Raw genomic sequence first — 72,089 nt, forward strand, 5'->3', positions numbered from 1 at the left:
GAGAAATGACTTTTATGACATGCTGACTCCATTATATACAATTTTTTTCACCCAACCTGTGATATCCCAGGTTGCTAGGCTTATAATGCTCTTGACTGTCTGGAGTACTAAAGGTTGGATTAGTGTAGCTCTCTCCATGTGTCAGTCCACAGATTCAAGGACCACTGAGGACATGTCATTAGAGAAGGCAGGTAACAACTTTCAGGCCAAAAGAACAGAGCTGGATTTTTCAGTGCTCTGTACTTTGTGAGAGAATACACCCACGTGCAGGGCTCCCCCATGAGAGAGTTGCCTTTTAAACCTCTCTTCACTCGTCCTGACTGAGCATAGGTCAGTGCAGAAGGTGAGAGGACTGGAGAATCAGCCTCTTTGATGTCTAGATCATCACTATCTTTGGGTCTTTTAATTTTATTTCGTTTGTTTCATCTCACATCAGGACTTTAGTAATTTTTTTCCTGGTGATGGAAAGAAACAGCAATGAATGAGCTCCTCATCTATGCACCTGTCCTCCTACTGTGATCACTTTCTTCTTCCCTTTACTTCAGGGTACTTTTGCAGCTGCACATCATCATGATGGCCATGATAACTCCTCAAATCAATGAAAACTAGACATATTTGTATGACAACTTTCTACCAAGATAACAGCTGCTGGGGAGTAACATGCAAACACCTATATCCAGATTCATTCTGCTTAAGTAAGGTGCATCTGTTAGAAAACCAGAACCCCCCGTATCCCATGGAGAAAGACAGATACCACCAAAGGATGATTCATGCCACATGAGGATGGCTGTTTTCTTCTACTTTTCTCCCTGGATTTGCAAGACCTTCCTCTTGCTCCCACTCTTACTGCAAGAGCTCTGGTTCAGTACATAAACTAGTTTATTTGAAACTAAATAAAGGAAAAACATTAGTTATTATATCAAGCAGCACAAATAGAAAACATAGTTAAAATGTAGAAGATACAAAGATGGAGAAAACATTATAGTAATGAATAAGAAAATGGCTCTCAGGTGCCCTCTGTCTTCAGATCTATCTTACCATATATACCCCCTAGTTTTCAAGTTCTGTTATTTTTATAACTCTTTTGGGCACTTGCGAGACTTATAACCACCACCAAAAGTGTCCTTCTGAGTGCTTGAAATAGCCATTTATGACTCTGATGTCAATACAGAAAAGTGGATGAATTTTGAACTTATTTTCTGCTTGAAGCCTTAGACTGACCTGGTGTCACAAGTGTTGTCTTTCCCTCACTCGGAACCAGAGCATGTGCTGCTAAGCTGATTTGATCTACGAGATACAGTCATAAGCAAAAATTATGTCCTTCCAAATTATCATGTGGATCTTTTGTTCCAAAATGGCTATACAAAGTTGAATTTGGTGTTTTACTGCTGAAGTAGAACAAAAGAACTCCACCGTAATCAAAGAACTCTACTTTCTTTGTCTATGGGGATCTTTTCATGGCTATGGAGGTTGAATGAATTGGCCTGTCACAGAGTCTGCCCTATCCCTTGATGACTACTTCTCTAATGTTTATGAACACTGAATATTTATCAGTCTTTTGTTTTCAGTCAAACTCTAGCTGAATCAGGTGAGTAGGATTAAGAAGAAAAAAGAGGTGGTTAAGAGACACAGGTCTGTATCCACACACAGTAGGATCAATCCAACTTCATTTACCTAATAAATCAGGCTCAAAGTTCTTGAAGACACACTACCATTCTGAAAAATGAAATTATCAAAATACTAAATACATGTATACAATCTGACTTGTAAATAGGTTAGTTCTATTTATTTAACTCAATTAAATCAGTCTCATGCATACTAAGCAATCTTCAGCTAACGAGCTGATTGGTATGTTTCATACTTAATAGGTTTGAAGGCTACATTTTATTTTTGTAGTCAGTAAAAAATAAAAGAATTCACTGTGGGTTTTTTCCTCTGTAAAAGGTCTTTTCTTAAGTGACACTGAGTGAAAGGACTCTCTGAAAAACAAAATCAATCGTTTTACAATGCATCTAAAATCAGGAAATTGTCAAGGAAACCAAATGAGATAAACACTGACCTGACTGGAAATAACATGGGTTTATTAAATATCTGTTTTAAAAAGCATGTAACTCATTACTGTGGTTGCACACATCCTAAGGATGTGTTCAGCTCTCTCATTAAAATATAATTTTTGGACTTTTGCTGAATGCAAATCAAAAAATTATGAAATCTTTATGAGGGCACACCAACCTTCCCCTCAAAGAAATCGCTAGCAAAGTTCTCACTCGGTACATGGAATTTCTTTATTCCATTGAAACACTGGGAAGTACATATAGTTCTTGGAGAAAGCCTGTCTGTTCAGCACAGCAAGGTAGAAACTGATATCAGAGTCCAGTCTCATCCACAGAAGGAGGGAGAGGTAGGTGCCACCTGAGCATCACATCAAAATGGAGATAAATTTTCCTTGGCTTAAAAAGCCAGTATAATTGTGCAAAGAAGAACTATTTCAAAACAAATCTGAAGCTCTTGAAACAAATTATATTTAAATATTGCAGAATCACATAGTAGAAAAGATTAAAGTATATTAATTTTGGTTCTCTTGCTGGGGTTGGTTATCTGGGGTTTTGTTTTGTTTCTGTTTTGTTTCTTTTCTTTTTTCTTTTTTTCCAAAGCCAGATGATATGTGATATAAAGCAGCAATTTGATTTGTTGAATCATAACACAAACATCCTGTCAAGACAAACTGATGGTCTATCTGTTTTTTTTCCAATGTAGTGTATGGATATGTTTTATTTTCTAGTTTCAAAAATTTTTGGAATTACTGAAGTAAAAAAGAGCAAGCCAGAATATGACATTATTATAATGACATTGTAAAACTTCAGGGTGTATCAGTGGCTCAAAAACTGCCTGCAGGTTTGTTTGTCCAACCTAGAAGCATAAAATACATCTAGAAAGTAAAAGGCAACATAGGAAAAAGGTGTGAAGCAGCTTGTACCTGAGAAAGAACTATGCGGCCTAGGCTCCTTCAGCCTGGAACAGAATAAGTGGAAGGATGGTTATACTGGTTGTAAACTAAAGAACTGTCTATAAACTAAGCAAATCAGATACTTCTCTTCCAACAACTTTCACCTTTAATAATCAAAAACCTTTTCCAAGGAGTGCTGTGAATGTTGATGAACATGGGTTCAAAAGGTGATTCAACAATCTCATATGGTAAGCCTTAATTCATCAAGAACTATCAAACAAACTCCTGTAACTCAATGAGCCACTGAGCTACTGTCCTGTTTTTGGTGGGGATAGATTTATTTTTCTTCTTAGCCAACCAGAGAGGAGGAGGTTGCATGCTACATTTCTTACATCTTTCCTTTGGCCTTTCCAGGTATGCCAGCTGGAGGATTGGTTGGTTTGGTAGTGCCAGGTGTCCTCCTCACCGGTACTGGGACCTCATCCTTGGCATGGAGTTTTCCAGACTGGATATGGTGGGGCTAAGGGTCTGCCCTGTCTGCCGGGGAAGGAGTGGGCTTTTGGGAGACCAAGCCATGCTCTCCCTGGGAGGGAATAGAGAAGAGATTTGGAACAGAGCTCCTACCTCTTTTTGCTTGTGTACTTCTTGGCAAGGGGAAGAAACTATGCACTCTTTGATGTGTAGTAGATAAGCTTATCACCTCTGATAGGAGTATGAGTAGGTGTGGCCTATATCTTCTTCCTGGAATCTGTTCACTGAAAGGCTGTAGAAAGTTCCTAAAAATGGTGATCATTAAAATGCAACCTGGCACAGTAACAATGTCATACAGAACAGCCATCCATGATTTTGAACAGAGACACATGACCTTCTGTGGCCCTTTTAAATGGTCACACAGGCAGGGTTATTACTGATGGGTTGTGGGTGCAGGCACGTCACTGGATGCAGCAGCTTCCATATCTGCATGTGAATTCAGAGGTGTGTCAGCCAGAACTGGTGGGCACATTTCATCTTTTGAACTCCCTCCTCTACCTTCTTCCTTCACCCTTGCAAAGAAAAGTGCTGCCTGATCGTGAATGTGGAACAGAGAGAATCCGTTGTGTTCAAAACAAAATTGTAAACTTGCTCAATGTGTTCTGCTTTCTCTGTTTTGCTGCTTGATAAAGGAGATAATAAAATTGAAGATAAGAGAAAAAAGAAAAAAGTTGTATCTTGATCTGTTTGTTTTTTTCCCTGTAAGTAGTTTGTATTACATGTCACTAAACTTTGCTTCTCTTTCTTAATGTGACATTGATTCCAGCAGAATTTATTAATTGCTTTTCTTATTGTCCAGTTTATCGTCACTACTAATCTGAATGTATTCATCCCTGATTTATGTTTGTATTTCAACAGGGAACTGAGATAGATCATGAACTTGATTGACACTATGTTTGCTATCCATGGTGAGAGAGGTGGCAGAGGTGGGCTGCAGCCACCTACAACTTTCCTTGCAGCATAAGGTGGGCTTCTTTAATTAGCAAAACAGTGATGAAAATATTGTCTTTTGTAGTTTCACGGCTGATAACTGAAGGATGGGGAGAAAAACAGAAAAATTCCATTTCGCAAGCTCACACAATTTACACCAGGGGAAAGTAAGATAAAACTGAAGCAGTTCCATTATGGCATTGTTTTCCACTCAGGCAGAAGAGCATGGAATCAATGCCTGTGTTGAAACACACTGACCATTCCGCCTGACCCTTTCTTAGCTGTGAGTTTGGTCCTCTTGTCACGTAATGAACCAAGAAAGCCTCTGCTCTGAAAGTCACTCAGTTAAAGGAACATTAATGGGTTTATATGGGAGAGGGGCAGAGGAGCAGCAGAGGTGGGAAGACTGTATTTATTGCTTCTAAATCTCTTAAAGATAGAATTTGCTAGCTTTAGAAGTGCTATGCAAACTGATAGACATGTGACAGTCCCACCTTGTGTGAGTGTGCAATCAGAGGAAGCCCTTTTTCCTTGGAATCTCCACAACTAGTTTTTATGGATACTCTGTTGTGGTGGCTAAGTCCACAGTACACCCCTAGAGTTGCCTTAAAAGTGGTCTCCCCTTACAACACTGTGCTAGGAAGTTCTTTCTTTGTCTAGATTCTGCTGGTCACTGGCCCTCTCCCCATCCTATCCCTTTTCCCATTGGCCCCTCTTATGCCATTCAACCTTGCCTCTGCCCCCTAGCCCTCAGATTATTGGTTTTGGATGCTCTGCCCTCCTTTGGGAGTCTTCAGGATGAAACAAGTGCAGGCTTTTGGTTGGGTTTTCTTTCTTGCCTCTGTTCCCTTCGCGGTGTTGCCATTAAACACCTCAGAATTGCCTGCAGAGAACCCCTCTCGCCTCTCTGTCTCTGGTTCGTGCACAGGCCGTGTGTGTGAGCGGCTGTTCACAACCACTGCGAAGGTGAGATCGTGTGCACGCGTAGGTGCTGGGAGAGCGCCGCCTGAGCGTGTCCATGAGGACCCCATAGGGACAAACAATCCACCGAAGCCTTCTTCCATAATACTCCACATCCCTGAAGCACCTTCTACAGTAAGCATGTAACTGGGATTGCGCAAAAGGTTGGGCCAAACAGTATTTCCTTGCAGCTATCCATGGATTCATGAAAATCTCTGTAGCTGAATGGGTTTCAGAAAAGAAAAGCATGGAATATAACTATCTAGTTATGACATATCAATGTAGCATAGAAACTACTTTGCTTCCTTTCACGTGCACAGGGACTCTATCATACCCAAAGTTAAAAGAGTCATACCAAGTCAAAAGAGAAAATTTTCAGGAAAAGCAGATACAAATTTTCAGCTTGATTTTCCATACCAGTACCACATTTTAAACAGAAGTAAATAGAAAATCTAATCTTGAAAAGATGTTCTTTAACAAAAGCAGAATCCTTCTTTCCAGCTCCAAAAAAATATGATCTTTCCATAAGCCTTCCCAGTCTCTACTTGCCCTTTCCAGATTTCCTTCTGAAAAATACTAAGGAGAAAAAAAAAAGTACCCTAAATGTTGAGCTTTTGACGGGATACCCTTCCTTCTCGGACCAGGGTAAGAGAGCAGAGGAGACTGCTGTTCTGCTAAGTTCTTTATTTCATTGTCTCATAGCTTTCTTGAAGGCAGAGTTCAAAGGGGGTTACATGATAAAGCTAAGCAGCAACAGCAAACAGCAGGCAGAAAACAGCTTCTTCTTCTAATTCTAGATGCTCTGTATTTTTCTTACAGAAATGTGGACTATATTTGTTAATCGACCAATAAGATTAACACACGATTCTAGTTTTCCTTTTCTTAACCTATCCTGGTCTAACAGTTGTAAGTCTTACACAAGTGTTACATAGGTAGTACACAGATTTGCGTATACAGTTTCTATCAGCTCTTATTGTTTATGTGAACACTCTATCTAAAAAAATGTGAACGGTATAGTTCTATCTATATTTTGTCTAAAGTAAAGAATTCTGTGAAAAGGTAACACTGCTGCAGTAAGAACTTTGTTTAAGGTCTCTGCTGCAACTTTTTAATGTTTAAGGCACTTAGCATATATTTCTACTAAAAGTTAAAAATCTATATTTCTATTTCACTTTGGTGTGACTGCATGGATCTCAGCTTATCCAAAGGTTTTAATTCAACCCTGTGCTTTAGCTTTCCTCTGGGCCTGAGTCCAGAGAAGCTTTCACTCCAACCCCTAAGTACATGTTCTTCCTCTTAGATCTAATTTGATAAAGACTGCCACCCTCCATTCTCCATATGCCTTCTGGTCATGGCCATCACAAAGTTAACATTGTTACCAGAAATGAGCTTAACTTAACTCAAAACATGCGTTTGCATGTACAACAGCATTTTACAAAACCTTGCTTATATTTCCCCATCCTCAACTTTTCTATGGTTTGTTTGAAAACAACATTTGAAATCCAATTATATTTGCTAAAGTTCTGAGAAGGGCCCCTGCTTCCTTTTTAAAACAACTCACAAAGAAAATAAAATGGGGACTGTTGAGAAAAAAACCCAAGCTGCTTCTAGTGCAAAAGACTGTTAGAGACTGGCTTTCCCCTTCATCCTTTAAGCAGATTTACCCATTTAAGAATATGGTTCTGTGCTCATTTCCAGTTAGTTTTGTACTGAAGGGTCTTCTCAGCAGTCAGTAGAACCTGCAGCTGGATCAGAGGATAAAAAAGCAAGAAAATTTCCTGGCTGAAGAGTCCCCCTTCTGCCCCAAAATAACTAGCATTTGTGAAAAAGTTAATATACACTCTATCTAGACAGAGAAGCCTAAGATATCACCTTGCTTTGAGTATTTTTGTATTCTTGCTCTTCTAGATTCAGGCAATCTTCAGTGTAATCAGCCATTAAAATGCACGAGAACATTTTGTTGTTAATATCAATTCAGATAACAAAAGGTTAACACCATGGATCTCATTCCTGGATAAAAAATTGTCTTCCCTGAAGGCAGACAATTGTTAGATCTCCTGAGAGATGGACGGCATCTCCATCCTCTTTACAGGATCATCCTCTTTAAAGGATCACCTTTGGAGTATATAAATAGTTCACTTGACTCATGCCTCTATGCCTGAGCAGCTCTTCCCTCCAGCCCTATGCTTTAAATCTTCAGTACTACTTGGGGCACAAATAACCTAAGAGTAACTGAACAATTACCTTCTGAAATTTGCGATTCTGATACAATTTTTCAGAAATACAGGTAAATTGGGACCCAAGGGAGTAGAAACATATTTAGCTAGTTGATGATGGGCAGCCATTTGTTCAGCGCAAGGGTGTGTCATTAAATGCCCACTTATCTCCTTGATTTCTTTGGCACTACAAAGACTTCCAGAGTAGCAAAGAATCCAAGCTCTCCCCAGGCCATTATATCCCATTCTGCTGTATTGGACTAAGATAATGGTAGATGGGATAGAAAGCTCTCACTAAGTGCCCAGCACCACCTGTTGCATATGGAGACAGCATCATTTTTAGGGAGACCTCAAACTTTGGATGAATATGACATGGGACTTCTTAGAAAGGCTTGGCAGGTGGATGTGAGGAGTTTCCTCTATACTAGAAATTCACTTCTAATCAACACGAGAAAGAAAACAATGAAATAAAATCTTATTCAATGAAACACATATAAAAAAATAGACATAATTAAACCCATAGTCATAAAATACAAATATTGAATTCCAGTACAGAATTTTAAAAAAATACATAGGATTACTATCACTCTTTATGACAATGGAAAGAAAGAATATGTATTAAAAATTTTTTTTGGTGTTGAATTTTCATCACAGTTTTAATCCTCTGAAGAGGCTGCATTTTGATACCATGGACTGAAACAAAGGGAAATAGTTCAGGTTACAGTTGGTAATTTCTTAGTTCAAAATACAAACCAGAGGTAAGACGAAATGCATGAAGTTAACTTTCCTTTCCAATATTATGTTCATAAACTTTTACATATATGGGTTCACTTGAGAACAGATGAAAGAAGTGATAAAACATCACAAGACTGACATGAATCAACATAATTCTGCATCAGCCAGTAGTATGTAAAACAGAAGTCTGGGGTTTTTGAAACTTCAAGACTCTGAGACATGTTTCACTAAAAATTTCAATTGTTGTTACTCTATTACACTAAATAGTAGTTTTTAGCAATATAGAACTAATTAAAATATATTACTGTAGATAAAAACACAATACTAATCATAGCTCTTCAACAAGTGAGACACAGATGTTTATGTGTTATTCTCACATATTTTCATGAAGGCAGCACTGCTGGGTAAACATAGATTCCTGAACTTCTCCAGCCAGAACCCAGTCTGGAAAAGCTGCCAAACGACAAAACCAAACACTATATACTGCATATACTTATTTACCAGAGTGGCACTTTACGAGTGCTCCGAAAGTTTACCTGAAATCAGATCTTTCTGATTTGAAACATTTCTGTCTTTGTAAAAACCACAACAATGCAAAATGCTTTAAAAAAAAAAAAAAAAAACAACCCAAAGAAAAATAGATTTCATAATTTTTCTACAAGAAAAGTAAGAAAATGGCAGTTACCCATAAAAAAAAATATTTCTCTCATATTCCCATTTTTAACAGGAAGATTTTTATACAAAAAAACCTTTTTTGAAGTCTGTGCAGGAATATGTAGTGACACAAATTTTGTCAGAAAAGACAAACTCACAGAGCTGGGAAAAATCACAAAGAATCTTTTAAACACTGAAACCTTTTACAAACCTGAAGTGGACACAGGAACCCTGGGGCTGCAAAGAGGTTGCAAACAATTCCTATGCATTTAAAATAAGTATGTTCATCAGAAAGTTGTAGTGAACAGACAGGAGGAAGTGATAAGGCCTTAAATCTTGCCATACTGAGGGGGAACTGATGTTAAGTATGAACTTGAATGAATAAAATAGACTAACTCTTGGAGAAACTCAAAACAGATGATTATTATTTTCTGAACCAATTATAAGACAGCGTGACTTTTTCGCATGCAGATGAAACTAGAAATTAGGCTGATCAGATCCATCATGTTTTCCTTGGAGGACAGGGGAAGGGAGATAAAGGAAGGAGGAAGGGATGATAGGGTGTTTTAGAATTTTGTTTTGGCTTGCTTTGTTTTGTTTTTAAAGAGAACTAGATTGTTTCCACATCTCTGCAATCCTACCAGTATTAAAAACATAATTATGCAACATGAATCTCAGGTACTGAAATGTTGGAGTTTATGGTATCAACACCAGGGGCCAAAAGAAGGACAGCTTAGGTGATACACTTCAGGTTTCTGCTGAGCTTCCCGTGAGGGTTAAAGGGTTGGTCCCAAATCTATATACTTTGTTAGGTATTCTGGGGACTTGGTTTTTGCCAGCATATTCTCTTGGTTTTGCAAACACATAAAACGTAAACTTCCAATAGCTGAAATAATTCAGCCACAATCCGGAACTCCAGGCAATTTCCTAAATACATGATTTAGCCTCATGACTGGCACACATAGTCTTACACATGCAAGCAGCTCAATTGAAAGGAATGATATATCCTTAGTGGGTTAAAAACAAATTTGTGGTATTGGGTCTCAAAGTGATATTTTGCCAGTTCTGTGGCCTTCATTTGAGGGTTCTTTAAAGAGTACTAAATTATTGATTTTATCACTTGGAATAGATATAAATTCTTATAAAACATCTTGTTTGTAATTTGAAAAAATGTGAAAAACCAATTTTAAAAAATGATCTAGAAATAGGTTATATAGTATAAAAAAAGTTTTTCTGAATTTTCTCTTTATATTGCCATCTTTGTTTTAGAATAATCAACACCTGATTAGAATTGAGACTATGGAAAAAAACTTTTGCTTTTCAAGTTGACAAATGCACATTATGGCTTCATTTGCAACAAATGCTAAAAGAGAATTGAATTTTTACATATGCATGATATTTTGAGACTTAGAAATCACTGATGAATCTATCTGAATCAGCCAATGGCCAAAGCATTCTGAAAGACTCTGGGTGATCCAGGAGTTATCACCCCTCTGTGAGTGATGTTGTGGCACTGTCTGACAGCACATCTCAGTCCGGGCAGAAAAATGGCAATTTAAGGATTCCAAGCGTCCAAAGGTAAAAAGCATCAGGCATTGCTCCTGCTAAAAGCTTGCTTGCAGTGTGTTGGCTCTTCACTCCCTCCTCTGCCGGGCAGTATGTGGGACTCTTTAATCTGCCAGTGGTGCAACCAAAGTTCAGCAGAAAATTAAAAGCTCTCCACAGATAAGTCTGCTTCCAAAAGATTTGCACAAAAATTTGAGAAGTGCCAAGGTAATCAAAATGACTGTTCATATGCTTAGCTAAGCATTGTGTCTAATTTTACTGAACTTATTTATTTTCTAAATCACTTTGGGACATAGGCTGGTATAAATGCAGGAAATTCATATAATGAAACTAAAATTTTATGCCTAGGAAAAATGCCAAGATTCATAACCATTTCCCCAGCTAAATTCTACTTTGCCCGATTTTCTGAATTAAGTGGTGGTAATTCTGTGCCTAATATGCATTCCTAGTTAACATGCTTGTCTCTATAAATTCTGTAATTGCTTATTCAAACAAGGCAACAGGCATATTACACATAATTGGTGTGCACAATTACCTCATTTGCATCAGCAGTCACTGTAATTTCATGTCACACTGATTATGCATGAAATCATGTGCATATTTTTCAAGACATTTGAAACCCAAATGCGAACCAGAGGCACAACACAAGTTTCTAAATCAATAAGCTTTTGCTTTCACCTTTAAAAATGTTTTCCTTCCATGGTACTATTCTGCATTCTTGTGCGTTTACTTCTGTTTGTCTATTTACTTTTGCTTTCATTAGCTCACTGTCCTGTAATCAGGTCTGTAGAAGACTGTTAATTATTCTCATGAATAATTCCCACAGTCCTCCTGTGTCAGCTAAATGGTGCTTGTGTACTTCCATGTGTGTTCAAAGAGGCCTAGCATTTCCAATAAGCTATGGCTGAAGAGTTTTCATCCAGGCATGGCTATCTTGTGTAGAGGCAAGTTTTCTCTAAACATAGTTGAGATTTTTGAGGACTATGTATTTGGCCTTCCAAACTATTTGCATTCTTATTTCTGTCTTTTTATTAAAACCCATTTAATCTGTTACTGCAGTTATAATTTAATTTTTTCATTCCATGAAATAAGAACTTTGGAGAAATTAACATTTTAACTTTTGAAAGCTTTACAGCTGGTGATTTAAATGTTTTTAGATTTAATTATATATACATTTAAATAATGTTTTTCATATGAATTTTGTTTGCCAATTGAATATATATACAATAAAATTAAAAAAAAAAAGACTGAACCTCTTATTGATGGGATGAGTTAAAGGAAGCTGTGCTTCATTTCATTCTGAAATAAAATACGGGACAAAACCAGAGCACTAGAATAATTTAACATGAAATAGAGATAACTGTAGCTTTGCTGGTGTTGCTAAAATGGGAGAGCTGGAGCTGGTTCTTCTTTTTCAATGCCTGTGCCTGGCTGTATCACACTTTTCAGCTCAGCTCTGCATGAAACCAATTGCTAATTTTTAAAATTTATCCAGTTTTCAACTTTTCAGCACTCAGGCATTCAAAGCCATCTTATTTTCTTGTATCCCCCAGAGCATCCACACTTGGGATCCATGAAGTTGCTACTCATTAGTCCAACATCTTAACTAGTGACAGAGGAGCATTAACTTAAAAAGTAGATTCTATTTTCTCTTGAGGAGTTTTGTGGGGTATGCCCAGCCCCTGCCCTGGCGGGATGTCTGCAGAGATAAGAGATTTTGCAATTGCCCAGCAGGACTCCCTGGAAAGGCAACCACTTTGGTCACAGCGAGAAAAGACAGACCCACAATCCTTTAGGAGACCCTATGCAGATCCTTCGTGACCCATTGCTCTTTACCCATCCCAGATCCTCTGTAACCCATTGGTCCTTACCGATCCCCTGTATCCCTATAAAAGCAAGCCCTCTGGCCCCTGTGGCTCTCAGAGAGGGTTCTCGTCTCTGGCTCTCCCCTTCGCTGGAGGGGACCAACAATAAAGCTACCTCTGTGCGGAACCAGCCACACGAGCCTCTCGTCTCTCTCTCTGGTCTGGCTTGGCCTGGAGGCTGCCCTGCAGAGCTGAGCTGGAATCACGAACTGATAATCACTAAAGGGCTGACAGTCTCTGCAAGGGCCCTCCTGCCAGCAGCTGAGGGAAGACACCGGGCCTCGGGAAGGCGATTCCTTTCGGGACCATCTCCCCGGACCGGTCACCTCTTCCTTGGTCAGAGCCACTGACCCCAATTCACCAGCTGTAATAGAGTTTGTGGAGGATTTTATCACCACACACCCCACTCATCCCCATTCTCACACTCGAAAATGTGTGTTCAAGTGGCTGTGTCCTCCTGTGGAAGAGGCTGAGTTTGAAGGCTGAGTGCAGAGCTGGAGCTGTTGCCGTCTCAGAGCTGCTCCTGACCCCGCACTGGATGGGGTCTCAGGGAGCACTGGACAGAGGCTGTGTCAGTGGACAGCACTGCCTCCCTGAGACCTCCCCTGGCACACTTATAGTCAGTAAGTTAGGATTCTTCCCAGCTAGTGCTTCACATCTGGTCAAATCCAAGAAAAAAATACCCATTTTAGGTCCAATCTCTGATGTTTATGGTATAAAGTCCATCATCTGAAGGTACTTGAGCATAGACACAGACTCCACCTGCTATGAGAGTTCTTTCACTTGCTGTGTGTGTATAATTTACAAATGTGAACCAACTCTAACAAGTGGGGGTGAGCCAGGAAGGCAAATTAACTGCCATATTAGACTTCCAGGACAGCAGAGGCTATTAATTATGCAATGTTCTCAGAGGTACACTGAAATCACTTTTGAAATCTGATTTCATTGGATCCAGAAATATGAACTATAAGTGTCTGATTAATCCCAGGGTAAAATAATAACATACATGAATCTGCTCCTATGTCTACATAGCAATAATCTGTAATGGAAAATAGTTACACAAGTACTTATGCATCTATTTATATAGAAGCTATGCATACAGGTGTGTGTTTATGCACACACAGACACACATAATCGGGGCCATAAAAACACTAAGAAAGAACTCAGTCTTAAATAGTAAGATCTAAGGATAACCAGCTCCTGAGCTGAAGACAGAAATACACAGCAGAATGAAGCCCACATAACCCAGCAGGAAACGGTCACTAGGAATACAGCCCACAGCCAGGTGACACAGTTGGTTTGTCTTCCCCCTTCTGCTGTCCGCAGGATACAAATAACTTTATTATGTGTGTTTGCAAATGAAAAACTGCTTTGACCTTGATACAATGTGGAAGACAGGTGTGTAATTCAGGATGCCTCAAAAGAACAAGGAAACAATTTCTTGGGTAAGTTATAAAAAGTGGTCATTTCATGTTTCTTTTGTGAATATTAGGAAACCTTACTTTTGATATTTTAGTCCATTTATATCAAACCCGGCAAATTTTCAGTAGTTCTCATTTATTAAAACCCTACTGAGACCCATCAGAGTCCAAACCTGCTTGCATTTAGCTTGCCAGATGCTGGAGGCTTTCCCAGCTATTGCTCGTCATTGGAAGACAGGATTTCCCTTGATCCCCCATCAGTGACAGCTCTCACACCACCTGCTGCTGCAGAAGAAGCTCTGCTTCTTCCTGGACAGCCTCAAGCAATGCTTCAGAGAGCTGGGCATTGCTAGGGTGCCTCGACTGCTTGTTTTAAGAATCACAGCAGGCTTTTGTGAAAAGTGCTTGCTGTTAGTCAGATCGAAACCATCCTTCATAAAACACAGATTAAGTTAAAGTGGAAATATGTCTGTTCTGGAGGGCATGTTCAAAATAGTTGATGCTAAAAGAACTGGGTGAAGAAGAGAAGAAAATAAACAATACGATCTTCCTAGAGCAAGAACAAAACTTAAAGGCCTTGTTTCTCTTTTCAGATGACATGTTGTAGGTGAGTCCTTGGTCTGCGAGATCAGGGGTCTCTGCTCCCTGCTTGCTGCTCAGTGCAGATAACAATCTTCAGAGCAAACTCTTTCTAGATAAACTTCAACACCTAATCTGTAGCTCTTCTCAGGGTTCTCCAAAGTTTGATTCAAAAGCCCTTCCCAGGCCTTATACCCTAGCAAAACCCATTAGTCTTCAACACCCTGGAAAATTAAGGATTTTTGCCATCTGTAGCAAATGTTTCTTGTGCAGTGCACTGTGCTATTTGCACAAAAGGATCTGTTTGTATTTCCTTGATTCAGGTAGGGGTACAAATCCACCACTGTGACTGAGGTGTGTTTTTCTCCTGAGAGCAGCATCACCATAAGGAGATTCTGTTCCCTGCATATTTCTCCTTTACGGTTCCCTGCTCTTATATTCTGATTCCTGCACTACCCTGTGACTGGCATAAAATATTACTGATTTTAATCTTAATTCAATTAATTCAATACCTGATTTCAAGGTCAAGGGAACACTATTCAAAATAGCTTTGATTTTATCAGATTTTGTGCAAGAATTAAACTCACACAAACTAAAATGTATTTAAACAGTGATTGCAGTCTGGAATATTTTTAGGTCAGTGCCAACAACAGTGGTGGAATGTGGGAGTTTTCAGGAGAAGAAAGTTCATGAGAGATTTACTCTGTTATGAAAATTAGAATGAACTGTTCAGTGTATGACAGGTTCACAGTGCTCAATTCCAAGTACCAGCTTTGCAGGTCTTTCTGTGATTGAATTTAGGCATGTTAAAGGTGAAAAGTGATGATTCTTATTCAAAGTCCATGTGGAATAAGAATTGTAACAATATGAGTAAGCAAATAAAAATTCTCAATAAGAAAATACCAACAGAGATCGGTTACATTTCAAAAAATAAAATTCTATGTTTCCAAAATTCCTCGCTCAGTAATTTCAAAAGAATGGAATTTTTAGTATGCTGTAATTTTTGGGTAGCTTTTTCTTATCTAAAAAAATATAGAAGTCAATGCAATAAACTGTCTGAGGAATGAAATGAGTGTGGTACCTGTGTTGCAAAACAAATACCTGAGACAAGGATTAAAATGCTTTTCATAGATAAGAATCTGCAGTCATCTCAGTACATTCTGAGATTATTGACTACTCAGTCTAGCATTATTTCACACTGTTATGTTCTTTTCTCAAAAAAAAAAAGTTTTCTTACAGATGCCACAAGCTTTTGCTGTTGAGCACAGACTAAGTGTGGAAAGCATTTAGCTTGTTTCAACACACCCTCCACCTGGCAAGCTTCTGAAATACCAACATATCAGCAATGGGTAAAATCTGGTGATGTTTGGCTTTTCAAGGCTATGTCAGTGCATGTTGAAACTGGATCCCAATTTCTTGAAATTAACTTCATGCTGGAAGGATATGAGCATTGGTTTGCTGCTGGTGCTGTAGCTTTCATGACTGCAGTCATAAAAGATGCTGCAGGAACAGCCTGTTACTTGTCCTTTTCCAATGAAAATCTCAAACAGTTGTAAACAACAAAATAGATCTACTTCAATAGTTTAATTTGACTCACAATGTCAAATTTGGCACTCAACAGCAGAAAAATCCAACAACTGCATTTAGTCATAACATATGAAAGTAACTGCATTCATAAGAAGTTAAAAGTAGTATGGAAAAACTCATTCTTAATATTCTTATCTTGCTTTCAGTATCTCCTGTATAACTGCATGTGCAGATGCTTCTCCGGAAGACCTCTTAAACTGAATCCTTATCTCCTCCCCATCACTGTCTGCAGCAGTTGGGGGAGGAGGGGGAGGGAAGCCAGCTGGAAATCCCAGGGTGCATTTCATGGAGTTTCCTGACCATGTGGGACTCAGTAGTATGTGCAAGAGCCTTTAATACCTTAAGAGACCATCAGCATGAAATCAGTGCCTGCCTGGTGCCCCATCTTCTTTGTGCCCGAGAGATGGTACATATGTTGCAGGCAAAACCCTTTTGGCAGTCACCTGCTTTCCTTGCAGTCTTATCCCTCCCATGTCACCCTTGGGGCAGTCTCTATTCTCTATAAACACAGAAGCATCAAGACCAAATCTTATTCTTTTCCTCCTGTACCCTTTTTAACATCTTAGCTTTCACTGAAGTCAAGTTTCACACGAGCTTGTTAAATGAGAACAGAATGCCACTATGGACTCCAGGAGCTGAAAATAGCTTTATGGTGGGAGAAGGAAAGATTACTGGTTTTATATTGGCTCCATTACTTGTTCTTTCTTTTTAGCAGTGGAAACACCAGTGACTAGTTCGAAGTTTCTTGCTGTCTCCTGTTTTACTTTTTTATTTAAGTGTGGGAAAGGTACCTAGATAGAAAGATGTACTTGTTTTAGTAAAATATGTTTTCTTCCAGAAACGTATTCCAAAATGAATATTTAGGTTTTTGTTTCTCCCATGTAATCCTCCAGTTTCCTGCCTATTATGGCTTATATATTCTTTAATAAATCAGACCTTTTTCCTATATATATGTTCACTATCAGTTCCCATTGCATCCCTCTCAGCTTCTTTACCACTTCAGGGAACATGAATAAAGCCCCTCACCTGCAACACAATTTTTCTGGGATGACAGGAGCCCCACTTTTTACCAGGAAAGACCAAGGGAAGATGTGTTGGGTGTTTTGAAAAGGAATGTGCCAGAGGATTGGAAATCTCAAAAATAGGTCAAAATACTCCATAATGGGAGATGGAAGCAGCAGACGTCTTCAAAGGACAGTAACTGAAACTCACAGAAATTATATTTAGCCGCTAATCTTTCCTAGCATTACAGGAGTGTAATACTGCAATTATGTAATTACATAGTCTTATTTATTATTCATGTATATAAAGGTGTATTAAATCATGAGAATCCTAATCTTACATAATATTAAGGATTATGCAATCAAAAAGTCTTCATAAATTCACTTGTATACAGCTACTCTGTCTTCTACAGATTGCTTTCTAGACCATATGGTAAAATTTACTTTGGTCATTTTGATTTGTAGTTGAAGGACCCAACATGTGACATTGACATAAGTAGATGAGCAAAGAGAAAGAGAATAGAAGTATAAATGACTGTCAGGTTTCCATTTGATGCAAAATACTCCCAAAATTGTGGCTGCATCCCTGAATTTATAATTTCATTATTCTCTTCTCCAGAAAACAAACTTGAAGAACAAAAATGGATTACTTATTACAAATGTTTTTAAGGATACACACAGCAAGAATAAAATTTAACAAAGCAATGTAGTAAAAAATGAAACATGCATTATTAACTGGAATAATAAAAAGATTTTTTCTAAATGAAACAGGTAATCCCATCCAATAAACAAATTGTTGTAAACTACCCATTAATTTTTTTAAGTATAATATTTCAGTGCTATATAACTTGAACTATTCATTTTTAGTTTTGTATAGATCCTTGCTCGTTTCTGACTTTTTAAAAAAGAAGTTTAACTTCAGCCAAGAGATTTCTTTTTTTTTTTTTTTTTAAGTTCAGAGTTGACATTCAGAAATATTTCCTTACTGAGAGGGAGCACTTGAACAGACTCTTCTTACAGAGAGATGGTCAGCGCCCCAAGTCTGTCAGTGTTAAAGAGGCATTTGTACAATGCCCTTCATCACAGGCTTTAACTTCTGATTGGCCCTGAAGTGGTCAGGCAGTTGAACTAGATGGTCATTCCAACTAGGTGGGTCCCTTCCAACTGAAATATTCTATTCTATTCTGTTCTATTTTAATGTAGTCTATTTTTTAAAGACTAAATTTTTTTTTAGTTGTTGATGGGACATTTATATTGATAATTTACTTTTTTTTTGTAATGACCAAACATGCTTATTGTTTTAGGTAAGGATATGAAATTTATATGGGATCAGTTAATGTCAGTACCAGACAGTAACAAAGAGAACTTCCATTGTATAGACAAAGGCCCTGCACAGCATGAGACTCACACAGCAGCAAGTCTGTCTTCCTTAGTCTTCCTTCTACTGTTTGTGTACTTGTGGATCCTTTCTTGTTGCCTTTCATGTCCCTTAACAGATTCAATTCCATGCTGGCCTTGACTTGTCTAACCCTGTCCCTGCAAGATCAACCAGATTCCACCTCTTGTGTGTGGAATCCATTTCATGTCTGATTTTACATAAGATCTCCTTGCTCATCCATGCAGTCTGCCTGCCATCTTTGCTTGGTTTTTTCCCTTCACTTCTTTCCTGTCATTCATAAAAAGGCTCAGAAAGGCCAAGCCATGACGATACAAGGAAAGACCACCAAGTGACACTTTTTGAAGTGATTGTACAAGAATGTGAATTTTAAAAATACCAGGAACACTTGAAGATTGCTCCCATAAGCTTTTCCCATGGGTAGAAGTTGGGTCCAAAGTGTACGGTAGAGGTCTTTACATGTGCACTTTGCAGCATATTAAAACAGGGAATCAGGTTCTCCTGTCACAACAGTGGGCTGCACTGTCTCAAGTTGACTAAACTGATTTGTCATGGAGTGATGGGACTCACTGTTTTATATAAATGTGTCACTGTTCCCTTTATCCCACTCACTCAAAGCACACTGAAATCACATCCTGTTAATGCTAAAAATTAAAAGGGGTCATTTCTGCAAAAAGAAATAATCTTGCTATTTTTCAGGCATGTGGAGTCTGTTAGCAAGGCCATGAATAAGTAAATAACAGTAAATGAAAATTAATCACAGGCTACTGATTGTTTTCATTCTAAGTGAAGAAAAAAAGAAACTAGTACAATTTCCTTTGCTGAACTATGTGGTGATCCAAGACCCAATTAACACCACCAATGAAATAATAGAAAGGGGAATAAAAAGAGAGGAAGGAAACTGATGAAAGTTAGCAAGGGTGCTGGAGGTTGCAGCTGACAAGTGCAGCTGCCCAAGAGCTGCTGCTGTGGGTGAAGGAGCTGGCAGAGGGCCAAGATCTGTTTGTGTGGTTTGATCCAAAATGAAAAATGAAGTCAAAATGGCTTCTTTTAATTCACTTGCATTACTTGCATTGTTCTCATCCTCTGTGTGTCTTCCTAAGACTTTTCTCTTCTGACAGTCAGCATCAGAAGCCCTGGCTGCTACTTTTCAGCTCACCCTCACCATTTGCTTTCCCTATTCCTCCATGAAGTTGCCGGATGGATACTGTTTCCTCAGGCCAAGCAATCCAAAACTGCACTGTGCGTGAGCCCTGAAAAGGAGCCACATTGTGACAATGCTCTGTCCTTGTACTCTTGGGAGCAATGACCCAGAGGACACGGACAAGTTAACCAACCACACTCCTGCAGGCAGCCAGAAAAAATCCTCAGAGAGAACAGATCCCATGGTATCACTCTCAGCTTTTCATCAGTTCATGGACTAGGATCATGAAAAAAATCAAATCAGGTAATCAGAGCTGGCTTCCAGTAAGCAGAACCTGAGGCAGGTGGTTGGGCCAGTGGCTGCCTGCACGGGGGGGGAGATGGGAGGTGCTAAAGCCCTACATCCCTCTAGTACCAAATATGATATTTCTCTCAGCAGTAGCAAAAATAGCTCAACAGTGCATCGGCTTAATATGAGCAGCTTGTTTGACCTAGATGTTGTCATTTTTATTCCCCAGCACCTCAGCCCTAGGTTTGGGTTCCAAAGTAGTAAAAAGAGAAATTTTGTTTGACTAATTTTTGTTTGACCTCAGTATATGAAAAAGAAGACAAGACTGGTGAGAGGGATAATTACTTGTGGTACCAACATACCCAGTAGAAGGAAATGGTGAGTGAAAATGTGTTGTCACTTGAGAATTAGACCTTGTTTTAGATGTAGTGTCTCAAAATCAAAATAATTATAATCCAGACGGTATTTTAGATATCTTTCCTTTGTCTGTTGTCTTCCTCTATCCCTTCCCTCCAAACAATGAACTGCCTTAGGAGGTCTGCAGTCCACTGTGTTTTACCTGTGTGAAAAGCAGAAAGGGACAAAATTGGCTCCGTCACACTCACATGTTCTCTAAGGAAAGACATGACTCATTTTTTGGAAGAAAAATGTGTTTTTAACCCAGATGGGGACATGTGGGTGTTGCCACGTCCTGGGGAACCAGATGATTTTTGACCTTTGCCTTTGTTTGTTTACGATGCTGACTTTTGCAATGCTGACTCTGGAAACCATGAGTAATATTAGCTTTCCATTAACTATCACCTAAGACCTAGTTTAGTATTTCACTTTTGTGTTGCTTGTTACTTTAGTTCCAGGAATTAATGACTCCCTGAAGGAACCTGATCAAAGCAGGGACCAGACAGTTAACAGAATGCTGTATGTATGTCAGACAGTCGTGCTGAGGTTTCCAAGAATTACTGAGATTTGAATGGGTCTTCCTGGGACATGCAGATTTTGATGATGTGACCAAGCTGAAAGAGGTCTCATTGGACAAACAGTGTTGTTGGGTTAAAAAGGACAGTGAACATTTTAGGGAGGGATCTAAGAGGAATGAAAACAAGCCTAAACAAAAATCATGGCAGCACTTCTGGGTGTATTCCCAGCCACCCATACCTAGTACCATGCATGGCAGACAAGCTGTTACTCTTGAGAAATTTGAAGCAAAATATAGTCTAGGGGTCTCTGGCAGGCAGTGTGGTGTGTGCGCCCAGGGCACTTCACATGCACCATGAGTGACTTGATCACCTGCCCAAGAAGATGTGTGAGAAGGAGGTTACTGTGCATTTTCTGATGCAAGCACAGAAAAAGCTCAAGACCAGCTAGGAAAAATGACCAAATTGAGAACTGTCTGAATGGCAGATCCCAGAGGGTCATAATCAATGGCACAGCGTCTAGTTGGAGGCCTGTCACTGGTGGTGTCCCCCAAGGTTCAATACTAGCCCAAATATTGTTTAACTTATTTATCAATGGCTTGGATGAAGGGGAATATGCCTTCTCAGCAAGCCCACTGACAACACAAAGCCAGGAGGAGTGGCTGATACCCCAGAGGGCTGTGCAGCCCTTCAGAAGGACCTCGACAGGTTGGACAGATGGGTGGGGTAGAACAGTCTTAAATTCAACAAAGGCAAATGCAGGGTCCTGCACCTGGGCAGGAATAACCCTGGGCACCAGCACAGGCTGGGGGCTGACCTACCTGGGAGCAGCTCTACGGAGAAGGACGAGGGGGTCCTTGGACCACAAGCTGTCCATGAGCCAGCATTGGGGCCAAGATGGCCAGTGCTGTCCTGGGATGCATTAGGAAGAGCAGCAGCAGGTCGAGGGAGGCGATCCTGCCCCTCTACTCTGCCCTGGTGAGGTCACATCTGGAGTGTCCAGTTCTGGGCTGGTGAGCACAAGAGACGTGAAGCTGCTGGAGAGGGTCCAGCAGAGGGTGACAAAGAGGACTGGAGCATCTCTCTTATGAGGACAGGCTGAGGGAGCTGGGCCTGTTCAGCCTTGAGAAGAGATGGCTGAGAGGGGGCCTCATCAATGTCTGTCAGAATCCGAAGGGGTGGTGCCCAGAAGAGCCAGGCTCTTCTTGGTGGTGCCAAGCAATAGGACAAGAGGCAAGGGGCAGAAACTGATGCACAGAAAATTCCACCTGAATATGAGGAAGAACTTTACTGTGTGTGTGACTACACACTGGAACAGATGGTCCAGAGAGGGTGTGGAGTCTCCCTCACTGGAGATATTCAAGAACCATCTGGACACAACTCTGTATGATGTGCTCTGGGATGATCCTGCTTGAGCAGGGAGGTTGGAGCAGATGACTCACTGTGGTTCCTTCCAACCTTGCCTGTTCTGTGACTCTGTGATTGATTCTGTGATTCTGTGTGGTCACACCTCTGCACAGCTACCTTGTCCTGGTTTTCATCAGGGCTATGGTCTCCTCTGATTGATACAGCTGTGAGAAGATAAAGCTAGCAAAAGAGATACTCATATTCTGAGGGTTTGGGTTTTTTACATCGTATGGAGAAGGTCCTGAACTTCTGATTTGTTTGTAGCTATAGATATGCCATTTTTTATTTCCTTTAGTCATTTCCTCCAGTTCCCTCCAGCATCTGATATAAAGTGATCAGTGAGTCCAGATATTATGATTGCTCATCTCTTCACAGTCTGTTGTGTCATTCCAACCATGAGACCCATCTTTCAGGCATATTTAATGATCTTCATACTGGGCAACCTTGTGGCTTCTCAGTCTTCTGGTAAGTTCAAATCCCCAGATATTTAATTAAGAAATTGATTTATCAGCTAGCAATATTTCTGTGTATATTTTACTTCATGTGTTACAATATTCAGTGCTTTTCTTGTTGAAAAGAATTAACCAAACAAAAATTAATATCTAGCAGAAATTAAAGTGGTCTCTTAAAGAAAAAAGATAACAGATTTCTATGAAAGTTTTGTAACAGTAGATTGCAGCCCAAAAAAGTCTAGCCTTCACTGAACAGAGAAGGGTAAAACACATTAAAGGTAAGATTTCTGCACTTAAAACTCTGAAAGAATGAACACTATGGGAAAAGATCAGCAATATGTTGCTCCTGAGAAAGCATCAAGGTAAAAATACTACTGTGGAGCAAAATTATTAAAGAGCAGTTTTTTGGCTGCCTAAGAACATCTCTATTTTAGGTGTTTGTCTGCAATGCCATTACTTATATCTCGTCAAAGATAAATGCATTATTCCAGAAATCAAACATAAAGCCCAGCACCTTCACCAAAAATCTAATCCTCACTCTACTTAATTTCCCACAAGTTCCCTGTCATTAATTTTATAAGGAAAAAGAAATTCTTTAAAGTTATGATCTCATCCTATCGACCTATAAATCAGCTCTCTGTTCTGCCATACATATGGTAAATACCATTTTTGACAATGCTGCATCACCTGATTATCCAGGGTTTATTGTCCCTGTGAGTCACTGGCTGTCCTGTGAGGGAAGGTGATTTCCCTGCCCTCATATGCAATCACCTATAGCCATGCTGTGCTGATGGCATGCCTTTGTGGAATAAAATTTGAAAATTAGTGTTGTGATGCATATTTTATGCAGTGTTGTGATGCTTAGCAATGGTCAGTGATCTGAAAAAAAACCCAAAGCACTGGTGGATTCTAAGAATTATGCTATGCAAATTATATCTTGTCTCAAAATGTCTATAAAAAACTTTCACTTGCTGTCTTTTTCCTCTTCTTGAAAAGATGTTTTCTGTTCATCCTCTGCCCTATACAATTCAGCAGTCTTGTGCACAAATGGCAATTTCACCCACATTTGTTCCTATTAAAACAATGAAACTGTCCTTCATCAACCAACAGTATTAAGGGTCACGAAAGACTATAGGTTCAGATCTGGGTCTTGTTCTCCAGCAGTTTCTGTACAGTGTACTGCAATATGTGGAAGCTCAACATGTGGTTAGTTATCAGATTTCGTCAGTGTAAGGAAATCAAAAGTGGTTTATCTTCTTTGTTATGCATCAATGAGGTTGCAACTGTTCCACTACATGCATGTTCCATTCTGTTATCTTTGAAGATTCATATTTTGCCTCTCCCTTTCTTTTTTTTAATTTCTTCCATGACATTTAGACTTTTTATATGTTCCCTTTCAGCAGTATTTTTTCTCAGTAATAAACTTTGAAAAATAGAAAGGAGGTGGAATATACTTGCTCATATTCTTGATCATGGTTGTATCTGCATAATTTTTTGCTCAAGGAAATTTCATTTTTTTTTCCCCCATAGAAGTATTTTCTCCACACACCATAGTGGCATTTTCCATGCTTCTCTGTCCTGAGAAGAATTAGGTTCCCAGCAGGGCCTGTGAAGTTAAAGTCTTGTGTGGAACCTTACCAGTCCCTGTCTGGTTTAATGGAAGGTATAGACTTGGAAAATTCTCTCTGAAGGTCTTGTTCCAGGGCACTGATATGTGTCCTGCAGCACTGCAGCATGCTGCATACCCAGCTAGACTAGCAGATCATCCTCAGACAGAAAGTTGTGCCACCATTTTTAGCCCAGGGACTGCCTATTGTAGCGGGTTCGGTTTGAACTGGGCAGAAACACCAATTTAGTGTAGTGGTTTGGCCCAAAATACTCATTACTGTTTATCTTCTGTGAGATAAGAATTAGGAGAAACGCAAAGCAGGCACCAAACTTGAAAGAATATAAAGAAGTTTATTAACAGACCTAAAAGAAGGAAAAAAAATTATACCACACCTTTGGAACTCTCCTCCTCCCCCCACCTTCCACCCTTCTCCCACTGACAATGTAAAAAGAAAACCCTTAAAATGTTCAGTCTGTTTACCACTTCCATAATAACCTTGTTCAGTCCATTTAGAAACAGAAGTCTCTTCTTGCTCATGCTATGAAAACAGTATCACAACAAGACAGCCGCCCACTTCCAAATGACTTTGTTCAGTCCATTTAGGAAGAGGAGTCTCTCTGCTCGCATGTGAGTCCCTTCCCCCGACTTGCAGCTTTTCCCGCAACTTCTTTCGAGGATCCACTCTTGAAGTTTTTTGGGGTACAATTTTAAGGTTGAGCCGTTCAGAAACAAAAGTTCTCTTCACCCATCTCTGGGAGCATTTCATCTCTAAGAACAGACGCCCTTCTCCTTCCCTGGGAGCAAAGGGTCTTCATCATCTTCATCTTTAGGACTATCTCTGGGAGTATCTCTAGGAACTGAGGTTTCTCCTTTCTCATTTGGAGCAAAAGTCCTCATCGCTTCCATCTCTCCCTGTCCAAACTTCTCATGAAATTACAGCTGCGTCAGCATCTGCCTATCTCAGCGCAGGTGCTTTTGCTTACGAGTTGAACATTCCACCTCCCATATCTTCATGAAATTACAATGGGATACTCTGATATATCATAGCTTCACAACAGAATTTCAGCTTTAAGCATCTCCTCTTTCTCTTCCCTCAGGTTTTCAGCTCTTCACAGCACTAAAAGGGTTAATCTCACCTCGGCTTTGCAGCTGGAATGTGGCTTATCACAGTGGGGGGAGGGGGGGAGGGGAGCCGGGCTGCTCACAGAGCACAGAGCAGGGCTGTGGGGGGTTCCATGGGTGGAACAGGGCCCATTGGCTCCAGGATGGCCGTGGCCCGGCCCGGCCTGGCCCAAGCAGGGCCTGGGCCAGGCCCACTGGCCCCCGCTCAGGCCCCACAGCCACCTGTCCCAGCACCGGAAACGAGAGAGAGCTTGGGGGAGAGTTTGTCCATTCTTAAGTGTGGATCACAGAGGCGGTCACAACTTTAAGTGGCTTAAAGAATTGTCCATATTCAAACTGGCCAGCTGGTAGGTTCTGTCAGGTCATGGGGAAAGCTGTAAGCACTCCTTTGCGAGAACATCACTTCCAAGACTAGGCTAGCTAATCCATGACATTATTCATAATATTTTTGACCTTCTCATCTGTCCATTATTATAATAGAAAGAACAATTATAAATGTGTTGCTCTGGTGTATTGTATGCCTCCCAGATCATAATTAGAAGGAGGCTTTAAAAAATTGCAACTACTGTGGGAGAGCTGACATATCAGCTGAGAAGGATCCATGATGTCAGGTCTGAATTAAAAAAAAATTCCATCATAAATAGGGAGACAAATGGTCTCCTCTATTCTTTTTCTCTTTCCTCTAACAGAAGATACAAATGATTCTGCCTGCAGAAGTATAGCTGTACAGTTGCTTAAAACCAAACACCTTTTCAGTTAATGGCAAGGAAAACATCATCAAAAAGAAAAAATACATTTCAGATAAAATACATATTCTCAGAGGATTTTATGTCAATTTAATCTAAGCTTTAAAGAAACTCACTTAGGTTACGCATCTCTTCATGCTGAAATTTAAATTATGCAACATATACATGTTATAATTTGAAAAGATACATGCAAATACTCTACATTTACAAAAAACACAACTCACACTACATTCAAAAAGGCTTCAAAACTCATGAAATTAGGAAACACAAAAGAAAATTTCTCTGACTAGAGCTCTGAAAACAAAGTCTTTAATGATAAAAGATTGGCAAGATTCTGTCCTACATACCTACTTAATTATGTAGAGACTGATTTATTATAAAATTCTTTAAAATTAGAGCACAAGAAAGATTATGTACATATCACCAGATGGTTTTATTACAATTTTTATTCCATGTCAATTAACTTTTTATTTATTGTTAAAGAATTTAATAATGTATTGTCTTCCATTTTAGTACATAAATAACTTCAGCTGTTGGAGTTTGCATTTTTATGTTAAAATCCCAGCATTTCAATTCACAATATGTAGGGATGTTTTGCAGAAAAAGGTTCTGATCTTAGAAAGATTTATTTATGTTGTGAAGTTGATACAATCTGACCAATCCTGCTGAAGTCAACTACTCAGAGTGTGTGCAGTTAGGCCCGTGAATAAATCACTGCAGGGTTGGAGCCCATCTGATATTCTTTGCTATACAAAAAATGTTCATCACCAAACCCAAGATTTAGTCTTCACCTCTGAATTTCAGCCTCTAATAATAAGAGAGTTATAATACATTTGAAAAAATAGAGAATAATGAGTGTTGTTTAAGGTTCAGAATTAATTGGTGTCTTTTGTTACCTTCCAACAGGCTAGTCAGAACAGACCCTTAGTTTTCACTTAATGTCCACTTTGTATTCTGTGGAAATTCCATGTGATTCCTCTTGTTTCCTTACTATTATCCATCTCTAAAGCCAGTCATATCTCAACTAACTCATTGAGAGTTTGAAGAGATCAAACTTCCTATTGAAAGAATGTTATGGGTTTCAGATCTTTAATGCTGGTGTCCTTTTCACATTGGTATTGAGGGAAAATGTGGCACCCTGAAAAAGGATTTCAAGAATTTGCCTGCACAGAGATGGAAGGGTGGCTTGCAACTTTACCAAAATCTTTATTTCTCTGCTGGCAGATTGTAGGATATATAGTTACAGGTTCAAGGAGATTTCCAAGCATACATCACATATTTAAGCAAATTCAGTTTAATTACTGTCACCATAGTTATTGTCAGATGAGCAAAAAAATTTTAGATAAGCAATTTCTATGTGCTCTCTCTCACAATTAATGAACCTGTGCTATGCCTCTTAATTCTAACAATTTCCCCATAAATATAACTCTCAAAAAATTTTAAAAAGTTATTTATGCTGCCCAGTAAGATAAAATTAATTCAGAAAGAATAAGCATTCCAATATTGTTTTAGCACTCTGAACTTGGAGGGATAAAAATCATAGCATTGCAGTTTTTTCCTCTTTGAGATATTTAAACCAAGCTTTTCCTCTCCTTGCTTCTGTTACGGTGTTCTGTATTTAGGTTATAAACGCCTTTTTCCCTCTTCCTTCCTTTTTTCTGTACCTGTACAGCCCTTGTGACCAAATTGACTGAACACCTCAGATCGATTGGGATGGGAAGAGACTTTCTGAAAGGGGCATGTAGAGACAGGACAAAGGGCAATGGCTTTAAAATGAAAGAGACTAGATTCAGATTAGATATTAGGAAAACATTCTTTACTGTGAGGGTTGTGAGCCACTGAAGCAAGTTGCACAGAGAAGCTGTGGGTGCCCCATCCCTGGAATTGTTCAAGGCCAGGTTGGATGGAGCTCTGAGCAGCCTGGTCTAGTGGAAGGTTCAAAAACATGCCCTACAAACAGCATTTTGTTTTCTGTCATTGTGCCCAACTATTGTACACATAGAAACAGCATCAGAAATTAATTTTGAAATTAATTACCCTTGAAAATATCTAATTAAGAAAGCAAGTCCTATTCCTGTTCTTATTTTTATAATTGAAAGATGATTATTAACAGATCTTTCTCAAAGTGAAGATACAGGCAATCAGACTAATTATACAAAAGTAAAAAGTATATATTTTGAGAATTGAAAGGATTCATTCTATAGTCATAAAAATTATCTCAGGACATTACAATATTCTCCATTCACTAACATTTTTTTTTTTTTATGATGTCAATTTTATTTAAGGATGGAGAACATGTAATTATACACTTAATACACATTAAATATACATTTAACTACTTTTCTAGAAAATCTAAGTCCAAGAAGTAAAGGATTTCAGTTACACTATGTACTGCACAGCAGAACCATGCTAAAGTAGCCCATAAAAATTAAAATGTGTTAGTGCAATCACAGACCAAATGCATTGTTAGGCACTTTGCCATCATATTTCTTAGTGGCTTTAGTAAAAGACAAGATCATCTCTTAGACCTGCAGAAGGGAATTACGAAGAGCTTAAAGTCTTAGGAAAAATGAGCTACGTAGATAATTTGTTGCAACAGAGGTAGAACTGGCTGGATAAACTCCATTTTGTTACACCTTTTAAGGTTTTCAACTTCTGGTTTTGCCTCAGCATGTAAACAAGATTTTTCTGTTTGAGAAAGCAATACAGAACAAGCTTGCAGGCATTAGGTAAGAGATGGAGGAGTTAGTTTCAAGTCCTTTTCTTGAATAAGAGCAGAATCTTTTTTCCACAGCTCCATGAGCCACAAAGCAGAAACCTGAAGGTACATCTACCTCGTATGTCCTGGATTTTTGTCATAACTGTCTTGAATGGTTTTGACAAAACTATGTGTTACAACACAAATACATCTCTATTAAAATGTTCTGACTAACTGTAATTAGAGTAGTCATAAGGAACTTAGACACAGAGATATAGGCATGAAAATAGGCAAAATGCTTACTTGAACCCATGTCTCTCTCACATTCTTTGTGCTAATTACAGAGCAAAAGATAGCAACTGTGAGAATAGTTATTCCTGATACCCGTGAAATAATCAAGATGACTGGATGTAATGAAAAGCTCATAAGAAATATTTTAAAATTTTAAACTCATCCAAAATCCAAAGGAGCATAAAATGTACACGGCAATCAAAGCTAAAATCCTCTATTCTCCTTCTAGACAGGAATATTCCAGCAAAGATTTTTAGTGGTAGACACTTCACAGCTGGAGACAGCAGTTTGCAAATTTTACCTTCTAGTGGTCTCTTGGGGATACATTTTCTTTATTCACTCAAGTAAGCACAATTTCACATCTTATATAATGCAAAATAAATAATTCTTGATATAGAATGGATTTCTAATCCTTTTGCGTTCTTAATTTCTCCATTTCTTCAATGTCAGGTTTATCTTCAGTGTCTGATTGTGGAATCCTGTGTCCCTACAAGACCACTAGCAAGGAGATGAGCAGAGAGGAAATAATATCTGCCTACAGTCAGAGGACATTAAATGATTGTGCTTGTATTTCAGGTGGAATGGGCCAGAGCAACATATATCAAATATGCACCCACTTGTGCTGATCTGCTTTGTGTTCCTGTGGGTCTCGACTGGTTGGTACTTCTGGTGTTAGCTCCTTGTTTCTTACCATAAACATTTGACAGTTTACACAGACATTCCCTGTAGCATTAGCTCCCAAATAGTTTTCCTCAGCACTTATTACGAGGAAAGTTGTGCTCAAGGTATAGGCCTTAGGAACATGCCCAGTTTTCACCTTTTGGTCCCAGGACGATGTGGCCAAGACTCTCTCTCTCGTGTCACTGTGCATGCCTTCATTTCACTATTTTGAAATGCTAATATAAACCTCTCTAGGTTATGTTAATCTCTTCCCTTGTATTTTGGATGTTCTTATGTCTTCTTATTTTATGATCATCTGAACCTATTGCATACGTATCTTTGAAATACTGATTGCCTACTAACGTCAAAGGACGTTTTTCATACTCACTCCTGAAATCATATTCTCTGTAAATGTTCTGAGCAGGTTGGAAACATGCCATCAACACCACAATAATCAACTTCAATAACGAGAAGATGCAGATCACATGGGCAGCAAGAGAGCTTTTTCCCAATGAGAATGTGTCATTTTTTTACACGTGAGTATTGTCAGTGCCTAGTCCTCTATTGTTAAAGGATTTACTTTGGGAGAATGAAATATCCAAGTACATTCCAGTCTTCTGTGAACTAGAGATGTTTTTAACATTTGTTAATATCCAGCATGAAACCTGTTTATATTCACAACCTACAGAAGTGTACAAATCAATAAACCTGGTGAGTAATCAGTCACAACAGAAATTATAAGAAAGATTTGTCCCTCTTCCATCATTGTTATAAGTGCTAATGTTAATAACAATATTGAAAGTGTTTTTTCCACATATGTGTATATATTTTCCTTATTAACTGACATCATTAATGATTAACAGAAGTGTAATATTTTGGTTAAAGACAGTCATAGTGCTTATCTTTGTTTCTGGGTTGTTTATGTGAAAGAGCTTTTCACGCTACAGTCCTGGAAACAGGATCATGAGAGCATCTGTTTGAGCAAGTCATTCTCTTATTAGAAAACAACAGCATGAGCAAAACTTGATTATTTCAGACTGCATCGAAACCCAGGGCTGGAAATTCAGTGAAGTTTGGGTGATGAATTCCCTCACACCACTGTGAAATTTGTCACTTCAAGAAATACCATGCTCATGCTTTCCTTGGTAGAGCATCTGAAAATAAAAAGAAAGAGCAGTAAGAAAAGTTAATTAACTTGTGTTAATTGTTAAGTTTTCCGTTTACCAATATTATTTCATTTACAGATTTGATGAAGGCAAGCACAAAGTTTGGAAGTCATGTACCACCTATTTATTGGATCAAGATTATAATTCTGGATGTCTTTTTAAGACAGAAGGACCCACCCTTGCCATCTCTATCAGGAACAGCAAAGGAAGTGAAGAGCTGTTTTCTAAAAAATTAAAATCTGATTTTTACAGTAAGTATGAAAAATCATGACTATTTTGGCAGTTTTAGTATCCTCACTGATTCTCCAGTTCTCTAAGTTTGAGAAGAAATCAGTTATATGGCCTATAAAATGTTATTAGTGTGCATGTCAAAACAAAAATATAGTTATTTCATGTTGATTTTTGTTCCTTGCTGTCACCAGTAGTTACATAGGCTTGTGTGCAGCTGCAGCTAAATGAGATAACACAGGACAGTCATATTTGTCCCAAAATACAGTTTCAAAATCTGAATGAAAATGCTAAAAATATATATATGGGTGTGCTTTGTCCTGTGCAGGCCTGCTCATCAAGAAAACAAATGATATTTTTTTGTCTTAGTGTTGGCTGTGTGATCTTTCTCATACTGTCCACCTTCATTCTTTTGCCATCTTTCATGCCATGCGAGGCAGAAAACTGCATCTTGTCAAAGATGCTGTCGCAAACCCATCACTGGATGCCAATAGAAATTAGCTGAGTGGCTCTGGTACAGTCCAGCAAAGTAAAAGGGACATCCTACTACTAGCATAGAGATGATGTTCCTATTTTTATTAAATCCTTCCTGTCCCCAAATACATATTTCTCATTAGTGTGAGATTAGTTTATGAAAAAGTTCTGGAATTTCACATAGCTACATCGTTCAATGTGGAGGGATTTTTTTTTCTAATAGAAATCACACAGAAGATATAGAATGGAGAATTATCTGAAAAAAAAAGATATATTCCAAATTTATTAATAATGTTTTAGCAAAAGTGATTAAACACAAACCTGCCAAGGTATCAAACTTTGAGAATACTTTTATATCTCACAATTTTACCAATCTGTTAAATTATGGAAAACTGCAGCCTGAGCCTCAAATTTTCACTATTAAACATCCAATAATAATAAAATTAATTTCAGAAGGGTTAGGTAACAAAGGACAAACATCAAGGATCAGACTGAAGTCTTTAAATCAGGAAGGCAGAATTTTCACAATACAAAAAGACAACTAAAGGATTGACAAAGCAAGTAACACTCTTTTCACCCCTTTATTTCTCACTGCTGAAGACTTACCAGCTGCATGGGTCAAACCATGGAGTTGTCTTCAGACCCTCTGAAAATGGTGAGAGGCAGATACAGTTGTGTGTAGGCATGAACCCAGTGCTTTTGTAGATGCCCCACCATAGCCTGCATAGCCTCCAGCAGCTGCACAAGTCTGTCTTGGAGGTTTTGTGGTACTGAATTTGTCACTAGATTTCCAATGAGGAAGCTTTTTTCTTTGTCTGGATCTCAGGGAGTATGAGGAGACTGAAGCCCTTCCTTAAGTAGTTACAATAGGTTGCCGACATGAGACAGTTACTGCCTTTGAATGTGGCACCTCAAATGGTGACCAGTGTCATGGTGTCAAGCTCCATTTTGATGTTTAATAGGGAGGTCAGCTGCAAAAGCAAAACCTCCAAGAAGAAAGTCCACCTTCTTCACTTACTGCTCAGTGTAATATTGAGTCAAGGAAGGAACAAAAAAAATTTCAACTGTAAAGTGCTTTTTAAGAAGCTATAGCAAAATTTTTTCTCTTCTTCTTAGTAAAGCCAAATCGACCAGAAAATGTGACCTTCTTCTGGAAAGAGGACACTGTTACTGTAAGCTGTAACAAACCAGAGAGAGCTGCAAGGTGCTTGAGACACGAGCTTCAATACAAGAGCAAGTTTGACAAAGAGTGGCAAGTGAGCTCTACGTCACATTTTTAATCAGCACTAGAAGGAGTTGGAAGTAGTATATCCAGAATATAAAATACTGTTGTTTCCAAATTTTGTCCCATCCTATATTTTCAAATATAACTGGTAGCAGAAAACATCCAGATTTTTAGGACCCTGGATTTCTCCATGCCAGAAATAATTTGCTTTACAAGTTATAGACAGTTGCCATGCAAAGACCTGAGGGAAATCTAAGGGAAAAGTCATACATTCAGGATAGACGAGTTTGGAAAGAAAGAAGAAGAAAGCAGATTAGGGAAAAGAAGAGAGAAAAAGAAGAAAAACTAATGAGATAGTATGAAAAAATAAGAAATTACACAGGATTTTTATTTCTTCTAAAATTAGCTGTAAAGTATTTCCAAATGTTATTTAACTAACTTAAACTTTTCCATTCTCAAATATAATATGTAAATATTTTGTGGATTGGAGTGTCTTTGTATATTGCAAATATGCAATTGTAACATAGTGCACTATGCAATGATGGCTATGACCTTCAATATACCATACAATGAGGAATGGATACGAATAGTCAAAAGTCAATCAAGAAACAGAATTCTTCAAAACTCAGAGAAGTTAACATTCAGTTCTGAGATTTGGCATTGACCTATCCCTTGCCCTAGTTGTGATCATGACTAAGTGCAGCATTTTGAAGCACTATCTTGAAAACCAGAATTAACGATACACCTTCTTTCTCAGTCCAGAACTTCTAAGTGCTGCAGTGTTGCTGAGCAAGGCTTTGATCCAAAGAAGTGCTATTCTTTCCGGGTCAGACTGGGGAGGCTCGTACCATACTGCAACGTAGTTAACTACACCAGTGACTGGGAAGCAGAAACATTTTGGATGAATGGCATGCTATTAGGTAACAGCTAATTCTCATATATATATATATATATAAATATTGTCTAAGTGCAAAAGAAGAAGGAGTGACTGCAAAAGAAGCTGGAGACATGCAGCAAATGAATGTTGCACTATTGTGCTCCATCTTGTCTTATCAAAGGAAGTTCATGTGAATGTTTAATTGTGCATGTTTAACCCTGTCCAGTTTGTTGCTGATGGCCCCTAAAGCTATCAATTTATGTCATAATCAGCAAAGTTAAGAGTGTTCTCATTATCTGTGTTACTATAGCGTTGAGGATCCTCCAGTGACAGTCATGAGAGGGCTCTGTGGGTATGGGTGTTGAAAGGGGATGCCCACATATGATATTTGGATATCAAATATGAACTCTAAGAAAGTCCCTGATGTCCAATTCTTGAAGGCAGTTTGTTTTGCAAGTACATCCCATTGAACTACAGGACCACAGGTCACAGAAGTCTGATGCTCAAGGGTGCTGGAATGATTGAAACAAGGAGAATGGAAACAAAAAAAAGAGCTTGAAGGGAAACAAAGCCATTATCAGCACCGCTTTCCTACCAGACAGTTGCATTTAACTGAGTGTGACTGACTTTAATTAGATTGTCAATGTAAACAGTATTTCAACTGCTTATCAAAACCAAAACCCACATTTGCTGCAGTAAAAAAAAAAAAAGACTGTACACAATACCAACACATTTATTTTACCTCAGCACAAAGTGCTACCCACTAGGCTTTGTCAGAATTATGAAGCCCTCCGTTGTCCAGTGTAACAAGATCTAAGTTCTCTAAAATGCAATGGGGTATTAGCTCACTTGAAGACAATCTATGTACACAAAGCTGGGATGAAATCCTGGAGCATAGGTAGCCTGTGCCCTCACAGCCACAGTGCTGATCTACAGAGAAAACTCTTCCACTATGCAAATTGGGAGCCTGCAAGCAGGTCCTCAGGTGTGGCTGGCAAATGCCCTTAAATAAGGGCAATGTCTTCCTCCACACCTCTGAGGGCAGACAACTTACCAGCCTTACCTGAACCATTTGACAAGAGGCTATCAGCAGGTACCTGCAAGGAAGGACAGCACAGAGGAGACTCAGTGGTTAAGACATTCTGTGTGTCCCTAGATCAGAATTGACATTGGCACAGCCCCTTCACTGGGGCAAGCAGTTTTCTTCAGGACTTTAATGAGTTATTAACTCCAAATCTATAATCAGATAAAGCCATGAAGCTTTGAGGAATTTCATATACTCTGAAGATGTCACTTAGGGTGGGGAGTCTCAATTTTACTTGTGGTTTCCTGGCAGCTAAACAGAGCAGGGAGGTGGAACAGGTTGGACAGTTGGTCCTGTATGAATAATCATCCAGGGTTTTGGCATTTTTGAGGAGACCAGAAGGTCACTAGCAGGAGGCAGAGTTTTGAAGTTGCATTACAAAAACTGCAGGAAAACCACTGAGAATGCAGAAAAATGCACAAATTCATTAGTTTTATATACCTGTGTGTTAAGTGTTAGCTGGCCACTAGTTACTTTCTGGGTATCAGCTCTTGTGGTTTGCTGGCTCTTTGTTTGCTGGGCTTGTTTATTTGGTTTCTGTTGGGAGAAAAGACATTTGGGCTACTTGTAAACTTGCATTTGCAGCTTTAGTGATTGTAAGTAGGCATATGTAATACAGATCTTAGCACAAAGTTACTTTATCACTGTCAAGGCAATGATGATGATGAGTAAAAATACTTCATTCATTTATAATGTACTTACATTGCCCATAAGCCCCCTCCATTGTCCTATACTAGGTTAATTTAGATAAATAAAAGCACAATTTTATTTTGCTGCAAGGTTTGAGGAAGTAGAGATTTTCTTTTCAGTCTCAATTGAACAATTAAACTTGTCTTATTTGTCCTTAAAAACTTTTCTAGTTTTTTTTCTTTTTTTAAAAAAAATTCAACATTTTAGCATGATTAGGAGCATTTACAGTTAAAGCAAAAACAATTGTTTTGACATACTCTTTTTGTGATTATTCTTAGATTCATGTGATGATGATACAACTTCTCAGTCAAACACAGTAATTGTTTTAAGTTGTTTGCTGGCAGTCCTTTTAATGATGCTTATCCTCCTGATTCTTCTGTGTAAATGGAAGAGGTAAATTTGGATTTATTGGTTACTACTAAATAGCCATGTCATGAAAATAGAGCTATCATTCAGGATGAAGCCTCTTAGTGATCAAAATTCTTATCAAATAAATGAAATCATTGTGAAGATGTAGAAGTCAGTAGCTTAATTGCTATTTGAGCAATAATACATCCTGGCCTTCCAAACACCAAGGACTTCAATTTGCACAACTGAAACAATTCTGGTAAAAGAAAATGTTTCAGGATGAAATTCTGTCTCTTCCACTTAATTTCTTCTCTTTTTTAGAAATCTAGTTAAATCCTGAGAAGCCAATTATTATAGCTACTCCCCCTGAAAAGACATTCTTTTGTGTAACCTCCATAAATCTCAATGTCTATTTGCAGTAGGAAAAGTCAGCTTGAGCTTATTCAACTTTATTAAGACAATATCAATATTTAGATTGGCAGTTGAATAATGCTGTTGTTGTTTAGAATTTACAATTTAAAAACCCCCAAACAACTACCAAACAACAAGTAAACCAGCAAAGTCCCCAGATTTTTTGCTTTTTTGGTGGGAAAAAAGCACCAAAAGTTACATATTTTCAGAGATGAAAGTATTTTTCACTCTAATCACGCATTTAGTTCATAAATTGATTTTTTTCTTGCATTTCCATGTTTCACATTTATGTTTGTATTTGCTAAGTCAGCCAATACAGCTGGTTGCTGCACCATCTTCCCTGTCTAGGGGAAGGTGACCAGAAAATGCAAGCTCTGACTACTGCATCAAGCAGAATAGCACATGCTGACTAGCTGGAAGTTTGTGTAAAGTCTGGATTTTGCTAGACTAGGGTTGGGTTGAAAATTCATCAAAAAAATACTCTTAGCCTGATGGCCTTCTCAGACTGTTATAACTGCTTTTTGACTTTAGAACACATTTAAAAGAAACTAAGAACAGAGTACTGTCATGTAAAATGTATTTGTGGGTACAGAACTGTGCTGAAGTAGATTTTTGCATGAATAGCTGTGCTATAACAAAACACCCATTTTTTCTTTTTTTCTTTTTGCAGGGTTCAGATGTCAATCCTGCCTGCTATACCAGATCCAAAATACCTATTTGCTGATCTCTTCAATGACCATAATGGAAACTTACAGGTAAACATCACCTTCTTAGCAGGGCTGTGAACTCCACAGTGTTGTGAATAATTTGAAAGTAGCTACTGATTCTTGCTCTGCACAGATAGACAAGCACCTTCTGACCCAAGATAAAAGCCTCAAAGCCCTTCCCCAGCATCACCAAGAGGGTCCACAGAGCAAATACCAGAGCTCATACAATCAGTGCAGCATTGCTTTGGTACTGTGAAAAGGCACTTGCTCTAGAGACAGAGAAACTGCTGCAGAAGAATTTAAAGGTGTCCAGAGGCACAATATCCACTGAAATGACCTCATGATGCTTGAATCCTTTCCTGCGCATGATAGGTTAGGGAGCTTGCTTCAACCTGATCTTGTCCTTTATATTTGTGAAGCGCTGAGACACTTTGGAGGTGTCAGTCACAGTAGGAAACATCCTCTCTTAGCCATGGAGGTGCAGGTTCACTAACCCTTTAGATATGGAATGGCTTTCAAATGAATAGATTGCAGTTTTTGGTTTTGTTTTCTTAATGCTTCTTGTGAGTCCCTGACATCACATATGTGGTGTAGTTTTCTGTATTAGCTGTATTAGTGTTTACCTTAATTGCTAGTAAGTTTTCTCTAAAGGGGAAACAGGTTAAATATTTACATTTTCAAACCAAATGAAATACCAAAAAGCAGTAATAATTTTTAAGTGACAAGCTGAAAACTTTTTCTATAAAAGACAGCTTTAAACTCAAAGTGAAGAAGAAAGATACAAATTCAAATTAGTACTGCAGCATTAATACAGATATGCTCTGTAGCCTAAATCTTCATCTAAACTTACTCTTAATTTAGATTAAGTCAGGGTTTGGGTCAAAGAAAGCATGAGTCTATCAAAGAGGGTACACCAGATACTTTACACATCCAAGGTTTTCTAAGGTGCCTCCTTAAATACAAAGATGTATTTAATGTGGTCTCAAAAATAAGTAGGAGTTTGTATGCAGTTCTGGAATCCTGTCTGCTTTCCTGTCATTCTGTCTGTCTTCTTTCCTGCTATCTTATGTCCTGCTTCTCTACATTGCTTCCTTTTCATCTTCTCCATTGTGGCTTATCCTGGAAAGATGCCAACATGAAAGGAAAATTAGTGTCTGTACAACCAGGTTTCTTTTGATAGATAACTCATCTCCGCCAACCTTAACATTTTAATTTTTCTAGGAATGGTTAGACAAAAATAACCAGGTGGTGTTGCAAACCAAGCTAGAATATGAAGAGCCAGAGTCCATCACTGAGGCAGAAAGCCAGCAAGAAGATGGGAAGAACAGTGACAAACAGGAGCCTCTGGAAAAAACCTTCACTTTTTCAGGAGCAGCTGAAAATAATGACGTCAAAGCAGCTGAGATTGCCTGCCTGAAACCAACATCCAACACTATGACTTCCTTTGCTGGCTTCCATATTTTAAGCAATGATGACACTTATGTGGTGTTATAAAAGCTGCATAATGCAGAAGGCGCTAGGAAATTCCATAACAGATCCTGATGAGTTTGGGGGAGTGACTGAATAGAAAAGGTCGTCATGATAAGATTCACATCAATAAAGACACTGGGCTGTGTTATCTGGTTTTAGATCTGTACTTTCCCAAGTTAGGATCTCTTGGGCAGACTCACTGTTTGAAACAAACTCTTGACAATTTATAGAGTTAGTATTTGTTCTTCTGATTGGGGTTTATCCCTAAGCCCCATTTTCCCGCTGTGGACAGGCAAGGACAGAGCTCCTCCATAATATCTGTCAGCAGAGCTGAGACTTAGTCCTTCCACTTACGGAGTGTGTAGAGCAGAGCAAACTGCACTGTTGTTCTTCCCAAATGAAGAGAGAAAATGAGGAGATTTTGCTGTCTTGTGTAAAGAGATTTTTGTTGTGTAACTTTGCATTTCATGGCACGCCTTAAAGGTTTTATAGAGAAGGAATAAGCTGCATGTCTAAGAACAGAAGAGTGAGGATGTACAGTATTGAATCACATTTTAGCCTGCAGATACTGCTGTGTAGGCAGCTTCCTCCAGAACAGCAGGGCTTCACGTGTTTCCTCTGAAGGTCGTGTTCTCTGTATCTTACAGCCTTTGAATAGTCAGCATATTACAGCCTTTATTTTAGAAAGCTGAGGGTCATTTTGAACAGTATTTGTGTTTAACTGAGTTGCATGTACTTCAAACTGGGGTTTGGTGCAATCAGAAGCTGTAGACCCAAATTAGGACTTCTTATTCATATTGCATATACTAATCTCTTGTTTTTCTTTAGAAAATGGGGGTTTGGGGTTTTTTTTTAACAAGTTTTAAAAAATAAGTTTAGAACAATGTTTTAAAGTTTTCTAAACGTGCCATCTTTTAAAGTACATTTAATTTCAAATTTAAAATGCAATATACTAAGCAATCAGACTTCACAAAAAAAAATCTTGACTATTCTGAGTTTCTCCATATCACTTATGCTACATGCTGTTTGAAAGCAAATTTTGTAAAAAAAAGTTAAGTGTTGAAAGTATATATGACCCGGTTAAGCAGATACAGTGTGATTATATGTTGAATTAGCTCCAGTTATCTACCTACCTATCAGTCAGTCATTAAATGACTTTATCAGTTGGCTAACCTTTGCCAATCACATGTTTTCATTATGCAAACACCCTGATTTATTGTGCAGACTGGAAATTGCATGATCAGAAAGTTACAGTGACAACTAAAATATTTTAATTTAGTTCTATAAAAACTTCAATTCCAGATCTTTTCAAGAATAGTAAATAATAATATGGATCATTATGTGCCAAAATCTTTGTCTAGGTGTTCCAGTTTGTTTTAAAAAGAAAAATACAGAAATTTCCTGGACAACAACTGAGAAACTTAATTGGAAGGACAGTTCAGCCACACTCCCCAAGGGTTTTTTTGACATTGCCTCAGATTTGACTGTTCACTAACAAGATGAACATGCTAGCAAAGAATTTCCCATAATCCTGAAAACAATTTTGCCTTGTCCTATCTAAAAGAGGTGTGTGCAAGTTTGGCAGGGGGGGGGGGGGGACATTTTGTATACTGCACACTTCTGAAAACTTTTCTGAAAGCTAACAATGCAAAATTTCAGTAGCACTGAAAGTAAGGATGCATTGAATTTTAACCTAATTCAAGCCCTGTAAAATTTGATGAGCAGAAACTATCTCAGCTCAGCTCTTCTTATATGATATAAATTGCCATTATTGCATAAGAACCAAAGAAGTTACAGTGAATTACAACAGACAAGAAGCTGCTACAGTAATGATTCTATGAATAAAGAGGGAAGTAAGGCTCGGAATATTTTGTTTAGTTGCTTCCTCTTCAATCGACATCATATGGTTGCCTGCAAAGCTAGCTAGATAATTTAATTAAACCACTTTCTGTTGGGTAAATACTTGTCTGTCTGAATTCAAAATGTTTTAGTACATTTTTCTGAAATTTTACTGTGAAAAAAAGAGGGGAAAATCATGTTGAATTTTTCTGTTTAAGCAGCTTTCCTGAAATGTTATAATCATGTAAGTTTTTAGTACAAGCTATATCTTGTATTATATTTTATAGATGGAAAGGGTTTTTCTGTGCATGTATACAACCATGCTTACATTGCATATAATATATTAGAAATAAAACAAATAAAACACCCACATATCTCAAATATTTATTTTTAAAAAATCCCCGAAGAAGAAAATAAAACATTATTGGCATTCAAAACAAAACTCTCCCCCCACCTTAAAAAAAGGAAAAAAAGCCTTCCACTCCTTAGAAACTCCACAAGAATGCCTACAGAGGGATGAAGCACACAATTAAAGGAACAGGAAAGCTCTTCCCCCAAGTACTGATGCTGATTCTATCAAACATGGTAGAAGAAGACACATACCGTATTAACCACACTCATTGTTTGAGGGTATTGGAGGCTTCCCTAATCACCCCTTTCCATCTGCCATTTTCCACCACTTTGTCATCACTTTTTCTCCCCTCCCGTCCCCTGCTGTCCCCTCCCCTGCTGTCCCCTCCCCTGCCGCCCCTCCCCTCCCCCATATAGTCACACAAATATGCATCCCATCTCTCAGAGCAGACTTCTACAAATTAGCCAATTAACAGCCAGACAGGAAAAGGCCTATTCAGTTCCCCACAATGAGAAGAAGGGTACACAGTAACTTTCACAGCTTTGTTCTTATTTATTCAAAACTTGTAATGTTCTTCAAAGGCAAGAGTCCCTCAGATGCCACATCTTGTTCTCACATTATATCCCAAAGAAAGGGAAAGGCTTCATGTGGTAGTCCAGACTAACTGAACTGTATTTTCTCAACAGTAGAACAAACATACTGTGTATTCCTTCTTCGTGTAATTTATGTGCTAGCTATACCAGTACCAGGCCAATTCACATTGAAAGATTGAACATCTCTATGGTTTGCTTTGCTTTTCATGTCTAATTTTCAGTGAGAGGGAAAATAGGAGGAAATAATGTTTTTGTTAAAATAAGTAACAGAACTTACTGGAGCCAGTCTTGTAACTTCTACTTTCCTTTTTTTTGTTGTTTGCTTTTTTCTTTTTACAATGGTGCTTTAAAAATTATTTGGAAATATGTTTTGCTCAACTATCAAATGCATAGTTTTAACCAGAAAATAGTTGCTTCTTTTGTAATAAACCTAGAATCTTCTTAGAGTGTGTTTAAAAAAGCTTTCAAAACCATTCTTCCTTTTTTATTTTTTGGTAGCTTACATTTTTACTGTCACTAAACTCAGCCATGCAAAACATAGTTTATTTTGCTTTTCCCTTTTTCAGAAAACAATGCAAACTGCAAAGATGAAACTAGAGGGTCATGCTCATTAAATGCTTGAAAGACTGGACTATAGATTTTTTTTTTTTTTTTTTTTTTTTTTTTTTTGAAAAAGCCACATGGGCCTAAACTTGCCAAAATACCAAGGGCAAGAAGTCAGCATTTTCTGTGGGAAAAGAAGATGTGACCCTAACTGACCTTTTGTCGCTGAATATCTAAGTACAGATCTGTCACTGACTAACCTAGTGGCCGAAACAGCGGTATTGTGCAATAAGAGAAGAAATGCAAAAATTAATCCTCCTCTCCTGGAAATTTCTTGTAGCACTTATGATTTGAGAGCTGGGTTAGTGCCACCTGCACAGCTGGCTCCTGCCTGGTTTCTCACTGGGAACTGCTGGCACAAGATTTTGTGGGTGGGAAATAACTGCACACTCACCTTGACCAACAACTGGTCCCTGCATGCTTCCACGCTTGCTGTATTGCAAGCTTGGAGAGGAGCCCTAAACTGGTAACATGAGAAGTTACTTCTGTTCGTGGGTCCTCTCTCCTCCTTACCTGAGTGCATCAGGATCAAGAGAAGAGGCAGAGGCAGAACCTATCTTCCCTTCATGCCCTGCATCTCTGAAGGGAATGCTCTATCATGGGTTGTAGACAAAGGAGTCCTGTGTCCCCTCCCTAGTCAAACTACACAATTTCTTTTTCAAATAAAAATCCCCTGGATAAGTGACAAGATTCATGTTTACCTGCTGTTTGTCTGGGGCTTCTAATTTCCTAGTCTTAGAAGATGAATGTGAAAAAGAAACAATATGCACCATGTTAAAAAAAATCTCCCTATATAAATCTAGGCAGGCTGAAAATGTTGTCAGAAGATGAGCCAAATAATATCTTTACATTTCTGAAGTACTTCATATTATAATTATATTTAATAAAAGAGGGGGAAATATTGTTTCGTGACTATTTTATTACTTTTTCTTTCTCTCTTTTCTTTGTATCAGTATGCCCCAGTATCACCCATTTGTTGATAAATGTTTTCCTATTCTACATTGGTCTGCAAAAGTCTTCTGTTAAAAAGTAGCATTTATCACTGTGTTCCTGGAAGGTTATTAAAGCAAGAGCATATTCAGTTTCAGATTTTTGATAAGAAAGCTAAAGGGGTTGACAAATTGTAGGCAATAGGTCATGCAGGGTCTACAGACAGAATGAGCTCTCTGCATTAACTCTCTGCACTGCTAGGAAACTTTATAAATAAGAGGAAGCATTTCAGCACAACCCCCTTAAAGGATAAGATATTCCTAAAAATGTTAGGAAGTGCTGTTAGTATATCTCTTAACTCAGAATGAGGTTAAAGTCACTAACAGGAAGATGGAGAGGGACAGGTATTCCCTGTGCTGCTGTGTCTTGGCATAAACAGCTCTCCTTTGTCCAGTGATTCTTTTAGTGTGATGAGGTTTATGGAAAAAACATCAATTCCCTTTTTGGTGGGTGTCTGCATCCCTGGGCTGTGGAGTCATATATCCTTTTACCCCTCTGAGCCAGCCAGTCTGGAAAGGGGCTTTTTTTTCTGTGAAAGAGCTGAGCTTCCAAAGAAGGATGGAAACAGCACATACAAATGCACCATAGTTTTTAATGAGTATAGAAGGCCCTTCTTACTAAAAAGAGCAGTGAGAGCCTGACTTCTACACACCCTGTGAATCCTTTAAATGTTGAGCTATAAGGTTAAGCAAGGAGAGGGAGAGGCAGAGGGAGAGGGAGAGGCAGAGGGAGAGGGAGAGGGAGACGGAGACAGAGACGGAGACAGAGACGGAGACAGGAGGCCCTGTAAGATGAAGGGAAAATTTCTATTCTGCATGCACAAGGAGGCCTGTTTAAAGCTATGATTGGTCAACGACATCAGTAAATAATGCTTTCTACCCAAAATTCTTAAAGGATGATTTTCAAGTATTCTACCTCAATTTAAATGCATTCATAGAGGCAGTGGGACACCACAGCCACTTATGCAGATTACACAGGCATTGCCCAGAATCTCTCAGATATCCAAGAGAAACGCAGACCAGCACAGCAGAACCAGGCATGCTGGTCTGCTAGGCAAACAACCACATTTCCAGTGCATTAAATTATCACAGACCAGATGAAACTAATCAATACAGACAAAAGTTCACCTCTACTTTATAGTAAATCTTGCCATGAGCAATGGTGTTACCATTAGAAAATGGATGTGTTTTGGGATTTCTCTCTCTTTAGGTAGCTCAGTTTCCATTTCCATCTGAAAGATTCTTCATCCAGAAGTTATGAAGTTGATTCAAGCTTACTGTGGGCCTACTAATATCTGCTCCACTTTTGAATATGTTACCTTTGTGTATTGAGCCTGCCTGGGGTTTTTGCATTATAAACAAGGAAACAACACCCCAAATAGCCTGGCTTCAGGTTTGCGTATGAATCAATAGAAAAGCAGAATACAGCAAAGTCAGTGGAAACAGATGTTTTTGTTTCCTATCATACTCTGCACATGTTGTTCATAAAGGAACTAAAGCTGAGTTGGGGAGCTTCTTGTGAAATTTTCCCCCCATTCATTCCAAAATATTTGAACTTCAGTACAAAGAACAGCAGTAAACAAAGGGTCTAGCATATGGTTGATAGCAGAGTTATCGCTCATGGTATCTCAGTGCGTGCAAATATCTCCTGTCTCTTGCATGCTATTTTGCAGAAATAGCAGGTGTTAGATCACAATCAACAGCACAAAGGATTTCAACACCCAGGTCCTGGAGAAGATCTCCACATCAGAAAAGACTCAGTGGTTACCACCTCCCAGACTAAAACAGGTAGCACAAGTAATATGCTATAGATTAAAAACAAGAGGTAAAAGAGGCTGTCAGAAAAGAGTCTGTATTTCCTCTCAGTTTTGATTACATAAGAACTGTGAAGTTATTCTACATCTTGGGTAATTAAGCCAGAATTGTTTTCAACATTAGCACCCTGGCTGAGGTGCTCCTTCTGCTGCCATGGCACTCAGTGGGAGGACTGTACTCAGCAGTGAACTCAAGGGAATGGAGACAAAGTGGGAGCATTGAAGTGCCATAGCATTGACAAAGCACGGACAATTGAATGTGTTTCAGTAGTACAGTTGTACCTCAAATGTTCTGTGTCAGCCTTTTATGGCACCTTTTGGTTTGATGTGACTATGTGTTTAAAGAGACCATGCAAAATATTTTGCAACACACCCATAAATCTACTTCAGTATTAATGGGCTCAGTTATACGTCAAGGATTAATTTAGCATCATTTCCCTGTATTCTGCTTGGCAGTTGGCAGAATCTGATATCTGTTGAATGCAGAAAGAAAATCCAGTTGATGTTTTTTCTGTGGCAAGATATTTTGATGTGGTTCTATGAAGCTGAGGAACCAAATGAGTTGAAAGGCAGAGAGCACAAATAACCTTTTGTTCCAATGATGCTTATACAGCAACAGGGAAATTCATAGAAAAATTAAATTACTCCTTTAAGAAAAGGAAGAGCAATTTGACGGGAAGGATACTTTTGAAAGTGATGACTAGATATCTTGATTATATAAGTTTTTTTGTAATTTTGTACTTCAAGTACATTAACTGCACCAGAGAGTCAGAAAATTTATAACCAGAGCAATATAGACATCCTCCATTAGCTGTTAAAATCCAAATTTTATTCCATATATTGTTTAAGAATGTTGTGGTTTAACCCCAGACAGCAACTAAGTGCCATGCAGGCATTCACTCACATTCACACCCCCCATCCCCTGCTGGAGTGGGGAGGAGAATGCAAAAAATAGGGTGAAATCAGTAGTTTGAGATAAGAAAAAATTAGTTGTTGATTTAAAATATGATGATGATGATGATAATAATAATCATAATAGTAATAATAATAATAAATGAGTACAACAAAAAGAGAGATGGGAATAAAACCCAAAAAAGAAAAGTGATGCACAATAGGGTTGCTCAGCACCCACTGACTGATGCCCAGCTGAGCCCAGAAGAGTGATTGGTCCCTATCAGCCAATTGCCCCCCAGTTAATATACTAAGAATGGCATTCTAGGGTATGGAATATCCCTTGGGCCAGTTCTGGTCAGCTGTTCTGGCCATGCTTCTTCCCAACTTCCTGTGCACCTGCTCACTGGCAGAATATGGGAAATTTAAAAGTCCTTGACTTAGGGTAAACACTACCCAGAACAGCTAAAACATTGGTGTATTGTCAACATTTTTCTCATCCTAAATCAAAACCGCAGCACTGTACAAGCTACTAGGGAGAAAATGAACCCTATTGCATTTGAAACCATGACAAAAAACGACACTTAGTCATTCCTAGAGTTGAGCAGAGGGGAAGGATCACCTACTTTTTTGTGGTGGCAAAGCTCTGTCTAATGCAGCCCAGGATGTCACTGGCCTTCTTTACTGCAAGACTGTATTGCTGGCTCATGATCAGTTTGTTTTCTAGTGGTCATCCCAAAGCCTATGCTGCTCCCCAGGAACAGGACTTTGCATGTTTTTTTGCTGAACTTCAAGTTCCTATCACCCTTTTTCTCTAGACTTTTAAGATCACTGTCTAAAGGTACACATTTGATTTTGCACAGGTGACACTTCTATGTCAATATCAAAGGCATGGTTCATCCACTCTCTGATCTGCACTGGCATCAGAAATAGTACATTGTGGAGGGTGGTGGTTGATAACACCCACTGTTATAACAACAGCATAATAAATTGTGGTTTATTATGTTTAGTGAGGTAGTATTTAAGAGAAAACTGTTATAATAGAAACCATGCAGAGAATGCACAGAGTTATAGATGATATCGACAGAGAGGAAAAAGCTGAACTAAAAAAGAAGCAGGGACTTAGGTGAGGAAAGGATAGCACACGTTGTAGTAAACTTAGCTCTCAAACAGTAGACAACAAATCCTTTTGGTGTCTTGATGTGATTTTACTCTTATAGCTTTAAAAGAAACACGAGCTGAAGATGAAATACAAACGCTGACATCACTCACGCATTCTGTCAGCATTTACATTGGTGTTTGCAGCTCAATCTTTGAAGACTCAAAAGAAATTTTGCAAACAAAGTCAGCCTGAGAGGCAAAATGATTTAGCAAATCTAATAAAAATAAGTCCTCTCGGACACAGATAAGCTATTGGACCACACACCAGTATAGAATGCATCTTAGGATGATCAGATGTGTTTCTGTTCTTGTAGTACTCTGACAATACAGCCAGCTGCCTCCGGGTATTTTGGAAAAATATCATGATCACAATGTCCTATCTTATTTTGAAAAGAAGTTCAGTTTAATCCTTCAGCATATTGACTTTTAAGTGCAAGAAGCCTTAAGGGTTGTTATAGACTAGATAAGCTGTAAGACTGTATACTGAGGAGGCCTATAAAAAGTGTTAGAGAGCTGAAGACAACCTTGTTGGTCAGAAAAACTGACATAGCAAGTTACTATGTTGGGTGCAAATAAAGGGGTAATTTGATTTCTGTAGGGTTTTGCTTAAAAATCAATTCAATAACCAACATGCACATAAAATATTCTCAAAATAGGATATTATTTTCTCTCTGGTTACATAGTGAGAATATTTTGAAGCAGTCAGTATTTTTTCCACCAAACCCTGTAAAACCACTCAGGACACTTTTGCTCAGAACAGGTGATTTTCCATGGTGGAACAATCCCACCAAGTACAATGAAATCTTCAGGGATAAAAACTTTCATGCTACTTATGTTTACAGTTCAGTGGGACATATACACAAGAATGTTATCTTTAAATTTCTTCCTGGCAAAATACTATATACAAGCCCTATAACATGTGAAAGGATGTTGAAAGCCCCCACAATGTTCTCTCCAGACAAATACTGAAAAAATAAGGCCAAAATAATCTTTCAGGTGTTTACAAATAAGAGAAAATGTGCTCTCCATTTTGTACAGCCTTACTTCTAACTTTCTGAAAGGAGAGAACTATGTTTGCATGGTTATTCTATATACAATGTAGATGACTATAGCATACTGCAGGAGAATATTTTTATTTCTGAATCTCTAGTACTTATTTTGTTTTCCAAAGTTCCCAGTAAAGAGGTCTCACTGATATCATCATAGTATATGAAAATAGAATGATTATTTTAAGAAATTGTAAGCACATAAACTAAATTTCTACTGCCTATTCTAAATTCAGATTAAAGCCTGAGTGCTACCATAACAGTACCCCATTAATCTACTTGAAGATTTTTTTCACCTTTTATTATAAATTATATCCTGGTAATGGTAGAACATTTTTTGTTTGATTCAGCATGATAATTCCTATGTTCTTGTTTGCCTTTAACACTGAAGTTTGAAGAGGTTCAAATACCCCTATGGACATGCATCAGTCTTACAGGACCCCATACATGAGCTACAAGCCCTCTTGTTCATTAGAAACTGCCATCATCTGAACACAAGACAAAGAAATCTGATTGTGGAAAACTACAGAAAGATTCATTGGGATTCTCTTACTGGTGAGCCCATACACAATCAAGGGTGAGAGGGAATAAGTAGTGACAAAAGGTAAAAATTGTTGCTTGAATTAGACCCTACTGCTTCCTCCCTGAAGAGATTTAGGGCTGGGCAAATACAGCAAGCCCAGCTTTTTTGCTAAACCAATATTGTAACTTCAGGCTGCAGAGAGAGGGCAGCTGTCACAGCCTCCCTTCACCACTTTCAGGATTAGTGATGCCCCTGTAGAGCAGGGTTTGTTTGAGAACCCCTTTGCAGAGGGCTGCTGGCTGGGTGGTGGTCACCGTCAGTGTGGTTCATACCACAGAGGCAGCCAGCTCTAGTACAGACATTACCTCAGAGCTAGTCACCCTCCACTCTCTTCAGAGTCAGTACAGAAAACCTGCCACTTTCAGGGGACTATTAATTTCATCCTAAAGAACATATAAGTAGTAGGCCAGGTGAATTATATCCCAGAGTTCTCCCTCTCTCTGATGAAACTAGTGTAGGCTCAGGACACTTAACTCAGATGTGAGATGTAGTTAAACTGAGTTTGGATGAGTTCTACCTGAGGTTCCTTTTAGTGTAGTACCCTTTTTCAGTGATGGCTGGGTGTTTCAGTGGATACATACCCCACAGAATCAACAATGACAAAGGAAGTTTCTTCCTTTAAGCCAGGTGAGCAGTGTGGGTCAAATTGATCAAGATGCAAGTAGTTAAATGTAAGTATCTGAATGCAGAGATTGGATTTAATTGTACACACATAGGTATCTGGCATCACCTAAGATGCTCATGGTGCTGTTCCTGGTCTCCAAATGTCACACCAGACCTCACAGTTTTTCAGCAAGGAGGAAATATTCTGCCTAATATCTAATGAAAAATGTCAGTAACTGCCCTTGATCTGGGTAAGATGGGTCTTTGGTAGTACTTTCACCCTGATGTCCAGGAGCAGCATTCTAGAAAAACAGTGTGACATTCTTAGCATTCTGTCCAAAAGCAAATTGGTATGAAAGCATGACATCTATCTTGCTGAGTTGACCAAGTGTTGGTTGTCACATATCCAGTAGAGGAGATTATCTAGTGCTATCCCCATGGAAAGCAACAGATATATGTGGGGAGCAGTCCACATCATCTGAGATACCAATCAGTTTGAATAACTTCTGGGGCTTCCTGTTTTCTCTCCACTGACTGGAGTGCAGCTAAAGCAGCCAGCTCCTGCTTGAATGTCCAAAAATGCAGCTGTCACTGGTTATTGTGTTTTGCTTTTTATACATGAGGGACTGAAACCTTACATAATTAGGTTAAATACTTCTTGAAAATGGACTCTTATAGACTAAGAGGTTATCAGAAGTTTCTAATGAATATGTACAATGAATGTCTATAGCCATTGCACAAAATTTTCAAAGAAGACATTCCCATATACAACAGTTACTTATTAAAGAACATTTGCCTACACTCATAGGCAAAATAGCAAAGAAAGCACATGGAGATGTCAAATTGCCCCAGCTCTGTCATCAGGTTTCACCATTAGAAACAAAACTTCTTTCCAGCAGTCACATGAAAGAAGTTCCTAAGTAATCATTCATGCATAGGGTATGTTTTGCCTCCATCCCATCTTCAAAGCATCCCCCGGTGGTCCATTCATAGGTATGAGATAGTCTTCTACCCCCACTTAAAAGTCAGTCTTCCATCTCAACCAATAGTTTCCATGTGAACATGGGATTTGCCCAGGGGAGTATTAGCAGAAAAATAAAACAAGTTTTGATTTTCCAATAAGATAATATGAGACCACACATCTGTCCCAATGAAATATTAAATGCAGATTCTTTTGATCTCAAGAAATAAGATACTATAATAATTTAATACAATTCTCTGAAAAAAGAAAATAAATAATAGTAAATGAAAACATACCAAATATGAATATTTTTAATATGGGTAGAGACATTCCACATTATTTTTACTTGTGTTTTTTTGAGACAGAACTTTTCTGGTCTGGATTATTAAAAATATTTTTATCTGAATATTTTATCCTTTCAAAGCCTTTATAACCATTCAGAAAATTTGAAAAGCTGAATATCTTCTTTTATGAGTCTATCTCCACATATGGCCATCTAAAACTAGGTCCATGACACCAGAGCTGGAATATCACTCAAGTTTTTTAAAAGTATTGTTGGCCAAAACTAAGATCATTAAGTCTATAAAATCTCAGTTGTGTGACAGGTCTCACTCCCACAGAAGCACAGCATGGTTATAAGTGACATATTCATATGTTGTTTATATGATTTCACTTACTCTATCATGTTTCTGTGACAGAGGAACCAACATAGTTTGCTGTGATGAGGACATGGAGCATTTTGCCAAACAGTTTTAAACATAGGAATCGAGAACGTGCCATCAGTGGATAGGTCTTCACTGAGTAGTTATCTAAGCAAATACCTGCCACTGATATTATTTCATGATTTGTGGTAACTATGCAAAATACAATTGAAAACACTTTTTTAGTTTCTAATGGGGGTCTGGTAATGTTCAGAGTGGGTTTATAGTGCAGGAAGTTTGCAACAGAAATGATGTTAGCTAAAATTCATATCACTACACAGTTTGAAACTCAAGAGATGTTTAAAGCTTTGCAAACTTCAACTATAGAGCTAAAAAATCCCATGCCATAGAACTGCTGAAGGAAGGTTTTGCTTCTGTTAGGCTTTTTGGTTTTAGGGTTTTAGTAAGAGAGTTTACTTTCTTGTTCAGTATAAATGGTGTAGCTACTTCTGAGAATCATGCTGCATAAAATACACTTTAGATAACATTAAAAAAAATAAAAAAAGGAAAAGAGAAAATTGTGTCTCAGATGTGTTCTGGCTCCTACAAAATTTTATATAAATTCATATAAGGACTATGCCTTGTACCATACAAATTTGCCCATATCTGGCCGATTATAAATCGGAAAAATCCTAAACTTCCTACCTCTCTGAAACCTCATACACTGAGAAGTCTTGCCAGTCCCACAACTAAATGGGATGCTGCTGGATCACAGAGTCATAGAACCACTTAGTTGGAAAAGACCTCTAAAATCACCAAGTCTAGTGCTAACCCAGTACTACCAAGTCCTCCATTAAACCATGTTCCCAAGTGACACAACTACACATTTTCTGAACTCTTTCAGGTATGGTGATTCCACCACTTCTCTGGTCAGCCTATTCCCATGTCTGACCACCCCTGTGGTGAAGAAATTTTTCTTAATATCCAATATAAACCTTCTGTGGTCCAACTTGAGGCCATTTCCTCTTGTCCTTGAAGGATAGAGAAGAACATTACTTGTGTTCTGTATCCTTTAGCCAGCCATATAGAACATGAGTATAGGAAAAGGTCAGTGCCACAGATTTCCTACTGCTCTCCAAGATATCTACACCCCTTAACAAGTCTGACAGTGCAAAATCAACAGCTTTTGAATATCAAATTTTTCTGCTGTGTTGTGAGGCGCCAAACTCACTGGTCAAATGTGTTCCTCCACCCCCCTCTAGTGGGAGGTCCACACAGCAAGTGTTTCCTCCCTTTCCCAGTTTCCACCATACTTTGAATAATAAAAAGCTGCTCAGCACACCTGACAACCCCAGCTCTGCTTCAATGGTTTTGCTTGTGTGGGGACACATGCATACATGGGTTCTGTTCAATTTAACACATTTTTTACCACATTCTCTATGTTCAAATTAATTAGTTCTAAGCCACAAGGCTACATTGAAAGAATCTTTAAACTGGAAAATTGCCCAGCAGTCCGACATTACGAAGTGTTCACATAAAGTTAAGTTTAATTCATCCCTATATGAATATGTGTTTTGCCTCAGGATTGAAATTAAAGATCATAAGACTCCCACTTCATTAAAAATATAGGATGAACAGCGCTTGGACATGAATCACTTTTATGTCATGACTGAAGATCACTTGATGCTTTGGAAACAGGCACTGCATGATGAACAAAAGCCACTGTGATAAAAGTCACTAAATGTTTCTAGAAAACCAGTTGCATCCTGTCTTTGTCAGACATTTTTTTTTTAAATAATATAAATTCTATATTCTCACATTTTGGACTTACGACTTGTGATTCTGAAATCTTTTTTTGTTTGAGGAATTGCTGAGCTTTTGCAGCAGTCACTAAGACAAATAGGAGCACTACTCTGAGCATACATGCTGCTACATACTCTGAGAAATCAGACCTTGGGCAGCTCAAATTACCACTCCAAATTAGCTGGCACTTTCGACAATTCCCTATCTGTAAAATGGGGAGAAAAATACCACAGGGACATTATGAAGATAAATTAATTAATTTCTGTTAATACGTAGGATACTATGAAAAAAAGAACACCAGGGAAAAGCCCATTAGGAAATGAATAATTATGTATTCAGTGCAAGGTTTGGATGGTGCACAGAAAATTAGGCATGGGGACATATATTAAGTGATGAGAAGAAAAAGGAATACTGCATGGCTGATCATTCTGGGAACACAGTCTGCCTTGTGCACTGAGTGAAGCAGGACCCCTGTGAGTGGACATAACTGTGCAATTAATGACTGCATTAACACAAGCCACTGTAATTATCTTCCTTTGTGACTTTGTAACTGTAACATTTCTTTACTAAGTACATGATGGGATGATAAACGTGTATTTAGAATATGAAATAAATTGCTTAATGTTACAGATGGGATATTGATATCTCCCATCTTGAGAAATTCTAGGATTTCTCTAATTTCTTTATCCAGTATAACCTGGTAAATCTGTGGAAAAACCAGAAGGAATAGACTTTGGATATCACTGAAAATGCAAGGATGATCTTGCACGAACATTAATCCTTTTCTTGCTTTGTTTGCTTTGTGAGTGAAATAAAGCTCAGGTCATCCTGTATTTAACAGGAGTCCAAAAAGGTGAGCAAGGTGAGAAGAGCTAGCAGGCAGAAAGTGCTGCTGCAGGCATTGAGCATACTCTGTGGAAAACAAAGGTGAAGAAATCTTTGAAGACGGAGTTTGTATGAGCCTTATTTTCAGAAGAACTTGCATGTGGTTACTCAGAGATTAGAGGAGCCAAATTCACAAAAAGTTCTGAAGAAGGGATTTCCAGAGTTTTATAGCCTAAGTATAAATGAATTAATTTTCTTCTTTCCCCAAGGAAAATAATAATTATTTCTTAGGTATAATGACATTTTATTTAGAATTTCAAGCCATTTTCACAGACTAGAAGTGGAATAGCTCTATTTTCCTTTCAAATCTTTGAAAAAAAATTTTACATCACTTCTAATATTGAACTATCTCCCCAAGTTTCTGACAGAAGTGGGGGTGAAGGCCTGGGCAACAGACAGAGGAGAAAAGTTAATACAGTTCAAAGTGGCTGAAAGCAGCTTTCCAGGAAAAGGTAGTACAAGTCTGAAACTGTGTTATTGCCAGAGCCACCCACGATAAAATGGTTGTGAAACATCACAGAAGGTTTCAGACAAGCATAATGAACATCAAACGGCTCTGAGGTCTTCCCAATAAAGATGACTATTCTGTCAGCATCTCAGTAGCTGATTGCCAAGCTACCTTCTGATTACATCTCTTTGCCAGGTTAACTGATTTTAAACATCTGCCTTCAAGCTGCCAGACAGGTTGGTTCAAAGCTCACCTTAGTAAGTAAAAAGAAATTGAAATTGGTTTCACTGCAGAGAGTATCTGTTCGCACTGATCTTCTCAACCACAGGGGTTGAAGGAGTTCATCAGCTGTTCCTGCATCAGCTGCAGGGATTGGGTGCTGGCTGGCTCTCAGTAGCTGGAAGAGACAAGACTAAGATCAAATCATCCTGCCTTCTTTTGAATAAGGGTTAGATTAGGTTTTGAGACAAATTTTAATATTTCTCAGCTGAATAAAATTTTAGGTAGAAGAGAGTGTACAAGAGGGTCATTATGCAAGTGGGCTCAGAGTAGATTTTCAGCCCTAAATGCTGTGAACAAATGGTTTGAGTGTTTTGGGGTTTTTTTCTTTTAATTTCTGAAGTACTGCCCACTGATAATCCTCCTAATACTCTCTCCAAAATGCAGTGGGGACAAATTTGCTAATCTTAGTAAGTATTTAAACATGAGGAAATTACCTCCTGGGTGTAACAAAAGCCCTTTAAATGAATAGAGCTGGTAAAGCACTTCTGAGAGCCCTCCTTGAGGGGAGGGCTCACATGCTTAGGTGCCTGAAGCAAACAGGAAATCCATTTGTTAAAATGTTCCGTGCGTATGTGCTCTTCTGGAATTGTTCATACCTGAATTTCTCATGGTGCTGGAAATGCAACCAATTTCTCTGCTAACCTTATATACTTCCTTCTAGAAAAATTATTTGGCATGAGTTTTATTTTTTCTTGAGAGGAAATGAATATACTTTTATCTACAAATTAATGTGTGTGGGAATGTATGTTTGAATATGCATGTGTATGTGTATACACAGTACATATAAAAAGCTTAATTTCATCTAGTAACTTAGTGGTTATTCATCAAGCTTTATAAAGATAATGCAGAACATGGCAAAGACCGCCTTTTATTAGTGTAATAGTAGCCAACTGCCTCTGGAAATTTGGATAGCATTAGACTTCATCAAAATAAATTCAAGACTATATAAGCATGACTAGGGCCAGTTTTAACTAAAATGTGGAAAGGTTGCAACATGGAATTATAGACATGCTGATATTCCAACATAAAATGAACATTTCTGCATTGAGCTTCCAGATTAAGCAAGTTAGCAACAAAGCAAACTGCCAAGCAATATGCAGGGGAACACACTGTTTTGGTTTTAAGTTTATTTCTGTTATGTCTTTATATTTGATAAAATAGACACTTCTGCTTTATGTGAGGTTTCACCCTGTAAACAAGTCCATGTAGCAATTCTCAGCTGAGCTGCTTATTTCCCTTGAATGATCTACATTCCTAATGTGACATTGGTGTAAGTGATTATTTTCCTCTTTGTCAGGAGGATGAATAGCGATGGTCATTGGTGCTTGGTCCTAAAATGCTAATTCAGCAGAAAGAAATAAGACAAAACTTTTGCTTTGTGTACAAGGCCAAATAATTAGCTGAACTGCTGCATTAAGTGTAACCAAGTCACAGGAACAGGCTAAAACCAATGGCTGTGATGAATGATGTGACAAAAGAATCCAACTAAATAAGGAGTCAGTTCAGGAGAAATTAGGCTCCAGTGCTATTAATGTTTATTAGGCTCAGATTGGTGTCTCCAATCTCTGTAACAATCACTACAGGGAAGGAAGGAAGGGAGGAAGGAAGGAAAGGAAGGAAGGAAAGGAAGGAAAGGAAGGAAGGAAAGGGAGGGAGGGAGGGAGGTAGGAAGGAAGGAAGGAAGGAACCCCAATTGATGGGGGAAGAGCAAGAAGATGCTTGGGACCCTGACGTACTTACAAACATGGTGAGTTACACTGCCTCGAAAGACCAGGGGCAGCTTGGCATTGCTACCCATGAAGAATCAATCAAGTGTTCCTAAAGCACCTTGGCACAGGTTGAATCAGAATAGGGGTTGCAAGAGATGAGAAATGGAACCTAAAATGCCTGTGTGAAGCAGAGGTGCCCTTTCAGCCCTCCCTGCTCGTGGCTGACACAGCGCTTGGAGTGTTAGACTGTCATTCCGAAGGGATCACTGGAAGTGAGGTGTACTGATACCTACTGCAGAGGAAAAATGGGGCATTGAAGTTCTAATAGTCAACCACGACCACACATGTGATTGATGTGAATTTCCCCATCAATCCCTACAACTGTTGAGATTGGCCCTTTTGGATCTCTCTTTCAGTGTTATCATTTTCTGTTCAATTGATAGCTAAATTGACCGAAGAGTAACCGACCTGAAGCTTGGTCAGCTACTCTTTTTATTCTAGGGTTGGTTTCTAGGTGCTCTGAACATTGTGTTGTTGCTTGGAGATAATTTTTTATTTCCTACAAGAACTCTCTCATGATTTTATTACAACTCTGTATATCGATAGTCATCAAACACTACATTTATACCTTAAAAAATGCAGTAGAGGTGATTTTAATGATTTCTATATATTTCTGAAGAGGGAAGAAAGAAATAAGTAATTCCTTGATAGGGCATTAATGAAGTTAAAATTTCAGTAGTTGTATTCTAATATCAAAACCTTCATAGTGAATTATATATACTTCTCAAAAGTATAAAATGAGCAAAAAAGAGAATGCCATATTGCAGGCATTGATTCTCAAACTAAAACAGAGGATATATAAATTCAGAAAATACCTATTTTCTCAAAATTAATATTAATCCCAAAATCACCCTTTGTCCTCATGCATATTATTTGGTCTTTTACATTTTTCTTCCAGGTTTTGGGAATAGAACTTGCTTGTTGATCCTCATTGGAGATATTTAGCAACATGAGACATTTGAAAAAGTTTCTCCTCGGAGTGGGTGATTGGTCATTGGAAGTGGTCATAGAGCCAAGTCAGACAGAGTTCACAGAGGGTATGTACTGTGCTCTTAAGTTACATGGTTTAGTTCTAGTTAGCCCTGTGAGGAGCAGGGAGTTGGACTTGATGATTCTTATGGGTCCCTTCCAACTTCGGATATTCTATGACCCCATGATTCTTGTAAACATCCATGAATTCCACAAGGATATAATGAATATATAGTTTATTTCCAGCACAGACAAAGAGGAAAAGTGCTTAATATCCTCAGATCAATTCCTATTTGGGACTGCCTTATGGCTGAATGAGAGAGTAACCACACAGTGAAGTTGAGGACACTTGCACAGTCACAGATATGATAAGGAAGGAAATCGGGAACAGTGAGTGTATCTCTTGGAAAGAGCTCAATGATATTTTTATCCAGACAACTCAAGAAACAGCAGCAAGCAGTCCTACAAACACACCAGACAACTAGACAAATGCCTAAGGCTGAAGTTATAATTTTATAGAAGAAATCATTGGTGACAAGTTTTCTGAAGGTTGAATCATCTCCACTATCTAGGGAAACTTTATATCATTCAATACTACTATTATATTCAAACTGTCTGATTTGGGATTTAGGTTTACTGAATCAATAGTATGTCTTGTGCCTCTTCAACAAATATTCCATAGTTCTAAGTATCTGTGCCTCTTCTCTACAATCTGCCTTGACAGAATCATTTCTTTAATATCAGAACATCCCATAATTTATTTTCATGACTAATGGGAGAGAGAGGCATGAAAATTTCCTTAAACATTTGAGCAGAATTTTTACTAGAAGTTTTTCACTGGAATGATAGCTGATTCTGTTTGTTTTCTTTTCTATTCTGCACAAAATGAATTTTCTTACAGGAGTGCTTAGGAGACATTGGTATCAACTATAATGGTAATTCTTCTCCAGCACCCTTGGACTTCTGAGCATAACCTCCAGAAACAGAAAAAGGAAATTTTTTCTCTACAGCTATTCCAGAAAATTGCATTGCTGATAGGCAATGCATTGACACTGACTTGAGATGGCTTTTACTGGCCTATTTCATGCTATTTTCTCTGTCTAAAAGAAGTGGAAAATACATAGTCTTACTCCAGTTCCATCTCAGTATCTTCCCTAAAGTCTTTTTCCAGTCATATTCTGCTTAAATCTCCCTATTCCATCCTTTTTCTTTCTTTCTTTTTTTTAAAGAATAATGCTTTTCCTCTTGATTCATTGGTGTAGTTCAATAGGAGCACTTCAGTAAGCGTAATATGTTTGTTTTGGTTTTAGAAATTCTTATTTGAAAATATTTGAAATGAAGTTGGGGGTTTTTTCCCTTCAAGGAGGTCATCAGAAGTTTCTTGCTAAGAATTCATTTTTTTTAATGAAGTTAGCTAGTATGCATAAGCAATTTCTTGTAGTTATTCAATGCTTTTCAAATAACTTGACTAAATTAGTAGCTTTTACTTTTTACTAATCTTTTTTTTCTGTTAACAAATATTTTTCTTTTTTTGAAACAAAGTACGTCACATTATTCTGCTCCAGCCCATACCTATGAATACTATGAATACAGTTTGTCAGTCATGGATTTATGCCATTCTTCAACTTTCTATGAAATAATGGCTCACTAGGCTGAGAAAGCTGTGAGAATTATCTTTGAAAATCAGTACAATGCAATCTTTACATGCTTGGTCTTATTTGGTTACTCTTCCAGGTGACATACATACCTACCCTTTAAAGGTGCACCTATCTATTAAACTTAAAGGTCAACGTTGAAATGGAAAAAGAAATTTAAGAAACACATGTCCCCTGGAAAAGATCTTTCTTTCTTCCCATTACTTAACACCTGTCATTATTTTAAACCTGCATCAGGTACCAGGAGAGTTGTTTTGTGAAAGTATCTAATTTATGATGTTACTATTGCATCATGGTTACTCTTTATTTGTGACTGAGAACAAAAAGGTTGTGATCCTTATGAAAGATTTAGTTTTTCATAATATAGCAAATAAGTGTTAACCACTGTCTCTTCAGAAGGCTGCAACAGATAGATGAGAAAATGTACATGCTGCCAAGTTTTCCTGTAAGTTTTCTATCTAGGCATCTTATTGCATTTTTAACTCAATTGTTTTTGTAGTTTTCCTTACTTTTTTTTGCATTCTAGTTAAATTTCCTTAAAAATGCAGCCATCTAACTTTTCCGGTTTGTTACTGTTTATTTTAGATTGAGAAGTGCAGCTTTCTTTAAATGTTTGCAATTTTAAAGAAGTTGACCTTGTACAGATCACATGATCCACTCATGTTCATCTGTTGCTTTCATGCAAAAATTGCTAAAGCTCAGAATTTCACAGGTCGCACAAACAACAATGGTGAAAATGTGCATTACTCTTATTAAATCTGAGAAGATTTCCACTCCCAACCACAAAAAATCTGAGATCTCTAAAAAATCAGAAAAAAAGTAGCTCCTCATTTTATCTCCAAAATATTTTATAAATTAATAATTTATTTACATCAAACGATTTTTCTTCATAAACAGAATATCCCTGAAAGATACACTTTCAACTTTTCCAAAGTTGCTCATTCATTTTGCAGCTATGGATTCTGACAGATACACGTCTTGCTTGGAAAGGAAAGAGTTTATTTCTTAGAGCATCACCTTTCTCAGCAGTTTGTAAAATTTTGTTATCATGTTTCTCTTCAGGTTTCTAATAAGGATGTCCAGTGTAATGCACTTCTGCAGAAAGTCTCTGTTTTAGTTTTTATACCTGCTGAAGCAGGTATAAAACAACACAACCTCTTCCCCCAGCCTCTAGCTTTGAAAATTTTATATCTGCAGAGTTGCTCAAAAAAACCACAGTCTCTTTTGAACTGTATGCTAATGTCTTACTATCTCTAATTAAAATGATTGCCAAATCAAGCATTTTCTCTGAAGCCCTCTTGTTACAGATCTGCCTGTCCTTTGTCACATTTTTTGTTTATCCTGTATCTTAAAGTTTGTTCCATTTTACTAATTTGCAGGATGTCCAATTTCTTCTCACTTCCATTAATTTTGTATAGTTGTTGAACTTTCTAAATTTATTCTAATTCCAGGATTCTGACAGATATTGTTTCTTCTTAGTTCTTGTTCTCTTTTTTTAAAGATGGAAAACTTCAGTAACAAAGATATCTCTCATTACTGCTTGCCAGAAACACACAACATTTTTAAATCTATTTCATCTTTAGTATTTTCTTTTGGAAATTTCAAGAAGCAGCTGTATAATTCTTGTACTTTTATGAGGTCACAGGATATCATGCTGCCCAGACTTTGTTTGTAGTGCTTGCTTTTTGATTACCAGCATATTGACTCCAATTGTAAGTGATGATGACAGCTAATTGTTGAGAAGAATTTGGGAGGGAGGACATCCATATATTCTGTATTGTGGCAGTGAATGGTATGTGTGAGGTTTAATTTCAAAGTTAATAATTTTCCAAATACTGTTCAGAAGTCATGTTTCTAACACTTTACTAGTTTTTTGTGTCACTTCCTTTGTCCTGTTCTCTACTCCGCTGACCTACAGGGGCAGTTTATGGCATTTCAGCAGTCCCTTGCTCTCTGAATTTATTAAGACACCTTAAAAACAATATAAAGAAAATAATTGATTCTGCCTATAGGCTCATAGGAAAATTATTACTTTTCATTCCTCTTTTAATCTGCCTCTTTGTTCTTTGGACTATCTCCTAAAATCAAAGTGACTTCTAGCTAATAAAGTGACTTTAATTTTCTCAGTTAGATCTTGTAGAGAACAATGTGCTGTGCGCGTATGTTGCTCCTAGCTATTTTTTTGTATCCCCAGCTTACAAATGGGTTTGGTTTACAGTCCATTACCCAGTATATCTACCTGTATTGCCTGTAAAACCTTCTTTTTCTTGACGGGGCTATTTGGACATTTCACTTTTATAGATGTAATTTTTATTGACTCAAAAATCTACAGTTCATCAGCCCATATTCTCTTAAACTTTTTGTTTTGACAGTTTAATTCCAACCCTGTCAGACTAAGACCTGCCAATATAGTATTAAGGTGTAATGCTGAGTATATAGTTTAAAACTGACTTTCACTTATTTACAATAAAGATATAATACATTTAGTGGTAATTTCTCAGTCTCCTAGTATGTATGGATTTCTATTTTTATCTTCTTTCATTATTGTATAAAAACTACCTCTAAAAATTAACTTTTTAACCATGGTCCCAAACAGATAAATATGTCTTCTCAGACAATTCCTCAGCCCCTGCTGCTTCCTTATGCCCGTCTATGGAGATCCCCAAACAATCCTTTCCACAAATCTATTTTATTTTACCTCTAACCATGGAAACTCACCCCCACCCTGAAATGGTGAAGAACAACCATCCTCTCTTCATCTTCCAGATGAAGTGCCACCTGGAGGGTTTCAGTCTGGCACCTGGGTGAAGAAGCAGTATTGTATAAAGACACCGATGTTTGGGCAGAACTGAAAGGGTATTTCTCCTTGTTGCAGGTCATCCTCCTTCTCCTTTCCTGTGTTAATCTATTCTTATCTCTCTATTCTTTCTTCTTGGATTTAGAATGGTGCTTTGCAATACCCATGTTTCTTCATATGCCTGTGTTGGGGTTCAGGAATCCTTTTCTTCAATTTCATGTTCCCACTGAAACCATGCACTACTCACTCACTTCCCCCTCCCACCCCCTCTGGCAAGAGTTGGAGAGGAGAATTGGAGGCACAAAAGGTGAAGATCACAGGCTGAGATAAGAACAATTTACTGGAAACAGCAATGAGATAAGAAAATGAACAGCACCAGCAACAATATTAATGACAAAAGTGTGCAAGAGAGAGGTGAGTGACTCATGTGCGTTCAAAGGATTTCCATCCCTGGGAAATGACAAGAGGTGGTATAGAATAACCTCTGGGTCCCATCCATGCCCCCTCCTGGGTACTGCAAAAATTTACCCTGTCCTGGCAGGAACCAGGACAGTCTGTTACCAACAGCAGTACTTTTATTGTTTCACATACTATTGCTCAGTTATACCTAAATTCCCTCAACCAACCATAACTTCATTCCTTTTATTTGCCACTTTTCCTTTCTGTGCTACAGATGCCATCTTTGTTTTGGATTAAAAAACATCCACTTCTCTAAAATGGTGAAGCCTTTCATTTTCTGACAAATTTGGCTCACAATGTTCCTGAACTAAAATCAGTTTCTGTAGAACTGCATTCCTTTCTTTAGTCTCCTTTTTGATGTGCCACTTGATGTTCTTGAAATGTAAAATACATTAAAATGCAAACTGCATTGAAATGAAAGTGGCCTCTGTTTTTTCCTTACTATTTTAATATGGGCAGTAGTCTCATTCAGTTCCTTTATTTTCCTCATGGTAGCCCTTGTGCCTTGTTGGACACAGCTAATTTTTAGCTTATTTCTTAATGTTCTAAATTTAGAAGATATTAGAACAGAAGATTTCATCTTCCAGATCCATATATAATTATAGTTTTGCAGTTTTCTTCAGTATTTATAGATTACCAATCCTATTTCCAGTTCCTTCTAATTGATTTTAAACCTATCACATCCTGATTGCACTGGCAGTTTAGGTATCAGATTACTGAAGTTAAGACAGAGAGGAAAGGATAGTGCATTTTCCCTGGGATATCCATTTTAAGGGGTTTTAGGTTGTGCATATTTCTTCAGGTTTCCATCACAATATATTTGCTCAAGTTGTATGAAGTCAAAGATGCTCATTTTCATATAGTTCTGACAGTATTTTTCATTTTGTGTAAATCAGAAAGGAGAGACTGTTGAAACAGGCTGTTTTATTCATTACACTCCCCATGCTTTTGTTTACAACTCAGTAACAAATCAGAGAGAGAAGGAATGGAAGGAGAGCACAGGAGAGAGAACACAGATTGTTTTATAAATTGCAAGGCAGACAAATAAGTATCTTGGTAACTGCATTTCTAGTTTGACCAAATAGAAAAAACACTTTGCACAAATTACCTGGAAATGGGTATGTACATAAAATATTTCAAAATTACTTGATATCATCTGAGAAATACCTCAACCAAACTCCGTATTTTCCAGGCTGGGTGTTTCAAGTTTCAGTCAATACAGTATTTTCTGCCTCTTTTATTTTTTTTGCACAAATGGAAAATATTTCTCTTTTCCTGACCCCCACAGCCCAAGGTAGAACTCATCTGACTGAGTTGTTTGACTGTGATAAAAAACTCCTTGAAAAGCTGACACAGGTAAACAAGGACTTCTAGGACATGATTCTTCTTTTCTTAGTGAAGATAGCCATAGTGAGTCAGGTGAATGATGATTGAAGCAGCCCATATATCACTATTAATTTTAAGGAAAGTCTAGGATACAAGAAGAATCCCCCATATGTCTCAGCTATACTTACATACACAATAAATAATATTAACTACTGGCCAATGTGAATGTTTTTGAAATTGAAAAGGATCACTACAATCACATAATCTGACTTCCTGAATAACCCAGACCTGGTAATTTGCATGATAATCTTTTCACTGAGCCAAATAACTTGTGACCCAGTGAAAAAAGTCCATTTTTTCCTTATCTGCCTTCTTCTTCCTATGGGATAAAACTCTTAGATCATCTTAAATTTAAAGTCAAAATGGAATGTTCAAAAGCTATTTACTAGAGTCTGGAACATTTCCATGACACAATTAGTGGGTTTGTTTTCAGCCCCTTACCCAAAAATATGTATTGCCTACTTACTTTACAGCCCTCTTTATAAAACAGTACAGCCCACTACCCGATGCCCTGAAAATCACTTCATATTTCCAAACTTATGGTGAAAGTAAGATTGTTTGGGGTTAAGAGTTACTTTATTTTGGTATTTTATATACATTTCATTATATTGTGAAGCTGCTTTTGTTTTGTCTTTTTATTGTAGTGCTAAATTTGGCTTTAGATTTTAATAACCGTGTAGTGCTTTGAGACCATGCTGAAAGGTATTTTATCAATTTATTCTATTATTACTCTGCCCAAAGGCTCACCTCATTTTCAGCAAAGGCCACTTGTTTTTTGTGGAGTCATCACTTTTTCCCTCTATTCATTCATCCTCCCTTTTCCCCAGACTTTTCTTTCTCATTGAGAAGAACAGCTACTTCTAAAGCATGGCTCTATCTGGTAGGATTGTTCTACATTGCAACTTGCCTGGTGCCAAACCCTCCTCAGAAGCCAAAGGTAGCAGGAATCACATCACGTGTACCCTGACACTGGGAAAGAGGAGTATAAGAGACATATGAAGGACCACAGCTGGGAATTTATATTGGGTTCAAAAGTACTGAAAATATATATCCAGAATTTTAAAATTTTCATCCCTGCTTTCATAACTCTCCCAGCTACTAAAGCTAGATTTGAGGAGTAGGGAGCTGTTTAATCTAGCAGTGAGAGATTAATTTCTTACATGTTATTTGTGTTAAGGAAAGGAAAATCTCACTGAACCACAAATCTCAAGTTTTTCATGAGAGAAGAGACCTTTTCAAGCCTTGCTTTGAGGCTTTCGACTAAACTCTTAACATTCACCTCTGGGCCTATAAATTTAAAAGACTAAGGACAAATCTTTTTAGAGTGAAGATGAAACTTCCAGAAAGAGAGAAACTCTGTTTTGGCCTGGACAGCATGAGGCATATATGGCTTCGTGGTATTGTTCTGGATTAGTGTCATTATCAGCTTGCTGAGGGCATGCTGTCCCATCATCCAGATCATCAATGAAGACATTAAACAGGGCTGAACCCCATGCTGATCCCTGGCCCACACCACCTGTTAATGGCCTCTGACTAGCACTGCCCTTTGGGTTTGGCCATTCAGACAGTTTTCAATCCACATCACAGCTCATCCAGCCACCCTGTGGCTTCATCAGCCTCCCTATGAGAATGTTATGAGAGACAGTACTGAAAACCTTTCTGAAGTCAAGGTAAACAACATCCACTGCTCTCTCTACAAAGGGGAAAGAAAGGACTTTCGAAAAGTCTTTGTCTAAGTCTCTGAGGGAAGCAAATCCATCAAATAAGCTGGTTTATGGTGTGGAATAAAAAACAATCATTCATAAATTGTCCTTTACTTCTGCCAAGAGAATAGTCCTTCTGTCTCTTTTTTACAGAAGAGAGGATAAAGGTAGACTCTTCCAAGGTAGACTATTTATAGATTGCAAGTAGGACACTTAGGCTGGATTGCTTCTACAACTCTACAACTGCTTTTCTTTCTACAACAGCTGCAAAGACAGCCTAGAATACAGTTATATATTTGGACCTCAGCTAATTTCCTAAAGCTAGATTGGCTGAAATCAGGCTACAATTTAAAGTGCATTTTTCACCACTGCATACCTTAGCATTTTGCTGCCTCAGTGTGTTTGAGTAGACCTGTTTAACATAATTGCTAGTCATTTGGCTAGGATGCTGAGTACTGAGATGGTAATATTTGCAGATGATGCATTTACTTAAATGACCAGGGCTGAATTATCTGTCACTACCTTTTCTCGAAACAAAATATGAATTATGTAGAATGCTGATCTGACTTGGCATTTCCTGTACAGCATACTCCCTGCCTGATGCCGATACTGAGCCTCTATCACTCTTGACTAAAATCCATAAACCCCACCAGCAACAGCAGCAGAAAACTCTCCAGTGTATTTCACACATTGCTCTCTTTTAGGGAATCAAAGTCCTGCTGAAAAGGAGACAGAAGTCTGGGGTAATTTGGGGCATTTAGGGGTTGAGAAAAGAAGAATACAGATGTATTGTGAACCTGACTTCTGCTCAAAACATTTGGGATTTTTTCAGAGGAAAGTTTTCAAAAGTTTCTTGATCTTTGTTGGAACATTGTTCTACAGCAAAATCCCTTAGCTGCATTCTCTCAGCCAAGATGCTTTATTCCCAGTTTTCATGCATTTTGCTCTGGATTCCTGGCTCAAAGAGAGAAAGGAAAAGAGGCTCAACCACTAAATTTTTTCCAAGGAGAAAAGATGGCAATATTGTCTTGCAGCATCTCAAAACCTGTGCACTCAGTGCCAGCCAGAAAACAGAAGTGAAAAGGCACACAGACAGCAGTTTTGAAAATTATTCTTTTTTTCTCTCTTTTTTTTTTTCCCAGATACTTGAGCTTATGAAGGTACTCTTATTTTATCCACATAAATTTTCAACTCTCCAAACAAAATTAGCTGGCAAGTCAACAGCTATGCAAACACTGGACATTTTTTTCTTTGCTTCAACTCCAAAACACAGTGGGACAAGAAGAGAATATCTCTTACTTACTCTCCACAGCTTAAAGACAGGTCTATATTTGGCATGGATCAAGCATGGAGCAACTTTAATAACAACACAAGACGTAGTACTATAACCCAGGTTCATAAGTTTCTTTTTCGTTGCTTCAACAAAACCACTACTTAAATCAAACTCTCCTTAAGAAATGCTGATCTGCAGAATATTACCAGATGGGTCTCCTGCCTTCTGAAGAAAGGGGGAAATGAGAGAGCCTCATGTTTAACGGCATATGAAAGAAGAAATACAATGTGTAAACTTTCCACTGACGGATATAATAGTGTTCTCACTTTTAAAGAAAAACAGTACTTCCTAGCAGGAGGCCTGCAAGAAATTTAACAATTACTCAAGATTTAGTTGTACAGCATGGCATTTTCAAACATGTGCAGAGTCTGTTATTTTTTGTAATTAAATTAATTTAAATAATAAATAATGTAATTAAAATACATTTGGACTGTGCAATCCCCAGGGCTGGAACTGTGTGCAGAGAAGTGATGCATATTCAATGTGAAGTTTAATGAGTAAGAAAATGCAGAATACTGGAAATCTGGAAATGCACAATATAGTTTTGGCACTCTCCCCCTTTTCCCCCACTCCTTTTCAGAGTAAAAGAGAGCCCAATTTACCAAATCAGGCTTTAAATCATTCACAACTCTCTTTTCCTAAAAAGGAAATATTGCTAGTGTTTAGGACTTCTTTAGCACAACATGCGGTTACTCAAATGTTTCTCTACAATAGTCCTAGTGAAAAGTGATAGGAAATTGACTCTGTAACCCTGTAAAAGCAGTGTTTACTTTACCATCATCAGAATTTTACAGATTGTAGGAAATCGTTACTTGTCTCTTTGTTTCAAGGCTGACCCTGATTAAAAACTCCAGCTGAGATTTTCAGAAGAGACTAATGCTGTCAGAGCTTTGCTTTTAGGGATCATCACCATTTTTGATTTTCCAAGAGTGATCGCTGAGCGTTTTCTTAATATCAATCTCTGTGAAGCCCTGCAACAAAAACTGAGGGTCCCCAGTCCCTTCCCCTAACTCGCTGAAGATGTTCAGTTTTGATGTTCAGTTTTCTTGATGTTGCCTGTCAGATAAATACAATTTTATCTCTGTGGTTTAAGCTGCTGGTTGCATGCAAAAGGACATGGCTCTTCAAGCATGTTTTCCCCCACAACTGGATCAGGCACAGAATACAATCCAGCTACCTCTGCCTTTGGGCAAGGGGCAGGGCTGGAGCCAGGAGGTGTGAGGACTTCCAATGCCTAAGCAGAGGTGCTGCAAGGTATATCCCTCCCAGGTACCAGGGTTTGTTCCTTTGCAAAAGGACAGGAGCCTTACTGTCTGGTGGCCAGGTCAGGATGGCAAACCTCATGTGAGCCCAAGCAGTCAGGCTGAATCAGGGCTGCCCTCACCCACATCACGGGGCAGTACCCACAATAAAATGTCAGCCTCACCAGGCTCTGATATTCTGCACTCTTTTGTGGGTTACAAAAAGCTTGTGCTCATGCTGCTGAGTTTTCTGACTTCATAGCCATCCAATACTTAACATTTTCATTGGGTTTTCTTTCTGTGTGTGTGTGTGTGTGACTTTTGCCCCCTTTCAAGCCCCAGTTCTTGCAGCAGGAGAAGCTGAGTTCCTCCCAAAAATTATCTGCCAGAATGATTGACGGAAATTTAAAAAACAGGATTGTAAAGATTCAAAAACCAGATGAATAAATAAAATAAAATTTAAAAAAGCTCCTTACATTTTTATTGTTGTCTTAAGTTCTGATGGTTGTAAGGCCTGTCTAATGGTTTCAGGAGGCCTGAGTCAGGGGTTTGAAATCATTAGCAATATTGATACCTCTAAGAGGTGAATGCTTAATACTGCCTTTCTTGTGGTTGGGCAAATTACTGTTCAGCCTGCTACTTTGCTTATAGACAAAAGAGCCTTTGTTTCAAGTGCTAAAGTTCAGGGAGTTGGTGCTGAAGACCCAGGAAAATATCCTGACATATGAATATGGTGTACACGTGTATGTGGCCACTTTCTGTCATATTTAGCTATTATTGGTATTTACATACCAGAGTAATTCAAGGTTTGGAATAAGTGATTACAGAGCAGCCAAGGGATAGCTCCCCTGAGTGTCTTAAAGACTCCATCAATGGGAATAGGCTGTGTGCACATGTCCTTTTCCATCCCTGCCATGTCAAATATTCCAAACTATAAACCTAAGAGGTTCTTGACAAATGAAAGTAGCGACTAGTTTAAAGTTCTTGTGATTGTTCAGGGTAAGGTGAATTCTGTGTCTTTTTCCAGTTCTGGGCATGTCACAGAAAAGTATTTCCACCTCTAACACTGACTGAGCTCACTGGAAACTTTGTGTGCCTACACTAGAGCTGAGCATGTGATTGTTTGCTATGCTATATACATAAGAGTGAGATCCCTTCACTAAATACTTCCTTCAGTTTTGTATTAATTTCAAAGTTTTTAGTGTATTTATGAAAACTAATAATATAACATCCGGCTGCAGATGACAGAAGGATATTTTCACCATTCAGTGAAATGTAGCCATTTCTGTTCCACAGCGCTCTTTTCTGTGTTGGGGACATGGAATGATTTCCAAGTGATCAGAAGGTGGCAGCAGATCTCTGTTTCATTTCTCTTGAGGTGCTAACCTCTCAGAAAGAGAAAAGAAGAAAGGAAAGAATAAAGTTTTAAATTAACTCGATGAAGAAGAATGGTATCTCAACTTTAATGCCACAGGTAGCTACGTAGGGATTGTCGCTCACCTCTGCTGATCACATTGCACTAATTTAATAATAGGTCCCTCACCAAAAGCCTTGAAAATTCAGCAGAAAAAGGGAAGCATCCCCAGTGTGAATGGCAGCCTGGGAAGTGGCCAGACAGTGTCTGGCCTCAGTTAACATGCAACCAAGGGCAAAAGTGGCCTCAGCTCTCACACTAAACACACCAGCATCGTATCTTTGCTCACACTAAACAAATACAGTTATACACAAGCCTGATGCATCTGTAGTTGAGCCAATGGATTGGGTAATGAGCTGTCATCCCTTCCAGGAGCAGAATCCGTTTGCCTTTCCATCCCCTCTGGGAACAATGCCTGGACAGATGTACAGGGAGGGCTTCTTCTATTCAAAGGGAAAAGTTGCTCCTTTTTTCTGTGAACTGTGTTCAGGGAAGTCTGCAGGAGGGTCACAATGGATCCTCCTCAGATGGGGAGCCTTCCCTCTGCACAGGAGTCCCCAGGTAGTGTCCAGGCCACATAAGGGTCAGGACTGGGAGCAGATGTTTGTGGCAGCCCATCATGCTTGTTTTGGGTGCTCACTGGATGGACAGATGCCTGCAGCCTTCCCGTCTTCCCTAACAAAGCAGAGACTCAGGATTTAAAATCCTACATTCCTGTGAATCCTGACGAATGTGTCCACAGAGGCACCCCCAAACAATTCCAGTTCATAACAGGGACAAAGAAAGAGGAATTATTGATGTGCCTGTCTCTGTCCTGCCTCTCCCTGGTTTTGCTGCATTGCCCTTTTCAGTAAACTTATTTTTTTAGTTCTGATCTGTGGATGCTACTTACACATTGCAACTGCTCCAGTCTGTGAGCCACTGACACAGAAGGTTCACTGTTAAGAAGGAAAAGAATTCGAAGGGGAAGGAGGAAACTGCTTAATAACAGCACTAAAAAGGTCATAATTAATGATTTAGCTGTAAAGGTGAGAAGCTGAAGCCCAGCATTTACTAAATAGTGTATTGTTAAAAAGGGAAACTTCATCTGTGTGTACATATTTTAAAGCAGGTGAGGTGGAGCCTACCGATGAAGGGAAGCTTTCTTTCTCTAGGTTGATCTTAGGTGTCAAAACACATTTTAAATGAATTTATTTCTGCTGGTACAAGGCAGCCAGCTTTGTTTGTTCGAGGACTGTCTCTGAATGTTTAATTTAGTTCCTTTGGAAATAAAACAAAGCACCAGGTTTGATTCATGGATACCTAAATCCAAAGAAGAGTGGCATGAGCCTCTTACCTGACCACAACATAAGGCACACTCTTTCACTGCATCAAATCTAGTGATGTGGGTGGTTAATTTAAAATACATCTATTATGAAAATAACCAGGTTTGACTTAAGGACTGCATGGGAGGTAGAGGAGGAGTCCTCATGGTTAGTTATCAGCACAGTTAAACACTGTAATTTCCAGGTTGATGTTCCTAACTGATACAGGAAAGGAAGCAGCTACAGAGTAACAAGGACAGTTAATAATTTAATACACCACAGAGACTTGGTCAAAAAGGTATCAGATATCTAGAATCGGAAATGGAAAGTCTTGTCCATCTGTCCATGAATATTTGCATTGGAACCTGCACTCTACAGTTTTCTGCAGTTTGCATCAACCATCAGGAAATTCTCAAGTTCTCAATTTGTCAATATTCAGAACTTAGCTTCAGATAAGAATCATTTCACTGGACAATGTTAAAGAAATAAATCACAATGTACAGATCAAGCTGATAGCTATCTTTTTCGTGACCAGCTTCTCATGTTAAGGACTCCCCACCTCCCCTCCCCTGCTTTTCAGTGGATACTATTGAGCTCAGCACCAGTGCTGTCAGTGAAGTTATGTTACATGGCTCTCCATTCACATAACTAAAAGCAGAAGCTAACCTTTAGCTTTAAAGTCTTTTAATTCAATTAAATTACAATCTTAATTTTTATGATGGTTATTTTAATTTACTGTGAGTATAATTAAAATATAATATACTTTGTAGAAATTATTATAAAAATTATTTTTCCTCCTTCCTCGAAGAGGCAGAGAGTTCAGAAAGACTATTTCTAGTAGATCCTTTTTAAAACATCATCTCAGTTGAAATGAAGGATAACACACAAAAGGCCTAACCACTGGCATGAAAAGAAAAGAGGAAGATAATGAGACAAGCAGTTCTTAGCAAAGGCTTCAAAGGGTGATGCTGTTTGGTGGAGCTATGCCAGATTAGTATTACAAAATCCTTCAGAATAATTTACAGGAAGAAGTTCATTTTTTAGGAAGGGGATGTCACCAGTAGAAACAGTGCCAGTATTGTTAAAAAAGGTGGTTTTGGACAGGAGGTTGGAATTTAATCATTCAGATCCTTGAGGTAGGAAGAATAAAGGAAAGAGATTTGGAAGAGTTTTGTGCCAAACTAGTCAACAGATGGCTCAGGGCCAGGACTCGGCCTGTAAGGACATCTTCCTACCTTGGGGAACACTGGCCAGTGCTGACTGGGCCTGTTTCTATATCATATTGGAGGAGGGAGAAGGTGCAGATCCGGGTTTGGTCTGGTCGACTGGAGCAGCACTGTAGCAATCTCTCTGGCCTCATAACACCTGGCTGGGAATAAAAATAGATTGTAGAATATGCAAGTTGGCTATCCATGCCTTAGAGGATGAAAGAAACTCCAAGGAGGTGTGAGGGGCAGACTCTGTGAGACATTGAGTCCACCTCTAGCAACTCAAACTGAAACTCATATGAACTAAAGACACTTTATCCCTCTGGGGGTTAAACCTGAGGTAAGAATAAGGACCACTTCTTTCCTAGTGTCTTTTTTCCCGAGCTGTTTTATAAGACTACAGGATGCTTATTTCCCTTGCATTATAATTATGACATAAAAACATTTCCATTTACTCCTTTATTTTTAAATGGTAACAACCTGAGCTGATTGTTACTATTATTTATAGACTTAATCATACTTAAATAGTTGCTTTTTAAGTTTGACTAAACTCTTGGTTAAATGAAAAAAATAAATATCACCATGATTTTTACAAGTAACAAGGAATGTATTATTATGCTCATAGCTCTACAGAGAAATATGAACACAAGGCACAAAGTACAAAACTAAGTTCCAATTAGATATGACAAAAAGGTGTTATACTTTAGGCTGGTAGAAACGACTTCTAGGTCAGTCTCCTCTTTTTGTGTCATGTTGTCTTTACACGTGCATGGTTGCATTGACTCCAGTCACAATTTTCCTGATGTAGACTTGTGCTAGAGAATAACTGCAATTAAAGTTCTGACAGCCTATCAAAAGTTCAGCATTTGTTTACCTGGAAATTGGGCAAGAAATAAGAAGTCGTAATTACCTCTTTCAAGCTATGACACTTGAGCTACAACCCCACACTATACCAACTGGC

The 72,089-nt window shown here is 38.3% G+C and overlaps 1 protein-coding gene across 6 annotated transcripts; it reads left to right on the forward strand.

Annotated features, from left to right (window-relative positions):
• The first annotated feature begins 19,754 nt into the window (after positions 1-19,754).
• Positions 19,755-39,273, forward strand: CRLF2 (cytokine receptor like factor 2). 6 transcript variants are annotated; one of them, XM_048324305.1, is made up of 11 exons: positions 19,755-19,835; positions 20,125-20,198; positions 22,514-22,603; positions 29,633-29,712; positions 30,141-30,252; positions 30,961-31,133; positions 32,701-32,840; positions 33,567-33,729; positions 35,739-35,853; positions 36,890-36,974; positions 38,148-39,273. In XM_048324305.1, the coding sequence occupies exons 2-11, from the start codon at positions 20,128-20,130 to the stop codon at positions 38,418-38,420; spliced, it is 1,302 nt and encodes a 433-aa protein (XP_048180262.1). In that variant the 5' UTR covers positions 19,755-19,835; positions 20,125-20,127; the 3' UTR covers positions 38,421-39,273. The 6 variants fall into 6 exon arrangements, with proteins under 6 accessions (XP_048180262.1, XP_048180270.1, XP_048180277.1 ...); XM_048324313.1 differs by lacking the exons at positions 20,125-20,198; positions 29,633-29,712 and having other exon boundaries at positions 22,434-22,603; XM_048324320.1 differs by lacking the exons at positions 20,125-20,198; positions 29,633-29,712 and having other exon boundaries at positions 19,761-19,835.
• The last annotated feature ends 32,816 nt before the right edge of the window (positions 39,274-72,089 follow it).

Source organism: Corvus hawaiiensis, chromosome 2 (assembly GCF_020740725.1).
Source record: "Corvus hawaiiensis isolate bCorHaw1 chromosome 2, bCorHaw1.pri.cur, whole genome shotgun sequence".
NCBI classification, from domain to species: domain Eukaryota; kingdom Metazoa; phylum Chordata; class Aves; order Passeriformes; family Corvidae; genus Corvus; species Corvus hawaiiensis.

Excerpts from the sequence above, each read along its gene's own strand:
- CRLF2 (XM_048324305.1), top strand. The coding sequence starts at position 20,128 with ATGAAAAAGAAGACAAGACTGGTGAGAGGGATAATTACTTGTGGTACC. Across the intron at positions 29,713-30,140 it reads GTTCCTGTGGGTCTCGACTG|GTTGGAAACATGCCATCAAC; the intron begins GTTGGTACTTCT and ends TGTTCTGAGCAG. Across the intron at positions 36,975-38,147 it reads ACCATAATGGAAACTTACAG|GAATGGTTAGACAAAAATAA; the intron begins GTAAACATCACC and ends TAATTTTTCTAG.